This window comes from Panthera pardus, unplaced genomic scaffold, assembly GCF_024362965.1.
Source record: "Panthera pardus isolate Hobbes unplaced genomic scaffold, ASM2436296v1 HiC_scaffold_1, whole genome shotgun sequence".
NCBI lineage: Eukaryota > Metazoa > Chordata > Mammalia > Carnivora > Felidae > Panthera > Panthera pardus.
In genome coordinates this window covers 11,975,921-12,047,529 of record NW_026526654.1, presented here as the reverse complement: position 1 = coordinate 12,047,529, position 71,609 = coordinate 11,975,921, and the positions used below count along the sequence as shown (strand labels likewise).

General features: G+C 50.9%; 1 protein-coding gene across 1 annotated transcript; it reads right to left on the bottom strand.

Moving 5' to 3' along the window:
* Nucleotides 1-21,013: 21,013 nt before the first annotated feature.
* Nucleotides 21,014-52,798, bottom strand: IRS2 (insulin receptor substrate 2). Its single transcript, XM_019443911.2, is given in 3 exon segments — nucleotides 21,014-23,555; nucleotides 48,227-48,959; nucleotides 48,961-52,798. Coding segments are annotated over 3 exon segments (4,002 nt in total). The 5' UTR covers nucleotides 52,225-52,798; the 3' UTR covers nucleotides 21,014-23,550.
* Between the last annotated feature and the right edge of the window lie 18,811 nt (nucleotides 52,799-71,609).

Genomic DNA, 71,609 nt, shown 5'->3' with positions numbered 1-71,609 from the left:
CTTGGTTTCATGGACATTTTAGTTCAAAGCTTCCTTTTCAGTTTTCAATTATAATTTGGACTGTATCCATGAACTTCTTGGATTATGTTAAATAAACATATTTCTTTATGATTTTAGGAAATCCATTTGTTTCCTGTAAATTCAAGTGTATAGGGGCTTAACCTATGAAATGCAAAATATAGTGACGATTGGTAATCTCTGATGAAGGCAATTATGTTTCTCCACCAAAGGGTAGATTACCCCACCACTTACACATGGAAGTAGATAGCAGTTCAAATAAGTAAATTCATAAATTCGTAAAGGAATCGGCTGACTCGTTGCGAATAAAATCCAGCTACTTTCTTCTCCTACTTAGCATTTATAAAATTCGGGAGAGATCAGGGAAGGCCAGGATTCAGCGCAAGGAGGGTTTCGGATGCCGTGAAAGGTGTGGCCTCCACACCGTCGGTCACTGTGTCATCAGAAACATCATCAGGGCTGCCTTGTTCCTTGGAGACACGTCTACGGGACGTCCCTCCTGAACATCGTGTGCGCGCGCCTGCAGGAGGAGGGCAGGAGTCCGGGACCCAAGTAGTTTCATGACAAGGAAACGTGTCTGCTACGACGGTGCATCCTGAGGTATAGAGTTAACTTCAGCGCTCGGGGACTCAGGGGACACTGATAGCTTCAGTCTGGGGTTCCGTGCCAGAATCAGCGTTCTCCTACAGATGTTTCTCTAACCTCTGCCAGAGAGCCTGGCTCCTACAGTCACAAGACAGTAAGGCAAGACTAGCTCAAGGAGAGGGAAGTGACGGCCTGTAGGATCGTCCTCGGGGAGCTCGGCTCTGAGAAGGGGATGGGGGGCAGCCCCATGGGGGGGCCGCTTCCCCCAGCAAGATTCTGTAACGCGAGTCCTGTTTACGAGAGAAAAGGACTGTCCCATTTTGTCACGACAGAGGATGCCCTCCTCCCCCTGTGACAGTCCACACAGCAGGGACTGGGGTTCACAGCCTTTATGTGGGATGCAGCTTCAAAGCCCAGGGGAAGCAGGAGGCAGTCCAGGCAGAGAAACACAAGGGCAGGCGTGAGGGTGAGTGAGGGAGCATGGGGGGGTCGGGCTGCTGCACGTGACTGAGGACCCGGGGGAGGGCCAGTCGTGGGGAGCACAGCCCAGGGCTCCCCAGGATGCGGGGAGGCAGTGTGGCCACGCACGGGGAGCCACGCTTGGTGGCGATGTGGTGGCGACGTGGGTAGGCGACACCGGGCTGTGGGCCACAGGGGGACCGGGGAAACACTGTCCACAGTGGACCCAGGCGTGGCCAGGAGGCGTTTCCAGAGAGGCAGCGGGAAACAAACCAGGTCGGTTTTCAGGACACAGACTTCTGCTCCGAGTGAAGTTGGGACACATCTGACCTATTTTCTTCAAGGATCACAGCGCTTCTGAATAGAGAATCATCAGAAGGGAAGGAAGGCAGGGGAGGGAGACCCGTGAGGAAGGAAGCCAGCGGGACCTGGCCACCAATGCGGTGGCCAAGGAGCCCCACCACAGCGTCCCGCCTGGGGGAGGGCCAGCGGGAGGCCCCCCACCTCTGCTGTCCCAAGCACCAAGAAGAACCCGACTGCCATCGAGTGGGCAGGGGTGATGGCAGGACAGTGAGCTGGAGGGCAGGGGACTCGGTTCTGGGCACACTGAACTTCAATGCTCGCCTGCCACCCCAGCGCGTGTTCAAGGAGTCCGCGGGGAACCGCACTGGCAGGTGCACCCAGATCACAAATTCAGCCAAGGTCAGGGGCCTGCAGAGGTGTGGTCAGTGAAGGGACCAGCCCAACAGACTAAACAGTGGGCAGGGGCGAGGCAGAGACAGCCGCGAGGGTATTCTGGAAACCAAGCACAGACTTGAGTAAGGAGGAAAGACCAAGTGGTGTCAGAGAAGGCCACCAGGTCTAATCTACCTGACTAGGACATTGCCTGGAGGGAACCCCACGGGTGGGAGAGAGATGGAGGGAGACAGGAGAGACAGAGGAGAAGGGGGAGAGATGGTGAGACAGGACAGAGATGGGTAGAGATGGGGGGGAAAGGGAGGGGGACGAGGGGAGGGGCAGAAGAGGAAAAGGAAGCACAAACAAATCCCCTTGTGTTTGCCTTTATGACACCAAATCAGACCTTCAAGGCAGCAGGGGAGACACGCCCCTCACTGGAGGGAGGGCACCTTTGTAGCTGCCGCTGTTGGGGTAAGGAGGGTGGGCTTGGGGGCTAATTTTCCTTTTCCTGACGATATTTGGCCCTGAGGAGGGAAAGCCGGGCTTGCCTCCCCAGACTTAAACTGTTTACTTTATTTCTTGTCAATAAACTTTTCACGTATCATGGGCGCGCCATAATTTTCAGTGAGCCAGGGAATGCAGGTGCGGGTTTCTCAAAGTGCCTGCAGCATCAGTTGGTTGGATCTTCGAGGGACACCTCTAACGCTCTTCTGACGAACAGGTTTATTAAATCCGAGAGGCGAGAAAAAAGTGACCCACGCTTTGCTAGCTTTGCGTGTGTCACCACAATCGTATCTTTGAAGAACAGAGCAGCCAAAACACACAGAACAGGGGACAGCTGGGTTCCCCAAACTGGCCACAAAAGTCATTTATCAAAATCCGAAGTTAGTTCCCCACGGTGCTGCCTCTTCATACCAACCCACCGTTCCACAAACAGCGGTTTCGAACACCCAAACATTCACGTTCTTTGCGAAACCCTGCAGCGTTGGTGCAAACACTTTAAACGGTGAGACGATGCCATCCCGCCAGACTTAAGCTCCCTAAAAGCTGTTTGCTCCTTAGCAACCACACGGCACACCTCTCCGGTCTTCTCTTTTAGGGTATTTGCACATTTCTAAAAGGATTAGCCCCGAGTTATAAAAACATAGTTACCACCCTACTCATAATCGTAACTTATTATTTTGAGTCAATTTTCTAGATGTGTACCATCCATGAGAGTCAAGCTTCATGGCAGGTGGGGCTGTCGCTCACCCTGCTCTCAAAGTAGAGGGGTAACATGGGTACCCGGATTCGGAGGCAAATTGGGGCCAAAAGAAGGGCAGCGTGTCAGCGACGGGTTTGAGAGGGGATTGGGGAAGTCTTCATGGTGGAGGCAACGGTGGAGAAGGGCCCCTGAGGATGGGCCAGCTTCAACCAGGCAGAGCTAGGGGACTGGAGACACAGGAGCCTGGCGACACGGGGTCGTAAGTGTGCGTGAAGGCTGGCTGCTGCAGCTCAGGGGCCGTGCCGTAGCATCACTCAAACGTAGCGTTTGGACTTCATCTCAGTAATAAGGGGGTCTGTTAAGGTTTTGTGTTTGGAGCGGTGACCTAATCCAAGCCGAGCACCAGAAGGATTCATCTGGCCACGCGGCAGAAGTGGACCAGCCGTGAGGGAGAGTAGGACAGAAAGCCCCACGTAACGAGCAGCGTGTTGCCAGCAGGAATGGCGAGGAAGGGTCCCCGTGACGCCTCGAAGACAGAACGGACTGCGTGTGGGAAGGCCCAGGGGGCTGCAGAAAGAGGCCGCCCTCTCCAAGCTGTGGCCTCACTGACTCTGAGAGGACAGTCGTCCGTCGCGCTGGATCCAAGATGCGGAAGGGAAACCAAATCGATGCGTCCTGCAGGCTGGAGCAAGTGCGACGTGGAAGCTTGAGGACCTGAGAGGCAGCTGAAGAGAGACAAGCACAAGCCAGAGAAGGAGGTCGCAGGGAAGGAAATGAAGGGCCCAGCAGGTCCTTGCTGGAGCCCGGGGTGTGTGAGGTTTCAGGAGCAGAGGCAGCAAGGGGTGAAGGATGACAGTGGCTCGGCCCCCAGAGGCCACAGAAGGAGGCCAGGGCACCGAGCGGGCAGACTCAGCCCTGAGCCCGTCCTCTCCACTGTGCTCCATGTCCTGGGCCATCGGGGCAGCTCTGGGCGCGTTCCCCTTCCTCTCCCCGCCCACCGTGCAGTCACTGGGAGGGGTCTCCGGGAGAAATGGCATGCCGGGTGTTAGGGGCAAGGCCTGGCCCTTGCTGGCGCTCCGAAAAGCTTCTGGCACCTCCTGAGCAGGGAGGGGTCTCTTCCTTCCCCCTGCTCCGGGCGGGGGGGGGGGGGGGGACATGAGTTACTGTGTGGGTGACTCAGAGGCTGTCACTACAGCCATCTCAGGGCCGAGGCCAGATAGCAGAGGGGGAGAGAGCGAGAGCGACGGGGAGGAAACAGGGCGATGCCCCTCTCGACCTGGAAAACATCTTTCAGCTGCCTTCCAGGCTGTAGCTGGCGGCGCGTCTCCCCAAAGCTTTCCTTGACTCTTTCAAACAGAATGAGGGGCCCCAGCCCCCAGTGTCTTCGTGGTCTTTGCTCTTTCTGTCGGGCCCCGGGGACACAGTCCAGCCATCGACTTGCTCGAAGGCTCCTTTTCCACCCGCCGGCCCGCAGCACCAGGCGGAGGGTCCCTCAGGCAGGAAGACGTCCTGGTGCCGTGACAGGTGCAGGCCGGTGCCAGACCCACAGCTGACCCGCTGTGGGCATGGTGGGAGGGAAGCTGGGGCCAGTCACGGGAGCGGGGAGGGGCGAAGGCATGTAGAGGCGGGGACCCGCTGCACGGAGCCAGGGTCCCGCTTAGGGCTGGGCGGGAGTGCGGGCCGAGAAGGCACAAGTCACACACATGCTAGGGTGTCAACAAGAGAGAGGGGACCAACAAAGCATCAGTGAGGCCTCGACTGAGATTCGAAACTACAGAGTTGACTTGGGGGTTAGCTTGGGGGCAGTCAGCAAGACGCCTAACCACAGGGTGACCCGGGGCCCGGGCTTTGAAATCTGCTGGGCCTTTCTTGGCTGGTCTCCTGACCCTGCTCAGGTTCACACCGTCTGCTTTAGGATAACCAACCGTGGCTGGGAGGCAGGTGAGACCACAGAATGGGGAGGAGGGCCTGGGAGACCAGAGAGAGGGTCCCGCTGGCTGGAGGACAGGTTCAGGGGCTCACCCGTGGCCACAGAAGGCTGCAAGGTGACAGCCGCAGCATCGCAATGGCAGACGACAGGGACAGCAGCACAATGACAGACGCCAGTAAAGCTTCACCTTTGCTCCGAGCGGATTGCTCGGAGCTCGTGAGTCACTCGGCCGACTCCTCATCGGGACTGGGCTCTGTCGTATCTTGGGACTGGCCGGTGTCTGTCCCGCGCGTCCCTCGCCGGCCCGCTGGAGGCCGGAGGACGGGAAGGGAACAAGGAAGGATGGTGGCAGGGCCATGGCAGGGCCAGGCAGGGGACTTCAACACTGGAGATCCCGACCCGGGACCAGTTCCGTCTCTTGATAAGGTCTCACGAGTGGCTCCTGAAGGGCTAGTCAACACTGTCCTCTGTCATACGGAATGTCGTGTCGTGAACCGGGGACGGGATCTTCAGTGCCTCTGTCACTTCTGATAAAATCAATGAGTGTAATGAAGGGCCTGTGCCTGAGTCGAGGTGATTAGTAGAGGGCATTTGCTGAATGAGTCTAATTCAATGAGATAATCCCCATATAAGGAAGGCGCGGCCCAGAGAGGTAAGACAATTCACCCCACATCACACAGGAGAAGGATCTCCTTGAACCCTAGTCTGTCCTTTCTCCTTTTCATTCTTTGTTATAGTTTTTTTTCTTTACAAGTGATGGAGAAAAGAAACTGATTGAAGACACAGTAACATTAAGTCACGTATTAATTATTTATTATTCTTTATTTAACTTGCCTTCCCCCCAAAGTACTGTTGCTCCCTGACCTATAATATGGTATGAAATGGATTCGCCTGTGATATAAGGAGGTGGATACTATGCAGGGACTTAGCACCATGGTTTGGGAAATCCAACCCCACAATGCTGTTCGTTTCTTTTTTCACACATGATTTATTTCAGCCTCAGAATGCCATGTTTACTTCGGGTCTTATCGTCAGGTTCCAGCATTCAAGAAGGACTTCACTAAAAGAGGATTCTTGTGATTTTACTCTTCACCTGTTTGTCAGTATTTTCCTTTGTCGGGAACCAAGTGGGGAGGGGCGTCCGACTTGGGCTCAGGTCGTGATCTCGCGGTTCGTGGGTTGGAGCCCCGCGTCGGGCGCTGTGCTGACAGCTCGGAGCCTGGAGCCTGCTTTGGATTTTGTCTCCCTCACTCTGTCTGCCCTCTCTTGCTTGTGCTCTGTCTCTCTCTCTCAAAAATAAATAAAGATTGAAAAAAAGAAACAAGTGAGGATGCCATTCCCAAACTGTGCCCTCAGCTAAGAACAATTTCAGAGCACAGTAGGGCTGCAGCAGGTGGCCGGGACACAGGCTGGGACACCAAAACAAAGAAGTGCCTGGTCCCCGAGTGATCTGACTCGGGGACACCTGTGGCATCTAGCAGGAGTGATCAGCATGTGACAGCTGGAACAGGACCCACAGGCATCACATTATAAGGGAACACACGGATCCTATTTACCCAATAAAGGATCCCGTTCTTCTGTGTCGATTATATAAATTCATCTACTGATTGTATTTAAAACTTTCGTGTCCGTGTGGACATTCAGATGCACGTCTACGTATGTGTTTTTAATTCAAATTAATGGGTAAATACTAATTAATAGTGGTTAGATCCTTACTTTTTCCTTTCTCTTTTTCAGTTGCTTCCGTAACTCCAAAACCTTTCAAGGGGAGTGAACGTATCGGGATGCTGACCTGTGCTCGTACGGATGGGCGTGTGGGAGGCCCCGCCATTCGTCAGCCACTGAAAGGCACGTGGATGCTGCTATGAGGGGACCGTGAGAAGGCGTTGGCTTAGAGGCAGGTGAAAACACCAGGATTTGCTGAAGGATGGAATGCAGGGTAGGGCTCCCAGCTTCTTGGCCCCGGTGTTCGGGGGGCAGGGCTGCTCTTGGGTAACGCGGGTGGGCAGGGCGGGCTGCGGTAAACCAAGAGGTCTTTCTTTGATCGTGTTGATTTCAAGGCAGGTGCTAGACATCCGGGTGGAGAGCTTCAGTGGGTATGAGTCACGGGAATGTAGACTGGATGTGGGGCCCTGTGATCTTGTGAGATTGCCATCCCAGATTTCCTGCTTTGGAGGGAGGTGGCAGCGAGGAGGACAGAGAGAGTGTTTGACAGGAACGGCCGCATGGGGGACGCAAGGGGATCCGCAGGCTTCGGCAGGAAGATTCTCTTCCGAGGCACTGAGCACGGGTGCCCGAGGCACGTCCCGGTGAGGTGTCCAGCCGGAAGAAGTTGAGGTAGGGGAGGTCAATGCCCAGCACACAGGTGTGCACCTGCAGTGATGAGGGCACGTGCAGGTGTCCAGGCAAAGGGGTCGAGGTGACGAGCATCGGGACGGAGAGGAACACGGAGTTCGAGGACGGGGAGAGGAGACGCACTCGTGAAAGGAGCCGCATCACAGAAGTCTAACTCGGAGGGACAGCTTCCTCACATCTGGGTGAGTGTCGCTGTCCTTCCTTACCAAACACGGGAATGCTGGTCCCCACGCATTCCAAAATAACAGGACCTCGTCCTATTTCAGGGCTGGACAGAGGTCATTCCCGCTGTGCGGTGGCACTGGTGGGACAACCGAATGATTCCTGCCAGGAGGATCCAGGCTATCCCACCTTGGAAGCTGTCCGGAGGGACCACGGCCCTCCTCACCTCAGTCTCTGGGCAAGGACACTCGGAGAGCCAACGACCACGTCATGACTGACGCTCTTACTCTGTTCGCTAGCCCTGTTCCTAAGGACAGCGGGGCTTGAGGGAGAATGGAAACGTGGGGGACCATGACTTTTAAGAGTTAGCCGCTTGGGACGCCTGGCTGGCTCAGCTGGTGGAGCATCGGACCCTTGATCTTGGGGCTGTGAATTTGCGCCCCATGTTGGGGGTAGAGATTACTCAAGAGTCCGTTCCTCTTGCCGTCATGCACGTCCCACTCCCGCTCACACATTATCTGCCCTCGCACCCAAAGTATGGTCCCTGCACCCACAGCATCAGCCTTACCTGGGAGCCTGTGAGACCCGCAGAGCCACAGGCTGACGGCAGAACCAGAATCTGCGTTTAAAAAAATTTTTTTTAACGTTTATTTATTATTAAGAGACAGAGCGTGAACAGGGGAGGGGCAGAGAGAGAAGGAGACACAGAATTGGAAGCAGGTTCCAGGCTCTGAGCCATCAGCACAGATCCCAACGCAGGGCTTGAACTCACGAACCGTGAGATCATGACCTGAGCCGAAGTCGGACACTCAACCGACTGAGCCACCCAGCCGCCCCCAGAATCTGCATTTTAACACGGTCCCCGGAGACTCTGTGTGAACGTTAACATTTGGGAAGCATTATCATACATTGTTAAATGACGTTCGCTAGAGGTTTTCCAAAGAAAAGCTTTTGGAGGAACTATTGAGACTCCTCCCTTTTCATAAAAGGCTCGCTCGACTTATTTTGAGGGTGCCCTGAAGACCCAAAGAGAAGCCGTGCAGATGCTGACCATCACCTTAGTGGCCGACGTGGCTTCGTTCACCCTTTAAAGAGTGGCTTCGGGCACCGTCACTGTGTGTGGGCACAGCAGGGACCTCGGAGCTTCCCCTCTGCTTACTGCTCGGGAAGGTGGTGGCACCTGTCAAAGCCAGCTGTGCAGGGCGCGGACGGAGGCTTCGGGTTCATGCCTTGCGCTCCTGGGTCGTTCCCTATCATCTCTGTGTCCCAGTTGTGAGCCACTGTGTGCCTCCTCTCAGCACCTGTGCACACTGGTCCCAGGTGGACACTTACAAATGTCACGGTCTGTTCATGTGGCTAGAGCAAAGTCGCCGGGAACCAAGTGGCCTCACCACGGCAGACATCTACTCCCCACGCTTCTGGAGGCTGGCGCTCCAAGACTGGGCCGCCGGCATAGCCAGGCTCGGCCGAGGGTCTCTCGTGGGGTGCAGACTAGGCAGGTCTCCGTGCAGGGAGCACGGCCAGGACGCCCCTTCTGCCTGTTTCCTAAGGGCACTAGTCCCACTCAGGACGTCTTCACCTCCCATCCCATCACCTCGAGGCTGAGGTTTCAACAAATTAATCTGCGGGGGGGGGGGGGGGGTGCCGCAGGGGTGGGATACACACGTTCAGTCTACAGCAACAAAGTTGAGAAGCGATTTTATAGGAAACGAAACAAAAACGACTTCAGTAGCTACTTTGAACTTACTGTGCTTTGGTGCAGTTCAAAAATTAATTACAAGCCACACCTTGCTACCAGACCTTGGATGCAAGAGAAACATAATTAAACGTTTTGTTTTCTCCCTCAAGAGAGCAGCCTAGAGAGCAGTGTTGCGGACTCTGGGACTGCAGGAAGGGTGAGGACACGAGGTCCCCTTTCTGGTGAACCTGCTCTCCAGCAATCAAACTCAAGTGCAGCGTGCTGTCCGGCCCCCCGTCCAGCCCCTGCATCCTGCCTGAGTCACCAGGTAATAGCGGCAGGTGCTGCGGGCATCAGCCTGAGGCACAAGCCTCCTTGCTCTGCCCATGGCTGCCCTCGGGTGTAGATATTTACTCCCTGGCCTGAGCATGTTTTCAGCCACACCTGGATGCCTGCAGGTAACCGGGAGAAAACTCTCAGTGGCAGGGAAACCGCATACCTGTGAATAATCGGAATGTGTGCACAGAGGGAGGCGATTACTTACTGTCTTTGGAATGGAGCAGCTTGGCTTCTGGTTGGACAGGTGCACACTGGAAAGGAGGAGGGAACACCGAAGGCCCCCGTGCCTGCTGCCTGCTGTATTCAGTTAGCTCTCGAGGAGGCTGGAAAGAAGGCTCCTTCACCAGAGCCAGCATTCAGGAGATCTTGGGGGACAAATCCCAGGGACCGGGCTACCTTGCAGGCATGCTGGGACCCAGGATTGGATAACACGATTAAACTGGAGACAGACATGTTATTATCTGTCACCAGGGTCTGAGTTAGACACACTGCCTTCATCCTGAGTCTTCAAAAGTGCACTCGCTTTGGGGCGCCTGGGGGGCTCAGTCGTTTGAGCGTCCGACTTCCTCTCGGGTCATGATGTCGCGGTTCTTGAGTTCGAGCCCCGCATCGGGCTCTGTGCTGGCCGCTCGGAGCCTGGAGCCCGCTTCGGATCTTGTGTCTCCCTCTCTGCTCCTTCCCCACTCATGCTGTCTCTCTGTCTCTTTCTCAAAAATAAATAAACATTAAAAAAGACTTTGAGGAAGTCCTGGTGGATTGTAATGGGCAAAAGGAGCACACAGCTCCCTGAAGGCCAAGCCTGGCCTTGCTGAGCCGCAGCCTCTGGGCACCGGCGGCCGGGACAGTGGCACTGCCCGCAGGGGGCTGGCTCTGGTGCCAGCCGGACGTTGTGGGTTCAGATGAGAACAGGAAGCAAGACCTTGGAGCCAAGAGCTTCGTGTTTCCAGAGAATAGACCGGATGGCAGGAAGGAGCGCGAGTTTGCTCTGAGAGCCATAAACAACGTCTGGGCTGCCTGCCTGGGAGGAGATGTCTCCGGCAGGTCCTCGAAAGCTACGGCGGCTGGAGGGAGCCGGCGGTGGGCATCCCTCCCCTTCCCGGGCCCCATGGGGAGGTAGCGGCCAGGGCAGGTCCAGTTTGGGGTAAACCAGACGTGGCGCGCAGCCCTAGCAGAGACAGGGAAGCAGAGCAGAGCCAGGTGGCGTCGTCCCCAGCTCTGGCCAGCGGGTGCCGACCCCTCCTCGCCTGGGTCCCCTCACCACCCGGGCTCTCAGCCCAGCGCCCCCCTCCTCCTTTGCAAGGAGCGTGAGAGGGGCACCAACACCTCTTCCAAGGAGGAGAGAGCTTTGCGGAGATGGACGCCCATGTGCGCAAGTTAACCAGCCTCTGTCGCTTTTCCGGGGAAGCCTGCTCGCCCCCACCCAGCACCACGCTGCTGAACACCAAACCTCTAACCTTACAAAGTTGCCGTGGGAGTGACTCTTTCTGGGCGGCCTCAGGCGGCACCGGATGGTGGAGTGAGACTCCCCGTAGGGAAACACAGCTGGGGAGAGGGCATCTTCCCAAAACCTCATCCTCGCTCAGTTGAGCGGGACCCCCGTGGCTCGGCGTGTCAGCAAATGCCCGCCACCCCTTGAGAACGGAATCGTGACGGTGTTCTGGGCTTTGCTTTCTCTGGGCAGCACGGACGTTTGCAACAGATGTCACTGATGATGGTAATGCGATGACAGTAATTACATCAGTGGATAAAGACACTACACGCCTGGCGATTTCTGACTGCGCCGACTCGTGAAATTAACCTCCTTCAACGTGGGGTGATGGACACAGCACCAACGCCCGGCAGGCGTGGGGCCCGCCTCAGGTCCACTTTGGGCCTCCCTGGAGGCCTCCGGGTGACCGGCCGGGGAGGAGATGTCACATGTGCCCGTGGCAGAGCCCAGACCGGCCACGTGGGCTGAGACAACAGAACATCAGCACGCACCCACCCGCGGCGACCTGCTGTTTCCGGAAATGTCCCTCCCTTTCACTTGGAGCAGCCCGTCACCCCCAACGAACAGCCCTTGGAAGCCGATGGAAGTTTCTGCCGTTTGCTTAATGCTGTTCATCCTCCTGTTCCACCCGTTCTGTGTATCAGGCAGTAAAGCAAAGCTTTCAAGAAACACAATAAACTTTGCTGGGAAATTTGCATAATTGATTCTCATTGAAACATGGGAGTTAAGGGGCGCCTGGGGGCTCAGTCAGTTGAGCATCAGACACTTTTCCTTTTTTAAAGTTTATTTATTTATTTTGAGAGAGGCAGAGACAGCATGAGCAGGGGAGGGGCGGAGAGAGAGGGAGGGAGAATCCCAGTTCAAGGCACTGGGCTTGAACCCACAAAACTGCGAGATCATGATCTGGGCTGAAACCAAGAGTCAGACGCTTAACCGACTGAGTCACCCAGGCGCCCCAAGCATCCAGCTCTTGATTTTGTCTCCGGTCATGATCCCAGGGTGGTGGGATCGAGCCCCAAGTCAGGCTCCAGGCTAGGCGTGGAGCCTGCTTAAGATTCCTGTCCCTTCTCCCTCTGCCCCTCCCCTGCTTGTGCACATAATCTCTCTGTCTCCCTCTCTCTGTCTCTCTCTAAAATAATAAAATAAAATAAAATAAAGTAAAATAAAATAAAATAAAAATAAACATTAGACTTCAATAGTCAGTTGAGAAAGTGAAATAGTAGAGCAGGAACTGACACGATGGCCTCCTTGTTTCTTCAATTTGTCAAGTATGTTTCTGCCGCAGGGCCTTTGCACATGCTGGTCCCTAGGCCTTCAATGCTCTTTCTCTGAATCTCCTCCACACAGAGGCCTTTTCTGACCACCACAGAATGTCATGGTCCCGCCATTTCCCCCAACCTAGCCCTCTCTCTAGGACTCCCTGTCCTGTTTGTCTCATGTCACGTTTTGTGTGTGTTGACTTCTTTGCAACGGAAGAAGTTCTGTGAGTGCCGGGATGCGTGTTCCCTCACCACACTGTCTCTCCGCGCCTGCAAGATTGCCCAACGTGGAGGAGACAGATACACGATAAACGCTGTCGAAAAAACAAAGCGGAAAAAGAGGAAAGATGCTCAGTGACTTGTCTCAGATACGCAGCCACATACGGGGTCCCCAGGCGGCTCAGTCGGTTGAGCTTCCAACTCTAGGTATCCGCTCAGGTCATGATCCTGCGGTCTGTGAGTTCGAGCCCCGCATTGGGCTCTGTGCTGACAGTGCAGAGCCTGCTTGGGATTCTCTCTCTCTCGCTCGTTCTTGCTCTCTCTCTCTCAAAATAAATAAACTTTAAACATTTTTTAAAAACTCAGGCACAAATAGCCTCTTGCTTTCTCATTTGCTCCAAGGCCTATACCATCACTGTCACCATCGGACAGGGATGGTTGGGCTCGCCTACATCTTCTGAGTGGGAAAAACGGAGAGAATTCTGGAAGGTCCAGGGACTCTCGCCATGAATTGGTGTTGAGCAAACTCCCCACTGCCTCCAGGGAGCTGAGGGAGGGACCGGAACTAAGGGCGTCGGCCAGAATGGGAGCTCACATGGGATCTTAGTCTTTTTAAATGTGCGTGCTTTTCCCGGAGAAAGCTGGGGTGTGGTCACCATGCGATTTTTAACAGACGTATCCACGCAGGTACCTCCTTTCCAGCGTCGCATGTGCCACAGTAAATATGCGCTCCTTAAGCCTTCGCTCTGCTGTGCGTGATGCTTCTGGCACTTGTCCACGGGCACCGTGAGCCTCTGCACTCAGTCCTCCGTTTAGTTCAGAGTCATGCTGTTTTAAAAACCCTTGAGATAAAAGGAAGTCCAGTAAAAGGTATAGATTTTAAAAGTCAAAACATAATGATCACATGAATGCAAAAGAAGCAGCTGTGTTTGAAATCAGATCTCCATATGTAATGTGTCTGCCCCTCTTTCTTAGACCGAGAGCCTGCTTCAGTTCTGGAGGGGGGGTGGGGGGCAAGCTTCCACTTCAAAGTCTGTTTCCCAGCTTCTCCTGGAACTTTTACAAGTGTCCAAAGTCCAGCCCATGCGACCTACACAGAAGGTTCACTTATAAAGCAGCTGATTTGTTTCGTATGTCCCCTTCACTTCCTGGTTGGGAAAGCACGTGTGATGGCTGGAGCTGCAGAAGCCACGTTGCACCACGAAGAAAACTTGAGGACAGAAGATGTGCATAGAGGATGGCAAAGCCTAATGACAGAGCGAGCCTCGGTCCTGAGAAACTTCGTGAAGACACCGTACCGGCCTCGAGGTATCCACATTTGGTCTCATTTTACCTGAGAGAATAAACCCTTCCATATTTGAACCATTGTTGTTTTGGCTTTTCTGTTATAGGGAGCTACATGTACGCTTGGTATTGATGAAGCACTGGGATTGAATGTCAGTCACTTATTATAATTCAGATGTACTTTAATCCCCTCAGTAATGTTATGCATTCATAAAGCCAATAAACAAGGTAAATATTGAGAGGTATGCAAGTCTATGGTACAATCTTCAAAACAACGAACTCACGTAGACTGGTGGTTAGAGTAATATGCAAGACAAGTGCGTCCATTCAAAACACTCAGCAAACATTTGTTGAGTACCTACTATGTGCCGTGTGTTGTCTTAGCCCTCCCAAAGCACAGGGGGAACGCGCCAACATTTGGAACAAGCGCTCTGAATTCTGACGCTTTGTTTATTAGCCGTGTGACCCCGAGCAAGATGTGTGATCTCTGAGCTTCAGCACTCTGGATAACACCTCACCCTTGGGGTTTGTGAATGTGACAGGTGAATGTGAAAATGGAGGCAAATGTCCTAGGACAGTGGCTTGGCAGTCACAGAAACGGAGTTTTGACAGCCCCTATGTCCTCAGTGTGGTCCTGTCCTTCGGGGAGCTCCCTCGTGGGAGAAAAATGCACATAAGCAGGTGCCATGGTGGAGCGTGGAAGGTGGCAGAGTAGAGCGGTGAGCCTTGGAATCCAGAGAAGTGAATGCATGGTGAGGCGAATGGAAAATGGGTCGTGTTGTCCTTAAGACTGCTCACCGCGTGTTTCTGGATTTCCTCCCCCCGCCCTTCCCCCGCTCACATTGGAGATGTTACTGCGAGAAATAGGTCTCTTAGATGTGGGGCTTGCTCATCATGGCAACGTCACCTAACTTATCCTGACTGATCCAGCTGATGCTACCTGTCTTGAAGACCGAGTGCAGGTGTCCAGGTAAAGAAGGAGCCCTCAACGCTCTCGGGCCAAGGGAATTTCTTGCGCAAGGGCCACAGAGGCGTAAAAGGCTTCACGTCAGTAACGAGTTCAGTGTTGACTGTTCCCCGGCACGGGGAGCGTGGACAAAGACGCGTGTGGGGGCGGAGTGTTTAAGCCACCTCGTACAAGGCCAATTCCCCAGAAGTGATTCAAACTCAGAAACATTCTGGATTCAATAAGTTAAGAGCTCAGAAATGATTCTGTAAACAGAAATCAGAATCCGATCAAAAGGGGAATGAAGTCCTAAAGCGGCACTAACACAGCTCGAACGTGTTAGGAACATACACGGCAGGTTGGACGTGGGTGGACTTGGAGTTGCCGACACGGAGGAAAGTCCGACTGACCACAGCGAACACACACAGATAAAAAGGAGAAACGAAGACATGTACAGCGAAGCTAATGATCTGAATACGGACATGTGTCAGAAATAAGGCCCGTCCCATAATCGCTGCCCTTAAAGTAGAACTCAATATGCTCGGAATGAAGAGTCTTCAACGGCATAATACAAGAATGTTTTCTTGACATAAAGGAAGATCAGTGTCTGGAAATGCAGAGTTCACTGAACTGCCCAGAGCATTTGAAAAACAATGCTCAATACTGGTGAGGCTTCTGAATTTCAAGGATAAAGACAGCTTTTCAGGCATCAAAACAGAAAGAAAAACACTGGAAGAGTAAGAAATTAGGTTAGGCAAGAGTTCTATGCACCAGCATTTAATGCCAGGAGGCAGTGGAGAAATGCATATAAAGTCCTTGAGAAAAGACTTGAAAACATTCTACCTGACCCAATTTGTTGTTCATCTGTAAAGAGGCAAATATTCTCCTATACGAGAAAACTCAGGCCACATAGCAAATGAAAAGGTTTCTTGAAGAAATTTTTGAGTTTTCTGTTTAAGTCCCAAATCCAGATAATTAACAAATGGATTAAAACATAAGCATGCCCAAAGGTCCAGTGGCAGAAAATTAATCAGTTTAAAGAAAGGTTGAATATTTTAAAAGTCATGTGAATTATATTACGGAGGAAATGTAATCTCTTCATGTTGAGAGTGTAAAACCAATAAAGTATCATAAAAACCAAAAAGACCGGAAGGAAAGGGAAGAGGAGGGGAGGGGGGAGGGGAAGAAGAAGGGGCCAGTGGGAGGAAATGAGGTTCAGAATGGTCTCAGATTTCAAAGGAAGGACTGAAGTGTGATGCCTCATGTATGTATGTCTTTAAAAATTCTTCTGAATTCTAATATTTTAGGAACTAACATCTTTTGGCAACTAAACATTTATTTCCAGCCCAGCAGTTCTGATCTTTGGTGTCTTTATGTGTCTGTCTGTGTGTGAGCTGGGTGCAGCTCCCAGACTTTGGCTAAGGCTTGGGCGTGATCCGGGGGCCAAGATGAGCCTCAGGAAGGTCAAAGAAGCCACAGCATGAAGCACATGTGTCCGCCAGGCTGAGGAGGTTTGACTTTTCCTATGAGATAGTGGGATGGGGGAGGGGCCGGGGATTTTTTTTTTTTTCCCGCCAAGGTGGAGATAAGGTCCCGTGTGAATTTTGTAAGGATCCCTCCGTCACTTTGGCTACACCGAGTTTTATAACCCGTCGACTGGAAGGGCTCCCTCAGCATGGCCTGCCACTCACTGGAGGTGCTCCCTCAGCATGGCCTGACAAAGGTGGGTGATGGTCGGGACCCCCCTAAGATCCTGATCCTCCCCTCGGGTCTCTAGATCTTTATGTCAGATACTTAAACGCCACTTGGCCTCGTACTTTCGCCACAAACTACACTGGGCACAATCGTTCTCTATGTCCTGCTTAAATCCGGTGCTAACTCGTGTCCTAATCTTCAGAGACGCCAGACAAGAAAAGGAAGGAGGCTCCAGGGGCTTGCAAGCTGTGCCCACGGGTCCAGGGCGCTGCTGACGAGGGCGCCGGGGTGGGGGGCGCCCCCGCCCTCCCCGAGCTGAGGACGGCCAGGCCCCGGCAGGAAGGGCCGGTTGAGTTTGTACGGCCCACCTGCCCTTCTCCCCGAAAAGTCTTATTTTTTCAGGCCTCCGTACAGTGTAATCGAAAATTCTTCTGACGTCAATATTGGCATTCAATAATCCTCACCATTATCAAATTATTCCTTGTGGAAAATGAACGTAGTTCTTCCATAGCCTTCCGTCCCTTTTTCCGGTTCTGTCTTCTTTCAGGAAGGTCGGTGACAAATCTCTTTTCTTATCATAGCCTCTAACGTAACCAATGGGGATAAATCACTGCAGCTTTCTCTTTTGCAACCTAAACAGTGTTTGCTTTTAATGCCCCTTGAAAGGTCCAATTTTCCATCCTCTGTATCTTGATCTTGCATGAAATAGCTTCCAGTGTGACAGAAATCAGTACCAAAAACAAACATACTCAAAGAACATGGTGGTGGAATTATGTCCAGGCTCTTGGCCACAACAATTCTGTAAATATAGGCCGGCTTCGCTGTTATGTTTTTGATCATGCGAAATTTATCACTTTATTCCACTTGTGCTTTATTAGGAACCCCTTTTCGAAGTCCCTGGAGGTGGGGGGGGGGGGTGTAACGGGAGTGGAGATAGCTCATTTGAAGTACACAGGAAAACCCGGGATCGCGAGTAACTTGTTCTGCGGGTGTTCTGCAAGATGAGCAAACATTTCTTGTAAATTTTAACTTGGAAAAAGAAGGATGTCTTGCAATACGAGTCGTACGTGATGCTGAAAGTCACACGATCACAACTGAGCCAATGGTTCTCCTCTCTCTCTCTCTCTCTCTCTCTGCAGGATTGTGGGTGATCGTCTCCCATTGTCGGATGCTCGGTCTCAGGGCTCAGTGTTTGGCAGAAATCAGTGATTTTTTCGGACGTTGGAAGGTGCCCCCAACTGGCACTGGTGTATTTTTTGTCACTTCAGAGCACCCAGGGACAGTCCTTTGCTTTTCCAGACAAGAATAAGCTTAGGAATGTTTCCTTCCTTCCAGGGCAGGCTGCCTGTAGATACAGACCCTTTCTTCTGCTGCCTTATTGCCACTTACATTCAATACAGCATATGACAAGAGTTTAATAATACTGTACCGTAGTCAACATCCACTGGTGACAGTGAAAGTCGTCCTACGCAATAACCCTCCTCTCTCTTGTCTCCCTCGCACCAGCCACAAAGGTTTTCAAAGGTAAGTGCGGGTTACTTTATTTTTCTTTATATTTTGTATTCTCTCTTTCATTTTGTATTAGATTACAATTGTAATCATTTTTATATGAATATTTGGGGGTTGTGGAATGAACCATCTGAGTTTCCATGATTTCTCATGGGGAAATTCGCTTTGATATTCAAGTGCTTTGGATTACAAGCGTGTTTCTGGAACGAATTATGCTCGCAAGCCAAGATTTTCCTGTACTTGCGTTTGCAAGGGTTCCAATCACGAGTCCCTTGCCTGCTGCTGGTACAGCCACTGTCGGCCCCTCCCTGTGAGACACGACCCCACCTCAGTGTTTGTCACCAGCACCCAGCTCCGCTCACCATCTTGCAGTTTCACACTTCACAGGATGCTGAGGGCTCCCAGGCCCAGAGGGCGAGTCTCGTTCAGTGCAAACCAACCAGAGACTCTCCAGTGACCAGGATCCCCATGGGCAGGGACCCAGACTCGGTCAGTGGGAGTGAGGCCCAGCTGGCTGGGCGTGGGTGGCTCTGGGACTGTTTGTGTCTCTTCAGAAAGTCCCCAAAGAGGACAGATTGTCTTATGGGATATTATTATGGGATGATATGCCTTTGGGGACCGCGACGGCCATCTTATAAACATGAGGAGACAGGTCTGAGAGAGAAAAGCCAAGCTGCTGAGGGCAGCTGATAGGTGACAAGGTCCTGGGGCCCTGATGATGCCATTTAGCTGCCTACATAACCCCGCCCTGAACTCTTGTTTGTGAAGTCATAAATGCCTTTACTGTCCAGAGGCTCTCACAGTTTGGTCCCAGACCGGTAGCCTTAGCATCCCCTGGGACACTGCTAGAAACACAAATTCTTGAGCCCCACCACAGATCACCGAAAAGAAGTCTGGGGACTGTCCAGCGATCTGGCCTAAGAAGCATTCCAGAAGATTCTGATCAGCCCGCACTCTGGAGGACTGGTTTAAACCACTGAATTGGGCTACTGTCTGCAGCCAACACCATCCTGATGAATACGCGCATTTTCTGGGAAATGCTATGGGTCCATTTGATGTTTTTGTTTTATGTCTCATGTGGGAGTCATCCGGGAACTTGCAGTGTCTCAGAAGGGAGGGCTGAGCTCAGGCAGGCTGCCTGGGTCAAGGTAGGTTCCTTAAGGTGTAAGGAATTTTGTGACAATTTAGAGGTTTTAGAGTTCCTGTCCCGGATGAAAGGAGGGGATTCTGGAAAGGAGAAAAAGAAAACCCAGCAGGTACAGCTCAGGTCAGGGGAGCCAGTGCCCAAAAGAGCCCAGAACTTTCTCTACGTGTAGTGGCCAAGGCCATGGGTCACTTGAGAATTGAGCTGGACTCAAGGAAATCATTTTAGCCCCAAATCAAGGAGGTACTAACGACAAGCAGGTGCGGAACCACCCAAGAGTTAAACAGCACCCTACGGAGCAGTGCAAGCCAGCCGAGTAGCAGAAGAGACACCGGCCGGAGGAGAGAAAACCCAGCCAGATCCTGGAGGGACGTTTGGCGTTGCCCAAGGGCACGAGGCCACACAGGTCTGTGTCAAGGACCATCTCCACCCCGCAGTGAGTCGTAGAAATCAAAGAAATGTGGGAGACCCGCACAGGGAACGTGGTGGAAAAGACACACCGCCCATTGCAAAGGAGCAGTTATGACCCCCTCCGCCCTTCAACGGGGGGCCAAGCGTGGCTATGATAAACACGGCACGCCAGCTCCACTCAAATGTTAGCACGCCCTGTCCAATGTCCACGAATAAGCAAGTGGCCCGTCTGCCGGGGCCCGCTGGGAAACCCGTTCAGGGATGTGGGACCGGGGACCCCAGGTCCTGCGGGACAGCTCACACACTGGGCACGGCAAGAGGCCGGAAGCCAGTCTGCGTCCTCCAAGTTGGCTACTGAGACCCTCCATAGGTGAGAACTGCACTCTTCCAAGATCAACAGAGGGGGATCCCCACCCTCCCCATCGTTGGGTCGTATGGGACTCAGCCTTCTCTTCAAAGTTTCCAAATGGTGCTCGGGCGAACATTCGTGGCATTCGTGGACCTTTGCGACAACTCCACGCTTCTTCGTTTCCAACTGGCTTTTGGGTAAAGACATTTGCTGATTTCTGCCTTGTACGACTCCCCTAGAATGGCAGCTTTTAGCTGCCCTTCCATTAAAATAGTTAGATTTCAGGGGTGTTCAGCCTGGAGGCCTTTCTCCTCCTCTGTGTCCAACGGGAGCCCTGAGGGGAATCTGTCCAGGCACGACCAGGCTGCGTGGCCCCCCCGACACCACACAGCTTTTGCCAGTCTCATGCCTTAAAAACCAACACTGAGGGGCACCTGGGTGGCTCAGTCGGTTAAGCGTCCGACTTCAGCTCAGGTCATGACCTCACAGTTTGTGGGTTCGAGCCCCACGTCAGGTCTGTGCTGACAGCTTGGAGCCTGGAACCTGCTTTGGATTCTGTCTCCTCTCTGCCCCTCCCCCACTCGCACTCTGTCTCTCTTTCTGTAAAATAAAAGGTAAAAAAAACAAACAAACAAAAAGCCGACATTGAAAACCATCTTCCAAACTGCTCTGGCTTCATTTGTTCAAAAGAGGGGACACCCATGTTATGGCACTACTTTAATTTTAGGGTAAAGTGCGGGCGCAGAGGAATTATCTCTAACAAGGAGGGGAAGCAATCCTTGATGAAAGTCTACAGTCATCATTTCCGTTATCTGCTGCCCCCGGAAGCGCACCCCCCGCCCGTGATGACTCTGTGTGGATGGTTCGTGCGTACCCCCGGGGGGGGGCTGCGGGTCGGCTTGGACGCTGGCTCCTGCCGCTCAGACCATGTGCCCTCTGGCAAAGTCATTTCGTCTCTTGCGCCCCGGCCGCCCCGTCTCTACAGAGGGGAGGGCGATTCCCACCGCCCGCGGTTGTTGCCCACCATAAAGGAGCTCACGTCAGCACAGCGCTGGGGACAGCGCCCAACCAGCAACCGCGAGCATCCTACATCCTGTACAATGTTTCCTTCGTACGCTTACTTTTCATTAATTCTGTGACTTGGGGAATATTCTCGGCTTGCCAGAACGAAAATATTTAAATGAGAGGAGGCGTCCAAGTATCTCAAGAGCTTCACGTTTTTACTCTGAAACACCAGGAGGAGAGTGGCTTTGTGTTGAACTCAGAATCCTCACGCGGGAAAAAAAACCTCCTCAAGGCCTTATCCGTTTCATAAATAACGTATTTTATTTTATTGCATATGGCTGTTAAGGAGAGCATCCATGATCAAGACAGACTAAATACAGTGCACTATTCTAATTCCATTTATTGCTGTCTCCAGCAACGTCACATCGACCCTTATATACAGCGTGTACAATGGAAGACAGACCAAGGTTAAGTCTTTTGTCATATCACAATAGCAAGAAATATATTTAACATCTTGATATCCAGAAACAATACGTACCCAAAAAGAAAACACTGTTTAATAACTGTTAAAGTTTATATAGCAAAAAATATTTTAAATTTAAGGTAAGTCAGGCAAAATGTACAAAGACCCAATATACATTGCGAAGTTTTAGCAAACATAACATTTATACATTTTGGTTCCATTCTGTAAACTAAATTAAAAGTGTAAATATTGCATATGCCTTTTTTTTCTTTTTGAAATGTACAGGATGGAGGAAAATTTAGTATATTATCAACTTTTTATTTTGCTTGTTGTAAGCGGCAGTCTGAACGTGAACCATTTGTATAGAGGCGTGACTACTCTAAGTATAGAGGACTACTTAAATACACATCATACACTGTATCCAGCAGGGTCCAGAGTCAGTCCCACTGTACCCGGGGGAGGGGGTGGGGTGGAGGGGGGCGGGTTACATAGCAAATACCACCCATCGATCCCGAGTCCCAAAACGAAATCCAAACTTTGGGACGTTTTTATACACTTTAATAAAGTATCTGTATTATACACTGAAATCGACCTTCAAACTAACATCGTATGGTCTATACACTGTTGTGATGTGTAATTTTAGAAAAGTAAAACTTTAAAAATGTTCGGGGGGGGTCACTTTACATTCAACTTTGTCTTGCAATACAATCCTCTGTTCTAAAAGTTCAGCACGGAAGCAGGAAGACTTTTGCATTGCCATTAAATATATTTTTAAGACATTGAATTTTTTGGTCTTCCTCTAAAAAAGCCTCATTTTATTAATGCATTATTCTATAGTGATATATATCTATATATTTATATATATTTTTCTCCAAAAAGAAAAAAAAAAAAAAGCTCACATCTCCAATGAATTAGTGTAGCCTCTCTGGGACCATCCGAGCAGACGGGGAGCACAGACACGGACGTGCCCGCGGGAGGAAGGTCTATAGCCCTCTGTCACGTGGGGCAGCAAGACGAAGGGACATTCTGCCGGTCAAGGTTAGCAGTTTTGGATGACCCCTGCAATGATTACCGCAACACCGATCTTTTCAGAACACTGAAAATATAAAATGAGGGTAGTCTCGTCAGGAAGTTTTCTCGACAAGTCACATGTAACGTGACGTTCTCTGTCGTCTTTTCTTTCTTCTTCCCTTAACGACACAGGGGCCGGAATACCTCTTTTATCAATTTCTTTCCTTCCCTTTCCTTTTTTAATTTTTTTTTCTTTTTTTTTTTTTTTTGTATTGTTGCTCAGGGCAGCCTCGTTGGCCGACACGGTAGCGTGGAGTAAAGATAACACATTTTTGTAAAATCTGCCAAAGCCGCGACCACCCATGAATCGCTAGCATGCCTACGTGAATTTTTGGTTAAGGAAACGCAGGCTCGAGAGTCAGGGTAGCAGAGACATTTGAGCTTATAAATAGGATCAAAGGCTTTTGCAATCTGATGTACCTACATAAACGTCTACGCAGAGAAGATTAAACAAGTCTGTTAAAGGTAAAAAGATATATTCACCCCCTCCCCAAACCCCTCCCCACCCCCCGCTACCCAATACAGTTGATGATTTTCAAAAGTAGGTTGCTTCAGTTACATATAATTATTATTATTATTATTTATGAATCCATCTTCAAAGTCCAATCCCAAATTGCATTTCCGTTGAGAAGTGTCAGTCCCACGCTGGGCTCTGGCTGAGTAAACACGCAGGTACCTGGACTGGATCCACGGAGCCGCTGTTTCCTGGGACCAGTTAAATAAGGCTGAAGGCCGCACTCGAGACACTCAGCAGACATCTATGTACAGGAGGTCCTGCCGGCCCCCGGCCACACAAATCCGGCTTCACCTGGAACTGAGGTAGGACTGTGGTAGTTTTGAGTGCATGCCAGTAAATACCAGATTGGCCCACTTCCATGGGTGTTGGTAGCATCTCCCAGCATGCTGAGGGATAAATCTGCTTTGCCAAAACGAAAGTGAGAAGAAATTAAGACACCGGCCACAATTTAAAGGGCCAATGGAAACATCCGATTTTCTTGAGAATACCTTCTTCGGCGAATTTTGTTAAAAAAACAAACGAAACACAGCACGAGCAGCAGAATGACGAATGCCCCCTGTGGGAACCAGGGGGAGAGGCAGGTGTCCTCGCCTGGGGGGTTCAGAGTCTAATACAGTCGTAGATGTTCCAAAATGTAGTCATTGCTCAGATCCAAAAGAAAATTTGTAAGCAGCTTCAGATTTAAAAAAACAAAAACAAAAACAAAAACAAAACAGTGAGCATCTTCTTTGAAAGTCATTCTCTGATGCGTGACGTCACGGTGATAAAGCCAGACAGATCCTCACTCTGGGAAAGAAAGGAAAAGAGTCAGCGGTGACTGTCGAGGGCACAGTGCAATCTCCAGTTAGAGGAAAGGTCCCTCTCAAGCCGCCTTCACCGCCCGTGTCTCTGGCAAACACAGCTCCGTTTTCCAGAAACAACTTGGAGGGGGAACCCGCCCCCCCCCCCAAGTGTCCGAGGAAGGGGAACAGCCAGGTTAGGGTGACTGTGAGTGTGCTTTCGTGAGGCCCTGGGCCGAGTGGGAGGCGGAGGCAGGGGGGCCCCCTCGCCCTTGCCCTTGGGGAGACAAAGGGAGCTGAACTCCGCCTCGGGGGACCCTGGCACAGGATCGCCTGTCCCGGAAACGACCACACCGCACGATCTCCTGCAGAGACAGCCTGACCGCAAACCCTCCTGGCCAGGCGGCCGGGTCCAGGTTACGCCATGTGCTCCCAGGAGCCCCGTAGGCAACACGGTGTTAGGACCCGCCAACAGCTCTAACTGCGCACTCTCTTCCAGGCCCGAGGATCAAGCTTCTGTAACCTGCTCCCCATTTCTATCGTTTCCAGCATATTCTTACTTAACATGTTCCTCTTTAAGGAAATGACCAACTTGGGAGACTTTGACATTTTATAGCAAATTGTCTTTTTAAGCTTCTTAGTTGCTTTTTTTTTTTTTTAAGATTATTTATTTTGAGAGAGAGAGAGAGAGAGAGAGAGAGAGAATCCCAAGCAGGCTCTAGGCTCTGAGCTGTCAGCACAGAGTCAGACACAGGGCTCAAACCCATGAACCGTGAGATCATGACCTGAGCCGAAAGCAGGAGTCAAACACTTAACCCACTGAGTCACCCAGATGCCCCAAGGCTTCTTGGGTTTTTGATTAAAATGCCAAGTGGCCCTGTGCACCACCCCCAGGGTCACCCACGGGCCCTGCTGGCCACATTCTGCCCTGCGGTTGTACTAACCCACTTGCACTTGGCACGCTGCTCTAAAATCATCACAGCCCCTCCCAGACTCTCAGTTTACTTTTGGGGGGCTCTAATTCTTCTCTGTTCACCTTGAGTGCAGAGGGCTGATTCCAGCAAGAGGAAACTCCCAGCGCACCCTGCGGCCAGGAGCGGGCCCTGGAGGCCTGGAACCAGCTCCCAGAGTCATGTCCTGGGTGCAGCCAAAAAACAAAGGCCTGGACACACAGGCCACTGTCAACTGCCAACATTCAACGCCCAACGTCCACGTATCTTTTTCATGACCGTGTTTTTAAACATGCCCCACAACGTGATCTTTTGGGGCAATGCTACCATATTTTACTATTTTCACAAAGCCCTATGGCCTTTAAAAAACAGGTAAACTCTTCCGTAGAGTGGAAACAGGGGCCCAACTCTGTCCTGGGGAAAGATGCGCCCTGTAGCTGGCTATTTCGTCCTTGTCCCCGCGACAGACTGCATGAGAGCCCGCACGCAGCTGCTTGAGTCCCTTAAAGAGCGGCTGTTTGCTACAATCCACCCCGGACTTACATCTCCCCAAATGAGTATGCGTTTTGTCACCGAGGCCGAGTGCCAGGCGGACCCCCAGCCACCCCAGAGCACGTGGCCAAGATGCAGTCGATCTGCTGACCGAACACGGTTTATGTATTTTTTTACAGGGCTGAATCCCCTCCTGTTAGCCCGACATCCATTATCTTGAAAACAGCTAAGCCAGTAAATTCCTCACTTTCCCAGACTTCAGCGCAGTCCTAGAAACACGGGTGACAGGTACCCCGTGTGGAAGGACGCTTCGCCGTCACACCACGAGATCACTGTGCACCCGAATCGGGGTGAACAGGTAACTGTCTCTTTGTGACGTGCAAGTATCAAAACCTCACTTCTATGCTTGAGCGTCGCGGGCAAGTTTGAATACAGGCAGGGCGATCCTGGCTCGCACATTTGTGCACACGGCGATTTCTCCGGGGCCAGGGCCTCCCTGAGGCCCCCGGGGGGTGCTGAAGGGTGGAGGGGAGCCCCCATGGGCCTCTGACCCCCGGGGCAAGGAGAGGAAGCAGCTTTCGTGCCTGGCGCTGAAGGGTGGCCAGGCCGCGGTCACCGGCAGGGAGAGAGCTGGGGGCATGCCAGGCGGGGTGGGGGTGGCAAGGAACACGATTCCCTCGGACACTGAGGCCCTGGGCTGCCCCCTGTGATCCCACAGGTGGGCTGGGAGAGCCCGTGACGACTGCAGAGGTGACCCCGAGCGCGCACACACACCGTCACAGCGACAGGTACCTGCTGTTGGCCATGGGAAGGATGCAGGAACTGCAGGAAGAGGAGAGACACCAGCCACCAGCGCAGAGACCGAGGTCGGCACGAAGTACGCAGGGCTCCGAGCACGTTTACGCACACAGATGTGCACGAGAGCAAACACATGCACACACACCCCGGTGTGGCAGCGGGAGGGCTGAGACTGAGGGCCCCACGGCCGAGGACCCCGGGTCCACGTGGCCACCCAGCATCGTTCCAAACACCCACCCCTCGGTATACCACCTTCGTGCCTGGGTCCCCCACCACCCACTGCGGTCCCAAGAGCCGGCGGAGGCCTCGCGCCCAACAAAACAGCTTGGTTTCATCTAGCATCCTTGTTCGGATGCAGGAGAAGGAAGGGAAGCGGAGAGCACCCTGCTCCCCCAGGCCCAGAGGAAGGGCTGGAACCCCCTCTCTCCACCCTGCTCCTCTAGCCCCAGAGAAAGGACTGGAACCCGCCCCCCCCACCCTGCTCCCCCAGCCCCAGCCGGAACCCGCCCACCCCCTCCACCTGCTCCCCCAGCCCCAGCCCTGGAGGAAGGGGAAGCAGGAGCTAGAGCCCGAGAGCCGAGCACACTTGCCTTTCCATTTGTTTACTGACTTTTACTCTATGTTAAATATTTGTTTATTTTGAGAGAGAGTTCAAATGGGAGAAGGGCAGAGAGAGAGAATTCCAAGCAGGCTCCGTGCTGTCAGCGCAGAGCCGGAAATGGGACTCGATCCCAGGAACTGTGAGATCACAATCTGAGCAGAAATCAAAGAGTCAGATGCTTAACCGACTGAGCCCCGCAGGTGCCCCCTGACATCCTCGCTTTTAAATATTTATGCTTCCTAATGGTGATTCCAGCAAAATTTCACATACCATATGATCTGTGTTAATTCCAGTAGAAGCAAAGTATAAATTATTAATTGTACAATCAATCCACCCTGAACATTTGTGAAAATGGGAGATATTCCTTGAACGCGTCAAGTGTAGTGGCAAAACAAAACAAAACACATGAGGACCCACGTGTTGCTTGTGCAGGCGTTACCAACATACCCGGATGCTGGATTCCGGAGGTAACGCATCTAAAGAGAACCTAAACTTATCGGCCTTCGCTGAATTTGTCATAGGATCACACGCTGTGCTATTCTGTAGCTTAGACACTACTTTGTAAAGAAACCCACTCACAGCAGCATTGATCTAAAGTTGATTTAGGGGCACCTGGGTGGCTCGGTCGGTTAAGTGTCCGACTTCGGCTCAGGTCATGATCTCACGGTTCGTGAGTTCAAGCCCCGCGTCGGGCTCGGTGCTGCCAGCTCAGAGCCTGGAGCCTGCTTCGGATTCTGTGTCTCCCTCTCTCCCTGCCCTTCCCCCACTCATGCTCGCTCTCTCTCTCTCTCTCTCTCAAAAATAACTAAACATTAAAGAAATACTAGTGAGGGATGTTTGGGTGAATCGGTCGGTTAAGTGTCCGACTCTGGCTCAGGTCACGATCTCACAGTTTGTGAGTTCGAGCCCCATGTCAGGCTCTGTGCTGACAGCTCGGAGCTTGGAGCCTGCTGGGGATTCTGTGTCTCCCTCTCTCTGCCCCTCTCCCGCCTAAAAAAATAAATAAACATTAAAAAAATTTTTTTTAAGTCGTTGATTTAAGGGAAAAATACTCTCACACTCGTTCCATATGACATGCCACACTGGCCACGTCTTCTCCATCTTGTTTTTGCTCTATCACACATGACAAATGATGTTCACAGGAAGGACAGAGTTCCATGTACTGGTTACCACCACTCCTGAGGATGGGGGGGGGGGGGGGGGGCCGGCGGCTCCCTGCCTGTTCTCTTCCATTTAAAAGAGCATCGGAATGCAAATGAGCAAAGCACCCTCATTAAAGGCCCCACCTTCAATTCAATCTGGGCTACTTTATGAAAAAAAAAAAAAACGGAAAGACATAGAAAACAAATCACTAAATAGTACATCACTAAACAAGTCGCAGAGCATCTTTGCCATGGACAGCACAGATGTTGGAACACGGACCCCGTCATGCCACTGGTGAGCTGGGTTCCGTGATTACAAACACATTCGTGGAAAGGACAGTGAGCATCAGGTCTAGAATGTTTTAGAGACAAATCGGGGAAATCGGCAGCAGGGCAAATAAATTCAAGCAACGTTTTAGATACACGTTCTGACCCATTGCTTCCTCGTTCTGATTTCTCATGAATATGTGGGTTTGGATGTGCTTGGCTTCACGGTCAATATTTGAGTGGCCAGAATTCAGGGCACAACGCTGTCCACAGAGACCCCTGGTTCTCTCTCTGCAGAGAGCCTCGTGGGGTGCCCCCCAGATTCCATGTGGAGCCCCAGGGAGGGCCGTATGTGGAGATCTGCGTAAGGCCTCACAAGGCCTCACTCAGGGCTCCATGCAAGCCCCGGGACTTTGCAGACTCTGCGGTGGGTGGAGGGGGGGGGGGAAGGGTGCTCCCAGCACAGCTGCACAGAACAGCCTCCTCCCTCCACTGGTGACCAGTCCCCCGACCGAAGAAAGCACATCTGTACTTAGCAGGTAAAAACGACGTAACATTTTCAGGCACATGGGAGTTAGGGGTGCTGGGGGTACCGAGCCGCATGACAAATAAAACAACATACTTCTCAAATTGAAATTTCTATTTCTAGTGGAAACTACGCTTAGGAAGAAAGAGACCCGCGGCGAGCCCAGACACGTCACCCTGTGGCCCACTTAAACCTTTGATGTTAAACATAGGATTACTAGAGAAAATAAACTTTTCAGTTGCGTGAGAAATTCCTAGAAAAATAAACCTGATAATTCAGTATCTCCTTACTTGACTAAAAGCAAAACACTCGTGAATACACCCAAAAAAAAAAAAAAAGTAATAAAGTAAGGTTAAGTGTGATAACCAACAAGCCAGAGATTCTAAGAAAAACGGTTACTCGAACTTTTCATTTAAATAGGAAAAAAATAAATAAATAACTTAAGAGACAGGGAAGAAGTTCCCGGCAGTAAATTACTTTACCGACTCTCCTTGTGAAAGACGTGAAAATGTCTTTTATAGGAGATCCCACTTTCTAATTTTTTTTTTTTTTTTGAGAGAGTGAGCGAGTGGGGAAGGGGTTGAGAGAGACAGAGGAGAGAGAGGGAAAGGGAGAGAGAGAGAGAATCCCATGCAGGCTCCACACTCAGTGCAGGGCCTGACTCAGAGCCCGATCCCACGACCCTGGGATCACGACCTGAGCCAAAATCAAGTTGGACACTCAACTGACTGAGTCACCCAGGCGCCCTGACAAGGCCTTTCCTCTGACAAGTGAAGTCATTTCATCCTGAGTGCTCGCTGTTGAAGAAATTTCCCAGCACCAAGTTGCAATTTGATGGCAATGACACAGCAGGAGACGGGAGGGGGTGGGGGAAGGGGCAGGGGGTCAGAGGGAAAAGGTTGAGTCCTGGTATGGGGCTGGGGTTCATAATAGGTAGCTCTCCTCCTTCAGCTCCTGTTTAATCCTTCACAAAGGACCTTGTCTTAATCACCGAACATCAGAGCTGTCGGGTGTCCTGGCCTGTGAGCTACTGCACTGAACCTTCCCTCCACTGAGCCAAGCCTCCCACGGGGGCCTGCGTGAATTCTCCGATGCCTGGCCTCAGCAGACCTCCACCCGACCCTCCAGCCTTCCTTTCTTTTCTGTGCTTGTTATTAAAAAGCCGGACATGCCCATCCCACAAGCTATGCTTCTATGGTGAGAGTTTTCCATCATCCCTGTAGCAGCAACGTCCAACAGCATAGGAGAAATATTACTGATTATTCTTCAGCCCAGACCCCCGAAGGACAAAAGTGCCCCCTGCATTGCTGGGGGACCCTGCTCTTAAGTTATGAAATGTCGGACCCTCCCAGGTAGAAACCAGGTGAGGGAGCATCAGTGACAGGTCAGCAGCAAAGGACAGCCCGTCCCCCAGGGCTCTGCACGCACGCCTCCACTGAGGCCATCGCTGTCCATTTCTACAAGTAACGAGAGAGGGGTGGGGCTGGGAAGGGGGACAGGAGGTCTCTGACTTTCACTTGGGCCCTGGGAGTTTACACTTTACCGCCATTAACTCGTTACAAAACTCCCCAGTGACACAAAATACCACACAGGCAATGGCTCACTGCCACATGCACCTGTCTCCCCAGTGAGCTGAGGACTCGAACCCTGCCCGTCCCCATCATCTGGCACGATGCTTGTTAGAGCCTTTCTAAAGCTTTGATGAATTAAGTTGAAATAAAAACCCATGTGGTTTATGCCATGTCTCAAAGGCAGAAACGCTTAAAAAAAAAATCTTCTAAAGGAGGAGGCAACTTTAGAACTGTCTGAGGCCCAAGTGAAAAGAAAACCCTTCTCACCTCACAACAGAGTGGGTTCTAAGCCAGAGGTCAACAAGGTAGGGCCAAATCCGACCTGTTGCCTGTTTCTGTAAATAAAGTTTTATTGGCACCCAGGCTCATTCACTCGCATATGACGCTTCTGCATTTCAATAGCAGAGGCCTGTGGTTGGGCAGGCACTGTAGCAGCAACCTTCCCCCCCACCCACCCCCAGCATGGGAAGGCACCCAGGAGAAGGAAGAAGGTTGAAGTGGTCAAGACAGGCCCACATATCAATATCTGTGTGTTACACCCGGAGACTCATCGAGTCCCCGGGAAGATTATCTGTGAACTTGCATCCTTTAGAAATGCAACGTTGTCTGCTGAAAACCATGCTCTCCTGTTACAGGCCCTACTGAAAACGAGGAAGGAAGCCATCAAATCATTTAGGAAGCCAGCACCCTTTGGGGAGTAATTTCCCTCACCTACAGCTCTTTTACTTGGTGTTTCATACGGAACGCAAAAGTACTAAGCACGTATGATTATTACTACATCCTGTGGCACGACTCTTTCAACATTAACAGAGGTGAAGTTATAATACACTGGACCTGAAATTCAAGAGGGGTCCAAATAACCCTTTTCTCTTTCTCGGGTCGCTTACGAACGTGAATGTAACTGTTATGTTTCTGCACCGAGAAACAGTACGGATACTTGAGCCAGGCGATAGGACGTGCAGTAAAATTGCAAATATCCCACAAGCAGTGCGATTCATTCCTCAGATTTCATGCATTATTACGCTTAGGAGTTTACACTGATGTAAAAAATACATATTTTACGTATCCTATAACAATGTTATATTGTTTATATCTGATGTTCTCAAACCTAAATATTGTGTTTTTCCTGCAGAATTAAGGAATGTATAAGAATTTATTCAAAATATATCCAACCCCCAAAACCCTACTGTTACAGACCACTTCGAATGCACCTTTCTTTCTTTTAAATATCTAACTATTTAAGACTTGCTACTGGGGTTATTTTAGTTTTAGGACTTTGTTTCTTTGTTTTTATTATTGAAATCGAAATAGGCATTTTCTGGAAGTCTGAAATTAAGCCAAATACAGCTCAAATCCCACTATAATATCACTGAATAAGAAACAGACCTGTGAGTATAGTTAAAACGGTATGCCTTCAGGATTCTAAGATATACTCTGTTTTTCACATTTAACATACAATAATTTGGGAATGTGTTAAAAATAGAGCGTAGTAATCAATAAAGTGCTTGTCTTTCATCACAAGAAAAAAATGTTTAAAGAGAACAGGGGGAAATTCTGGAACCCACCATGGCCGCCCCTCCCCCGCCCCACCCCTGCCCAGCCACCTCCTTTTCAGGTAGAGTGTCCACTGTGCATAAGCGCTTGGTGGCCTGACCGGTCCCTGCTCCTGAACTACAGGCCACACCCTCCCCGTCTAGAACGTCCACATCGCACAGGATGTCCACGTTGTCCACTGGGGGGGGGGGGGGTGTCAGAATCGATCTCACTGAACAGCCCTTGTGAGAAGGGGCAGCCAGCAAAGCCAAGGCTGGGGGTCGCACCCTGCCCACCCCCAGCAACTTCCCGCCACGGTCACTCATCTCGAAGGCATCCCAGGAGCTCAGGAATGACTCAGGTGAAGCCGCCCCTGTGCCTTAAGCCAAATGCCATTCCAAGGGCTCACTGCGATGTGGGTGCGGACAGTCACTGGCCCGCCCCGCAGGAGTAGGGGTCCTGGGGCCCAGGAGCCAGCATTTACCTATCTGTTCCTTCCAGAAATGGGCACGTCATTCTCCTCGCCTGGCGTTGCTCCCTGGGCCACCGTGAAACCACCCAAGGAGGCTCTATGTACCGGAGTTATAAACCAGGAAGTGGAACACCTTCTAGAGACACACGGGACTTTTCTCATACACAGGGACACCTGCTTCCTGCACCGCTCGCCCCCAGGCAGCTGTGTCCCCCCCCCCCCCACTTTCTTCCAGCTCCTTTAAATGATGTATACACGTAGCCACATGTTTCGTTTTGAACTACAAAGACTTCGTTTTAATGAGCCCGGGCGGCCCTTCGCTGCCAGAGGAAGCCTGACTCCTCCCGCCCCCTCCCCGGGCTAACGTGCGTGGCCATGGCTGTGGCATCGCCCAGCGTGCCTGCCATCGCGGCCCTTTCTTCATTCAAAACTATACCCGCGAATGACATCACGAGCAAGTGCGACTTGAAGCAGCAAATAAACAACCGATGAAGGCACAAACACAACGGCAAACAGCTCCCGGAATGAAATGAATCAGCTCGTTTTAATTGGACAGAAGCGGAACAGAAGCAGAATTGTTTTTCCGGGGGTAACTCCGGGCCATTTAAAGCTAATAGCTCCCAAACGCGGCACAGCACGCCTGGCCTGGCTGCTTTCTTCACGTCCTGCCGGCGGGACGGGACACCCGGGCAGGGGCCGCGTGCGCCCGGTGCAGACAGCTGCCCCGTCACGAGGGCACAAATGCCCCTCCGCACCGAATGTGCCCGCAAGCACGACGCCACCAGCCAGCTGGGCTGGGTTCCCCTCTCGAGGCCTCACGCACGCCAAGTGCACCTGCCTACGGAGCAACGTGCAAACTCCCTTGCCCCCGAGTTAAGACCCACATCCAAGTGAAACGCTATTGGTTAACCTTCCAGTAATGACAAACGCAAAGTGCTGAGCTACAAACGGTCTTTATAAATTTCAGCTGCTGGAAAAGAAAACCGAGTAAGACAGCAGGGCACTGCTCCCGCCTCAACCGCCCCCCCCCCCCCCAGCCCCCACTTCACAACCAGACAGCACCAGGGGCAGGACAAACACCTACAGGCGTTTTTCCAGCCAGAACGACAAGGGGCCTCCCCGTCACTCACGACTGGAGTCTCAACAGAGTAAGGCTGCCGACTCCCCTCTGCGGCCTTGGCAGAACTTAGCGGCAGCACCTGGCAGACATTTCAAAGGCTCAAGTGCTGGGGGGGACCTCACGCACCAGCGGCTCGGGACCCCAGGATGCCTGAGTCAGGCTCCCAGCCTGGGATTTCCCAAGGCCTCCTGGGAGATTGGACAGAGCAGGCGGGTTGGACACCTTGGCCCCCCCACCCCTCCTGGAGGCCCAGGGAGACACTGCTGAGACACACGTGATCACACATGTGCGTCACCCTTCCCTCTTCTCCCGAGAGAAGAAAGCACGAAGGGGCAAAATATCCAACCACAGAAAGACAAGCTTCCCCAGCTGCTGACGCCCGGCAGGGGGAAACAGTCAAATCGGTATGAAGACATCACTCGTGGCACTCAAAGAAGGCTGTACTGTCAGCCTGACCGGCCTGTCACATTTCCCGGGCAGAATCTTCTAGGGCTTTTAAGAATGGCTTTAAAAGAGGGGCGCCCGGGGGGCTCAGTCTGTGAAGCGTCCGGCTTCAGCTCAGGTCACGATCTTACAGGTTTGTGGGTTCGAGCCCTGTGTCAGGCTCTGTGCTGACAGCTCGGAGCCTGGAGCCTGCTTCCGACTCTGTGTGTGTCTCTCTCTGCCCCTCCCCTGCTCATGCTCTGTCTCTCAAAAATAAATAGACTTTAAAAACAAACTTTTAAAAAAGAATGGATTTAGAAGTGACGGGCCTCCCTGACCACCTCTCTGAGAACCACCGGGACAGAAGGCGACAGCAGACGTAAGCTGCACACACAGCATCACCCGCTCCCCCCACCCCTGCACAGCACAGGCTCCATGCTCTTCCTTCCAGAGTGCGGCCGCCAGCAGGGTGTCCCATCCAGGGAATCCTTTCCACCAGGTAACAGCTACCGGTTGTGTGACTTTGTGACACTCAGCACACAGGAATTCATAGAGAATAATTCTTAGTTTCTCCATTTTCCTCAAACAACAACAGGCCGTTTTGTAATTTCTACTTGATGTACTGGGGCGAACACGAGGGGGGCTTCCAAGCGACCTACGCAAAGGGGAACAGGAAGAAGGTGAGTCCATTCGCTCCGCTGTGCACGGGGAGCGCAGGACCGCTGGTGAGTCGGGGTGTGGGAACCTTCGGGGCCACACGGACAAGGGCGGACCCCACGAAGGCCCAGATGCGAGCCCGGACCCTCCCCACCCCAGACCCGCTGCCCCCACTCCTGCTGGCTGCCACCAGGCCTCACCCATCAAGCTTCTAGAGTTACCTTAGGAAACAGAGACATCAAGGAGGCCAACGGGCACACGCGTATTTTCTAGAACACGCACTTGGAGAATCTAAATGTTCCATCTCTGGTCTGGAAGAGGCAGGAGGGACCCCTGAGCAGCAGGAGCGACGACGGCCAGGACAGGTAAGCAGGTAGTTAGGTGAGGTCACCGGTCCTGGTAAAATGGACCAGTTTATGTATGCTGACTTTTTTTTTTTCCCCATTATTTCGGAAAAAAGTAAAACTAACCCTGAATCCTGAGGACAGACCCAAACACCGTGCCAAGTTCTTAAGACCACATCAGCTACAAAGAACTGCCCGCAAGGCCATCTGCCAGACGGCCATGCTTCTCACACACACAGTGAAGGAGGCAGGGTCCCTGGACGTGGGCGGCACGCCAGCTTTTCTCACGTTCTGGAAGCCTTGGCTGCTGGCTCACTCCATTAGCGCCTTCCTGTCAAGGGACCGGGACTCGGGGGTAAGTGGCCGCGTGCACACTGACCCAGGTCCAGACGCACCCACGGCTCATCCAGGCTGAGGGCCTTTATCCCCCCAAAGAAGGTGCGGCCTCACCAGGAAGACACAGAACCAGGCAGGAGCAAACCTACCAGGCCAACAGCTCCCTCCAGGTTTGCTTCTTAAGTTTGTTTATTTATTTTTGAGAGAAAGAGGGAGAGGGGGAGAGGGAGAGAGGCAGCATGAGCAGGAGAGGGGCAGACGGAGAGAGAGAGGGCGAGAGAGAGAGGCGGGGGGCAGCACGAGCAGGAGAGGGGCAGACAGAGAGAGAGAGAGAGAGAGAGAGAGAGAGAGAATCCCGAGGAGTCTCCATGCCGTCAGCGGGGCTCAAATCCAAGAAACCGTGAGAGCGTGACCTGAGACAAAACCAAGACTTGGACGCTTAGGGGTGCCTGGGTGGCTCAGTCGGTTGAGCGTCTGACTTCGGCTCAGGTCATGATCTCACGGTTCATGAGTTCGAGCCTCGCGTCGGGCTCTGTGCTGACAGCTCGGAGCCTACAGCCTGCTTCGGATTCTGTGTCTCCCTCTCTCTGCCCCTCCCCCCCCGCTCATGTTCTGTCTCTCAAAAATGAATAAACATTAAAAAAAATTAAAAAAAAAAAAAAAAGACTTGGACGCTTAACCGACTGAGCCACCCAGGAGCCCCCTCAGGTGTTTTTTTCCTTTAAAACATAAGGGGTTTCCTTTAACCCCCCCACCCCCAAAAGGAGATTCTGAGGACTCGATAACATTTAGAAACGTTTTAGAGAGTACAAAGTGCCTTACAAATGTCTGTGTAATCAAGTATGCAATTCCGCCAATAGGCAGGTGCTTTTATCTTGTTCATCATCTGCCGGTGCCCCTCCCCCCATCACATCTCAGTGCCTCAACCCACCTCCAGGGCTGCTCAGTCTACATGCTACTTTTGAGAAGGAAACTCAGGAGTGGCAGGCAGAAAAAGACACAATGGCAGAATTAGATGACTCCAGTCGAAAAGCTTTTAAATGCTCTATATATCGTTTCAAAGACTGTTCCACTTCATGCCTGTTAAATATGACATGAAGTCTTTATAATGGCTGACTGGACTCTACAGGTCACTGTCCCTGGTCATGTCCCCCTCTTCACCTACGACTCTCCCTATGTCCCTTGTAATCAGTCACACTGATCCACTTCTTATTCTGGACGATACTAGCAAATCTTCTGCCCCAGGGCCTTTGCACGGCTATTCATTCCCTTTGCCAAATGGATTCTCCCCCTAAATATCTACAAGACCTGCTTCCTCATCACCTTCAAGTCAGCACCTTTTCCCTCTCTCCCTTCCCAGCTATATTTTCTGGAGCATTTATCACCACCTACAACACCTGCTGATCTGAACACATTTAAAAATTAAATGTATTTCCTAGGTTTCAAATATAAATCTGAAGTTACATTTGTATTTGAACTGAGTACCTTTTGTGTTTCTTTTTAGCTTGGAAATCAAACCTCTCTCTTTCTGGCCTACACTCTAATATTTTTCAAAGGAGCAAAACATTTGATAAGTATTTAACAACTGACAACTGGCATCTTTGTGATGAAAACATATTTAACAGTCTGATTAAATCTGAAAGTTGAAGGGAGACCTAACCTTTCTGCCTCGGTCTCTCCTGCTCACAGCCCATCTTTGCACTCTCCCAAGCAGCCATTAAGCGAAGCTCCTATTGGTGTGTGTTTGTTTTTTCCGGAAAGAACAGTTAAAAGGCGGGAAGATGTAAGAAGGACAGAAAACTTCCCAGGAAGCTGCTGGTAACCAGGGGAGGGGGCATCCCTGGCTAGGTCATGAGTATTTATAAAAGGACGGGATCTATGCTTTCAAAAGGGCTTCAGATCCTCCTGCACACCATTAAAGGTGTGTCGTAAGAAAATACAGCCCTAGTTGGAAATTGTTAGGACAGGGACTAAAATCTACATGTTCACTTTTTACGGAGGGGCCCGCCGGCAGACAAGCAGCAGCAGTCAACATCTCAAATGTGAGCTTCCTACAGGCAGCTAAGAAAGCTCTGGGGTTGCTGAAGAAAGAATGATTCATGGCAAGAACTCGCTTCAGACAATTAAAGAGAGAGCATCTTGGGGCACCTGGGAGGCTCAGTCGCTTAAGTGTCCAACTTGATTTCAGCTCAGGGCATGATCTCATGGTTCAGGAGTTCGAGCCCCGCATCGGGCTCTGTGCTGGCAGCATGGAGCCTGCTTGGGATTCTCACTCTCCCTCTCTCTCTGCCCCTCCCCCACTCTCACTCTCTCCTTCTCAAAATAAATAAATAAACATTTTTAAAATAAGAGACAACATCTTTGTTAAGCAGGAGTGGATGGTGAGCCAAGAAGAATCAGATGGCACAGGAAAGGGAGGTCATAACCTCGTGTTGGGAAGTTTCTGGAAGACTACCCCAGAACACAAAGACTGGGCACAAAGAGAAATCCCAGGACAGTTACAGGGCAGGCTAGAGAGCCGCATCCAGGAGCTGGGTGGGTTTTGCATCCAACAAAACCAAACCTATAGTTTCTGAGAAGTAAACCGATCCAGAAATGGTGCCTGATGGGACGTACCCCAAGAGTGTGGGGGGGGAAGGGACTCAACGCCTGAGCGGCTCCTTCAGAATCTTCCAGCAAGGCCACCCCACTGTGAAGGGTGGGCACAACACCCCCCCGCCCCCGCCCAGAGACAGCCTTTGTGAGGAGTTCAGATGGCCACTGTGGCTGCTGGGGGGTTGGTACACACTGAACCTCTATCAGACTGGCCGAACCGTCTTCAACTTTAGGAAATGGCTTAAGACCCGAAAAATTCTGAACATTCCAGCAACACAAGACAGACTCCAGAGTCGTGGAGATTGGGTGCATATCACCCAGAGTTATTCTAGGAACTTAATTAAATCCTTCAAGCTGGAGAAGCTCGGGTATTTTACTGCTGTGGTTATTTCATTTGGAACAAAGACTGCTAATAAACCGGCCGTACTGATAAGCGAAGCTACAAATAATGATAAGAAGTAAAATGGAATTAAGGTGAGTCAGTTCTACTGTATCTTTAAAATTCTGATACGACCCTCCATACCAAAACGTCATTACATTTGGAACCTGCATAAACTTTCAACGACAATGCTCATTTGGAAAAAAATGTCAAAGTAGGTAAAACTCTGAAGAATGTTTTCAGATTCATTAATGTTTATAACGTTGTCAGGCTTTCATATCTAGTATTTCCACAACACGCGTTATTCAAGTTTTAACTTTTTTACTGACCCAGCTGAAGTTAGTTTTCTGATGCTGAGTGTAAATTAATACTCCCCTATAATCCTATAGGGGGAAGAAATATTGAATTCTCACTTTTGCAAGTAATAGCAAAATCATACCTAAAGGTTTGCAACTGAACTGTATGTGCATTAGAAGTTGACTTAGCAAACTAATCAAACGGGCTTCGGAAAAGTGTTGATCAAACTGACTTCATAAATCTAACTGGAAGAGAGTATGAGTAGCTAACGGATTTGTTTTCTGTTTCATTTGCATCGCAAACTGCTATTTTAGGTCACTTTTATTCCAGAAAACAACTTATGAAAGCCTTACTGTCGTATAAAAACAAAACAGAAGCATGCATTGCCACAAATCACCTGAGTAATTTATCTTTTAAAAAATGCATCCACGGGCGCCTGGGAGGCTCTGTTGGTTAAGCGTCCAACTTTGGCTCAGGTCATGATCTCAGGGTTCATGAGTTCGAGCCCCGCGTTGGCCTCTGTGCTGACAGCTCAGAGCCTGGAGCCTGCTTCAGATTCTGTGTCTCCCTCTCTCTCTGCCCTTCCCCCACTCGTGCTCGCACACTCTCTCTCTATCTCTCTCTGTCTCTCTCTCAAAAATAATTAAACATTAAAAAAATACTAGTGAGAGGTGTCTGGGAGGCTCAGTCGGTTGAGCATCTGACTTCGGCTCAGGTCATGATCTCATGGTTCGTGAGTTCGAGCCCCGCATCGGGCTCTGTGCTGGCAGCTCAGAGCCGGGAGCCTGTGTCTCCCTCTCTCTCTTTCTCTCTGCCCCTCCCCTGCTCACACTCTGTCTCTCTCTCTCTCTCTCTCTCTCTCTCTCTCTCCCCCTCTCTCCCTCTCAAGTATAAATAAACATTTAAAAAATTTTTTTAATTAAAAAAAAAAGCATCCAGGCTGTAGTGTAAGAAACTGACCACCGGAATCTCCCTTTCTAGCAATTTCTGTCCTCTCAGGAGCACAGGAGCTCCAGAATGCTGTCGGTTTCCCCAAGCCCCGGTTCCTCCACGTATTTTCTTCGCACAAAATCAAAGTGCCGTGCGCCCGCTAATCCCTGCCTTGTTTAATCCCGTTTATTGCTCAGAGTTTCTAAAGCATGATTTGCAAAGTTTTCAGACTGAGTAAGAACATCCTGGCCTATTTCCAAAACCTCTCCCCCACGTCACAATCTCCCCCCACTCGTGCGCCTACCCTTCACCCTTCACCCGGGGCGCGTGGGCGTGGCCTCCACGGCAGGCCTGGGCCACTGACAACCGTCCCTGCTTTGGGTGGCTTCCCTCCACCGTACCGGGCAGGCTGCGCTGAGCAAGGGATCCAAACCCGGCCCCCGGAGAAAGACCGCTGGCTTCCTTCACCAGGACTCCCTACAAGCAACATTGGAACATCAGCATCTTGCTTCCCAGCTCTTCATTCGACCCGAAAGCGCTCCGCAGGGCCAGAAGCCGGACACCGGGCGCTCTGACCCCTGCTCCCCCTGAACCGCGCATAGAAGGAAGCAGCGTCTCCCGGTCTGGCCGACCCTGGGGCAGCAGGTGGCCCCGGATCCCGCGAGGCCGGGTGGAGTACGGATGCACACGCCGCTCACAGTGGCAGGCGCGTGGCCCCGGGGCTGCCATCTGCTAGGAAGGAAGTCGTCTCTCCGAGGATGCCGGAGAGACTGACGGCTCACGTCAACAAAACCCTGAGTCACCCGCTAGAGCACAAGCCCGCGGATCCCGATGACATTTTTTTAAAAAACACGCACAGCTTACAAATTTTTGTCTGTCTACGTCTTCCCTTTACGCCTTTGAAAGCGGGGTTACGGTCGCCTCGTGAGGAAGGCAGAAGAACCCTTTCTCCTCGTATAAAAATCCAGTTACATGGTTTTTTTTTTGTTTGTTTTTTCTGAGAAAAACAAGATGGGCACTGGTGAAAGTATCCAGTCCCCGGAAGATTACCGACCACCTCGCAACACCCGATGGGCTAACATGTCCGTCCTTAGGCAAATTCTACACCGGTTAGTTTTCAACCACACTCATCAAGTAGGTTCATCGCCCGTTTCTCAGAAAACCGCTAATGGACTCGTTCACGATGAGGAGTACATGATATTTCACTTCTAGAATAAATACATCACAAAGACATCTCAAGCAGTGACGGGATCCGCAGGGCCAGGCTGGACCAAACACAAAGAGCAACTTACATTTTCCCAGATAACAGAGGCTTTTCCATTTGAATCACCCCAAGAATTTTCTTCTTCTCTTTTCTTTCTTTTTTTTAACAAGCAAGCACATGATCTTGAATGTTTGCCAAACCTTCGCTCCTTCTACCTCACCAGTAAACACTGCCCACATGGCCGTGAGCCGCGGTGTTTCCCTAATTTCCACCACACTTCCTTATTTAGGTGCCTCAGCCTGTCTCTCTGTCTGCCTGTGGACCCGTTAGTCTGTGTATGAAGCAGTTTACTAAGACGTCCTGAAGTAAAAAAGACAGAATACCACTTCCATAGAGGCTGGGTTGTTCTGGAGGGAATGGGATGTATCTTGGGAGAAAGTTATTCATCAGCACACAAAGGACCACAGACACAGAGCATACTCTGTTCTTTCTTGATAATATTTACACACATTTCTACCAACCAATTAAATGGTGACCTTGGAGAAGACGTCTGACCTCCCTCAGCCTCTGTGCTCACAACCTTAAAGGAGTTACAGGATACTCATGGTTCCCAGCCCTTCTCCCTCACTCAAAGCGTCCTTGTATTTTCTTCTGATTGTGTCCACACTGCGTGGAAAGACTTTTAACATATTTGGTTGGAGGGCAGGGCGGGGCGGGATCTTATCAAGCATAATCCACAGTTGGCTTTGCTGAAATGAAATCAGCTAGAGGAACAGGAGTCTTGTGGGTGCAGACGAGGAAGGGAGACTGGAAACCCCCAGAACAGAAGAGCGGCCAACAACCAGCAACAACTCGAGAATCCACAGACACAATGACAGCCATCAAAGTCCTATCCAATTCTAAGTGCTTCTCACCGCCAGGTGTTAAAACTGGTTTAAAACAATTAGGGGGCTTTCCTTCCATGCCCTTCCTGCCTGACTGCCAGCATTGTACTCCAGATGGATAAATGCCCCGAGGAAAGAAGAGAGAAATTAAGTAACTATCACCCAAGTGAAATCAAAAACAAAATGTTACCTTGAAAGTTGCGCTGAGGCTGGTCTACATAAAACCCGAATGTAACGATTGCTGGGAGCTTCCAAAGCACAGCCGGGGGTTGTAGGACTTGGAGACAACCTGACCTCATGTAAACAGCACTGGCTGGGGATCAGGTGCTCCCAGGCAGAACGCAAGACAATGCTGGTCCATCAGAACCCTTCCACGGTTCACCTTGTGGCTCAGGGAACCTTTGGGTGAGTCCCCCGGCCTCTCGAAGCTGCACATTCCGCATTCCCAAGAAGTGGCCCAGCCCACGTCACCGGGTTATGAAATACCATGTGGTAATATAGGTAAGAAAATGTCTCCATGCTATGAAGCGAAGAAAAACACTTTCTGGATTTTACACAATTCTTTTGACCTAAAAGGGGATGGGGCACGCATTAATCTTTCGGTATTGATCACGACAACGGATACATTTTCAATTTAGCATCTCCAACCCCAGCTGCCTTCTTTCAAATTCATTCATTGTCCATCAGTTTTGGTATTGTTACAGGTAATTTGGAGCCAAAAGATGATCTGATTTAAGTAACTCCTTTTAAATCTGCATAGAGGGAGCTCAGTATCACGTTCGTAAGTATTAAAGATTATGCGTTAATACCATGTAAAAGCATAAATCATTCTCAGCTGAACATGGAACCTAAGGTAACAATTAAAATCACATAATATAACGGAATCTGCCATAATCCCCATTTTTAGCCATTGAAAACACTGAAATTTAATACTAGACTCTAACAATCCACTCAAGCGTTTATACCACTACCATATGGATGGATCAAAGCAGCAGTAAGATTATAATTATACTTCAGGTTATAAAGTTTTAACACGATTAGAGTACACGTCACTCTTCAGTAGTTGAATCTCAATTAAAAAAAATTCACGCCAAGCCTCTTGGAACATGACTACATGAGAAATGGACCCCCCCCCCCAATATTTACTTCTGGAAAATTTGATACTCCTTACAATCAATACTAAGAAACCCGCGAGTATTTACAAAGTGCTACACATGTGGTCATTTATCTTGAAAGTATATGATGTACCACAGTATCTGACCAGATATTGCAAATTTCAGTAAAAACACAATAAGGAAGGAATGTTTTTTAAATCTTGTCTGTGGGCACGAATATCACGTGTGGCACAAGAAAACAGGGCCACATCTGAAGGCACACTTACCCCGTCAAGTTTCACAATGTCCCTGCGCACGTAAAAGCAACCTCGTGCCAATTTTATAATTTTCTAGTCCAAGAAATCGGAACTGCTGACCAGACTGTATTTTATCTCTGGTAAACACGCAGCCTTGAAATTTTAGCCCAATTCCATCTCAGCGTCCGCATGCGATGAATTCAATCAAGTAGCAAAAGCACCACGCACAGAAGGGTCCTGTGTCATCCACACTCACGAAGCAAGATGCCAGCATACAACATGCAGTTCAGCTGCCTCTCCTCAAACTTCCCTCTGAGCCTCTCGTTTCAGTGCAGTCAACACACACGTCTCTGGGGCTCTCTAGAAAGAACTCGAATCGTCACTAGCAATTACCGACTGAAGCATTTCCCTTCAACGGTTGTCAGAAGAGAACCCACCACTGAACCCGGTCTCCACCGATCTACCGTGAACAATTACTAACAAAACAAAACAAAACAAAACCAAGAACACTGCAATCTTGAAGGACGCATTCGGGTGAATAAAACAAACACGCCGTCTCCCCCTTTAGATTTGGCTGGTGCTGTTTTCACGAAACCCACCACCTGATCAATAAACATGCTTGTTTGTAACCGATCACTTTGGAGGTTCAGAACACTTTGTTTTCATTTGCTCATTAAAATGCCAACGTGACAACGCCTTGCTCAGTTTGTCCAGAAATATGCATTCTATTCATGTCTGCAGGAGAGAAAATCTACAGAGAATTCCCCTATTATTCGTGGACTTGCTCAAGACCTGGCTTCGGGGCCCGTGTTATTTCCCTCTGAGTTTTTCCCCTACTCTACTTGGCAGGGCAGATAAAAGAGTAAAGTTACATTTTCCCTTAAGTTTCTGAGGTGAGACAGGACTACTGGATTCTGCGCTAGCCCCAAAACCAAAACAACAACAACAACAAAACCCTCTCCACTTGCCAAATCTGATACCCTAGTTATAACTAGCTCCTGGAACTACCCTTCTACAGAAAACACATTAGTGGGAATTCTAACAGAAAGCCCACTTTGCCCATGCTGTGACTAAAACTGCTGAAGTTCTCCTCTTCAGAAAAAGAGACACCGATTCACTTGATACAGAGAACTCTAAAGAAAACAGCACGTTAGTTCTCTATTAAAATTCCTCTTCAGGAGGCACGGGCCCGGAGAAGAGGAAACGAATCAAACACTGGCGGTGTTCCTACGGTGTCTGACGACCAAACGAATCCAAAGCACACAGCAGTGGCCACCCTAACTGAATCAACCGGAAAACTGAAGCCCCAGGCCCAGCACTGGATTCAGCAGCTGCAAGTTGACGGGTTCTGTGTTTCTTTTGATACATCCCGCGCGAAGAGCCCACACTATCAATTAAAACACTGTAGGTTCATTCTAGTTCTCGATTTTCATGGTGACAATATGTCTTGGTATGTGAACAAGTCAGAGAAAGAAGGTAATCAAAAGTACGGTCTTCATGGAGTTTCAGCAGGAGGATGCTATTTTCCTCAGTTGTTATTCTGCGATGTAATTTAAAACGCCACTCCATTGCAATTGATAATTATCTGCGAACAAAATCTCAAGTTAAATAAAGAGGGCGAAAACGTGGTTCTTGGAGACTGGAGTGGAACCGGCAGGCAAGCAGAAAAGGCATGCAATTCTTAAAAAGGTATTTGCTCCATTTCCAGAGGACTAGGAGTTGTTGTTTGTTGTTGTTTTTTTAAGAACACTCATTGACAAAAGTGAGTTTCCTATAAATACTCATGGTTTCAAGGTAGTACCAACAACATCATTGGATTTACCAGCACGATCCTTTGGAAGAGCATTTTAACTGCTCCTGATTTTTATGATCTCCTGGACCTCCTAGGGGCCAAGGACACAGGAGGGAGAGGGCTATAATTGCCCCATTTTACAGACAGAGAAAGTGAGAACCAGGGATTAAATGGTTTCCCTCTGTCACACAATGACTCATTAAGATCAGCAACCAGAAACCTGGTTTCCTGATTCCTGGTTTAATGTTCCACATACTATGCTTCCTTCTACGAAGTACTATTTTCGTAAAGGTTTCTCTTTCAATAAAGGAAATAGAACAAGTCATGTGACTTTCATTCACGAAAGCCTGTGTGTTTTCATAAGCACCTTGGCTGTCTGTTCCTGGGAACAGGGCAGGAGCGGTGCTCCTTATTATCTTATTTCGACAAGAGCTGGCCGACCGAAGCAGGGAAAGCACGCCCGACAGAAAAATAAAGGGCATGTGGTCAAGCAATCTCACTGGAGTGCTAAAAATATTCAAGTTCTTTGTTTTAAGACTTCAACAGGCAATCTTTTTAAACATAAATTGGGACTGTACTATACCTTTGGAAACCTTCCTCTTACCCCCAACTTCTCTGACCCTAGAACATGAATATATGGTCCTTATATCAAACAAAATTTAAACGGCAGATGCTTTCAGTGGTCATTCTTGTCTAATCTGCCTTACTCGTACATAAAAACCAATTTTAGAATAAAAATCCCACTAAAGAGGAACACTAAGACAGCACCTTTCGTAATACACACCAATCTATCATCATAGCACAAAAATGTATAAAATGAATTTTTACATGCTGTTTTAAAGCATAGATTCAGTATTACATTTCCAGGTCCCAAACAACAACACTCTGACAGATTGGTTAGACTTTCCTGCACATACACACACAAAACACGCAGTAAGTACCCTCCCTTGCTCCCTAGTGAGACGCAGAATTTAGAGTTCAGTTTTTACTTGCTCTGGATCAATACACAACGATTGTATTATACATGCTATTATTATGTGTTAATGCAGAACATGCACACATGCACACACACACACACCCCGAGGGTGCATTAACTGTGTCTTTGGTTCTAGCACTATAATCCCCCCATCCCGGATTCTATGGTAAACAACTACCAAAGGCTGGCTGCAGGAACCTTACGTCTTTGTTACCACTCATGCAAATGCCAACCCCTATGCAAATGACCCCAGACTATTCTGCTCTGGCATAATTAACGACGTGTCTCCGTGTGGAGCTCCAGGAACTCGGCAGGGACACACACACCACTTCCCAGAGCCCGGCCAGCTCATGCGATGACCCGGGAGCTCTTTTCCCACTTCATCTTCAAAGAAATGCTTTCCAAGTCCTCCTGCTATAAATCATTCTCCCAAAGGACGCTTATCTCCCATGAACTTCGTATTTATGAGCACCACGCACAAAATTTCTACAGCCACACGTGAGTTAAATAACAGTGGACGTTCACCTGGAGTTTCTAAACGTTTCCCTCCTGGCTCTGCAGACCACAGTTCAGGTTCCACGTGAATTAAGCCCACATCCTTGTCTTTCCTAGCCTCCTGTTCTCTGTGTCAAAGGAGCTTACTAGAAATCCATTTATCATGGGGTGCTCCTCACAGACCGGTTTTGGCACAATGGGTCAACTGCAGCTCTCGATTTTGCTTAAAAATAGTCCTTTTCCTTCTTAAAAGGGTGTTGACCACAGTGCTCACAGAGACTCTGGAAAACCAGCAACCAAATAGGATCTCATCTTTGCTCAGCCACTCCGGGGCATCTGAACTGCGGTTCTGGCTTCAGTCCTGAATCCTATAGGTTGAAAGGAATTTTATACTGGTGGGAACACAGAAGAAGCTAAAATCAGGTCTCTGGCTCGACTTATCTCCCGCAGTTTAAAATGTTCCCGAGTCTGGAAAGGGCATTATATCATACGTGAATCACGTTTCTGAATGTATCTCCTTTATCAGAAAGGCCTTGAACCCTTTTCAGCTTGCAGACACAAACCCCCTGCTCACTCCTGCTTCTGCAGAAGCCCGCTCCGGGGCCCTCCAACTCCAGGCCGGGTTTTGGCCGCCTACTTCACCCAAAGCAGTAAAAGGTGTTAGGTTCTCAGGCTGCTTCTCTGATGAGAATCAGATTTCAGCAAAGTGTGCTTTCGTGTTCACTAAGGCATAGACCCATTTGGGCACACGACAATAACTTTTGTGTGTTTGTCTCTTTTTTCCACTCAATTCACGCTGGTGTGTTTCTATGGTCTGGGTCCTAGACTTCACTCGTCCTCCAACTTCAGGGCACAGTAGCAATTTTTCAGAAGTACCTGGACCGCCTAACTGAACTGCGAACAAAGTGACCTTTAGTTGAGAGTCGTCGTCGTCGACGGGGCACAGTCTGACCAGTTCCAACTGATTTAATTCCACGCTCAAGCACCATATTCCTGACAATTCTCTAGGACTCTTTCCACCTTTCATTCTATGGTTTTAACAAAAAAGTAAAGAGCTCTTCCTTTTATATTAGAACAGGCTATTTACTCCGTAGTCATGCTGTTAAATCCCACGACTACAGGTCCCAGGCATGTTACAAGCCTTATGGTGGACTTAGCGTTCAGCCGGTCTGTGTACTTTACCTACAAAAGGTGTACGGGTTCCCAAGCCACCTCGACCATCACCCTGGACCCGCTGCAGACTGCTGACCTTAGGCCAGCATCTACCAAACACCACTCTCACGGCTTTCGGTTCCCGGGTTCCCACACAGCTTCCACCTTCCTAGCAGCAACCTCCCCGCCCCGCAGAAAGATCCATAACTAGAAACTTGTGAATTGAACATTCACCCCCTCTGCCCCCAGCCCAGCCTACACCACCAGCGGCAGAGCAAACACACTGCTCTCTCCTCATGGATATTTAATGGACTGTGAACAACACCACGGGACACCAGGCTATCGGACTTGAAAACACCAGTGCTGTTGTCTCCCGCCTGTTTTCTCTAAAGCACTGATGCTGAAGCCCGACTGCACGGTAACATCCCCTGGGCAAACTCTGAGAACTGGTGCCTGGGCTCTGCCCACTGGGTGCTTTGCTTGAGTGTGCCCTGGGTGAGGCCCATTCCTTGAACCTCCTCAGGTGAGTCGAACACGGGACAGAGTTCTCAGAGGACTCCCCCCCCCACACACACACACAGCATCCCCCCAACAGCATCCGCATAGCCTGGGAATTTCTTAAAAATGCACATTCTAAGCCACACCCTAGACCTGCTGCATCAGAATCTCTGGGGCTTGACACGGCCCAGCCCTCCAGGTTTCTGGCAAACACTGACCAGGTGACTCCCGGGCAGGCTCAAGTTTGAGAACCACTGCTTTGGTGTGGTATTTAAACACTGTCACCGCTGCAGACCCTCAGGAGAAAGAGTCTCCCTTAAGGAAAAGCCCTGCAGTTTACTTGTAAAACTGAAACAGTTAACTAACTGTTCCCTGTTGCAGCCACCAAAATGGATGCTCATTTTCCAAATGACTTTCAGACTTGTTTTTGTAAACTCTGAGGCTCAGCAGAAATCAGGGGGGACCTGGTTTCAGGAAAACAAAGAGAAAGGTGAGGGAGCAGTCAGGACTCCAGGTCAAGAACCGCCAGCGGGCACTCTGGGGGGGGGGCCTAAATCGGGGGGGGGGGGGGGGGGGGCGGGACTGGCCCTGCCCTGTGAAGGAGGAGAAGAGAGGCGATGGGAAAAGAACAAGGGGGCGGGGCCCAAACAACGAATCCCAGCCTCCTGGGTGCGAAGCTGCACATTCAACTCAAAGACCACTGGGCCGCTACGGCTGTTTGGCAAAGAAGGAACCCGGGGGAGCCAAGAGGAAAGCAAAACAAGGCGGCTTGTCCAGTATTTTGGTGCTTGTGTCCAGGTACCAAAGGAGTGGATGGTGGTGAAGCCAGAGCGGCCCTCTCCCCGGCCATCCCACCCTGCCTCCCGCCGACCGCAAGATTCCAAGGGCCTCACCTTTCACAATGGTGGCCTCCTTCAGGTGATGCGACAAAAAGTCAATGCTGGCATAGGTGTTGGCGGAGGGCAGGGCGCCAGGGCCGGGCCCCCCGCACACCCCACCGGTGCTGCTGCCCCCCACCGCGCTGAGGAGACCCCCCAGGCTCCGGGTCCGGCCCCAGGCGCTCTTGTCTCCCGGCTGCGGGTGCGGAAGCTGCTGCGGGCTGGGTGACAGCCCAGGTTCGTCCCTCACGTCGATGGCGATGTAGTTGAGGCCATTCTGGAAGCCGGCAGAGGTCTCCCTGCGCATCGGAGAGCCGCTGCCCCCGGGGCACCCGACCAAGCCCCCTGGCTGACTCGGTAGCCACGGCCGCGCCTGCTGGGGGGGCGGTGGCTGCAGCTGGCGGGGGGACGTGGGGCGCTCGTCGCCCCCAGCCAGGCCGCCGCCGCTGGCCCCTTCGCTGCTTTTCCTGAGAGAGACGTTTTCCACGGAAGCCGAGTTGTGGCGCTTCGGGTTGTGGGCGAAGGACGGGGACACGGGGGTCACAGTGGTGGTCGAGGAGAAGGTCTCGGAGCTGTGGCGGCGGCGGCCCCCCTGCGGGTCTGCGCGGATGACCTTGGCCCCCCGGTGCGGGTCCGGGGGCTGGCTGGCCTGCAGGAAGGCCTCCACTCCCGACACTTGATCCCTGAGACTCAGCCTCTTGACGCCGGACGTGGGGCTGGTCACGCGGGCACCTTCCGGCTTCGGGGGGGGCGGCGATGGGTTGCGGCGGGGTGGCAGCCACGCCGAAGGCCATCTCGGTGTAGTCACCATTGTCCCCAGTCTCCGAGGACGACGAGGAGGCAACGCTGGGGCCCTGGGCGGCGGGGGCGGGGGGCAGGCGGTACAGCTCGCCTGGAGGGGGCGGAGGCAGCGGCTGCTGCTGCAGGGCGGAGGCGGGCGCCGCAGGGCGCGGGGGCAGCGGCGGATAGGGGGAGGAGGCCTCAGGGGACAGGAGGGCGTCCAGCGAGCCCACGGGGTCCCCGCCCTGGGGGCCCGGCTTGGGTGACTTGGGCGAGCTGAAGTCGAGGTTCATGTAGTCGGAAAGCGGGGAGCGCTGTCGGCTGTCGCCGCTCGTGCCCGGGGTGCCCGAGCCCAGGGAGGAGGCCGGGCTGCTGGCGGACAGCAGCGAGGACGACGAGGCGGCCGAGGCCAGCAGCGGGGGTGCAGGAGGCGACAGGCGAGCTCCCGCGTCGCCGAAGTCAATGTTGATGTACTCACCGGGGCTCTTGGGCTCGGGTGGCAGCGGGTACTCGTGCATGCTGGGCAGGGTCTGAAGCCCCTCCAGGGACAGGCGCGTGGGCCGCACTGCCCGGCAGCGCTGGTTCAGGAAGCCCTCTGGGCGGCCGCCAACGCTGCCACTTGGCCTGCCAGGCGAAGGCACTGCTGGGTGAGGAGGCTGGGCGTGGCCGCCACCGCCGCAGCCGCTGGACGGCACGGTCCCTGGGCTGGCCGGCGGCTCCAGCCTCTCCTCTTCCAGGATGCGCCCCACCGGAGAGCTCATGAGCACATACTGGTCGTTGTTGTCCCCGTTGCAGGTGTAGGGAGCCTTGTAGGAGCGGGGCAGGGAGCTGTGGCAATAGCCGGGCACTCCCCTGAGCGTCTCCCCGCTGCCATGCAAGGCGGCGGAGAAGAAGTCGGGAGGGGTCCCGGAGGCGCCTGCGTCGCTGGGGGACATGTTGAGGTAGTCCCCGTTGGGCAGCAGCTTGCTGTCTGCGTTCTCCATGGACAGCTTGGAGCCACACCACATACGCATGTACCCGCTGTCCTCGGGGGAGCTCTCCGCCGGGGAGCTCGCCTTGTAGCTGCCCCCGCTGGCCGGGAAGGCCCTGCCGGCAGCGGGCATGGACACCGGCGCTCCCGCGGGGGGCAAGGCCGCAGCGGCAGCTCGAGGCTGCAGGATCTGCTTTGGGGCGGACACGCTGGTGGGGCTCATGGGCATGTAGTCGTCACTCCTACAGCTGCCACTGCCACCCCCCGTGAGGGCCGCGCCGGGGGTCATGGGCATGTAGCCGTCGTCCGTGCCCAGGTTACTGCTGGAGCTCCTGTGGGAGCCGATCTCGACGTCCCCGTAGTCCTCGGGGTAGGGGTGGTAGGCCGCTTTGGGAGACGAGGCGGGGCAGGACGGGCAGAGGCGGCCGGAGCTGCCAGAGAAGGAGACCCGCATCAGGGTGTATTCGTCCAGGGACGCAGAGGAGGGCTGGGGCACGGGACGCTGCCGGGCAGGTGTGGTCAGGGAGTACGTCCGCTTCCTCAGGCCTCTGTCCACGTCCTGGGCTCCGTCCCCGGAGACTCTGCGGTAGGGGCGGCCACAGTGGCTCAGGGGCCGGTCCATGGTCATGTACCCGTACAGCTCGCCCCCGCTGCCGTCCCGGGCCGGGGGCGTCTCGGCAATGGACTCGGGCGTGTTGCTCCGGTGGCTGCAGAAGGCTCTCAGGTCCCCAGGGCTGGAGCCGTACTCGTCCAGAGACATGAAGCCGGGGTCGCTGGGGGACCCCGAGGCCGAGGCGCTGCCGCTGGAGGGCCGCTGGCTCGCGGGCTGGTGCAGGGGGTGCTGCAGGTGCGGGTGCGGGCCCGGAGGCGGCGGGTAGGAGCCGGAGCCGTGCCCGCTGCTGGACGACAAGCTGCTAGGGCTGGTGGCTGCTGGGGGCGAGTGCGCCACGGGCATGGACATGGAGCGGCTGTGTTGCAGGGCGCCCCCTGCCGGCGCCAGCGCCACCTTGCCTGCGCGGCCGCCGCAGCCGCCGCCGCCGCCGCCGCCGCTCAGGGTGTGTGAGCGGCTCAGGGGCGTTCGCACCGGTCCGGGGCTCAGGGGACTCCCGGCCACCGACACGGGCCTGCCGCCCGCCGCCCCGGCCCCCGCCGCCGCCGCGCCGCCGTCGCCCTCGCTGGCCGTGCGCACCCGGCACGAGCTGCACTTGGCTGCCGGCGGGGTGGCGGCCAGGCTGTCGGTGCGCGAGCGGCGCACCAGGCCCGTCTGGCTGGGGGGCAGGTTGACCAGGTGGTGGTGGCGGCGCGCGCCGGGGACGCTGATGGGGTGTGTGGAGGACGAGCCCGACGACTGGCTCTTGCTGCGCGGCCGGAACTCGAAGAGCTCCTTGAGCGCCTTCATGGCCTCCAGGATGGTCTCGTGGATGTTCTGAGCCACCACCGAGTCGTCGGCCTGCATCCACAGCTCACCTGGGCCCGTGACGGCCGACCGGCCCACCTCGATGAAGAAGAAGCTGTCCGAGTGGCCGCAGCGGCGAATGTTCATGAGCTGCAGCGTCACCGACGGCTGCTCACAGTTAAGTTTCACAAAGCCGATGGTGCGCGCCGACAGGCACAAGCGGTACACGCCCGTCAGGTTCCTGCTCTGGCCCAGGCCCTTGGGCTTCAGGTTCACCTGCCACACCTCGCGGTAGGCGGCCGAGGCGGGCGCCACCAGCCCGTAGCTGTCATCGGCCGCGGCGGCGCCGGCCGAGCCGCCCAGGGCGCCGGGCAGGGAGGCGCTGCAGGACGCGGCGGTGGCGGCGGCGGGGGGCGCGTCGCCGGCGCCCGCGCGGCCCTCGCTGACCAGGTCGGTGAGCGCGCGGTACCAGCCCTCCTGCTCCTGCTCGTTCTCGGCCGCCACGGCGAAGTACTCGTCCTTGGTGTAGAGCGCGATCAGGTACTTGTGCTTGGCGTCGGCGCGCTTGTTGATATTCAGGCAGCAGTCGAGCGCGATGACCCGCTTCGGGGCGCCCGCCTTGCTCCGCCACTTCTTCTCGCTCTCGTAGTACTCGAGCCGCGGCGGCTGCGGCGCCGGCCCCCCGCCCGCCGCCGCCGCCTCGTCGCCGGGCCCGCGCAGCACGAAGAAGCGCTTGTGGCCGTGCTTCTGCTTGCGCAGGTAGCCGCACTTGCGCACGCTGTGGTTGTTGTTGTTGTTGTTGTTGTTGAGGTTGGGGCCGTCGCCACCCGCCGGCCCGGGGGGCCCGTGCAGCGGCGGGCTCGCCATCGCCGGCGTCTCAGGCCGCGCCGCCCGGCCCGCCGTGAAGGAGCCGCGGGACAGCGGAGGGGGCGCGGGCGGGGGCGGCTCCCTCCCCGCCCCCCCACCCTACCCCCTGCTCGCCCGCCCGAGCCCGCGTCCCTCGGGCCCAGGAGGTGGGGAAGGTCGGGGGAGGCCCGCGGGGGCCGGCACCGCGCGGTGGCGCAGCGCCCTCCGCGCTCCCGGGCCCCAGAGGATGCCCGGCGCGGGCGGTGGCCGCCCCCTGGCCCGGCTCCCCGCGGCCGCTTGCCTCCCGGGCTCTCGGGCGGCGCCTGGGGACTCGCTGGCTGGGCCAGGAGTCGGGGTCCCCGAGCCGCGGGGCCGAGCTTAAGGCGCGCGCGGCCGCACCGGTCCCGCCGCCGCGCCGCGCTCCGGGGTGCCGGGGTGCGCCGGGGCACTCGGGGTCCGCGCCGCCACCCGGGCTGCTGCTGCTGCTGCTGCTGCCGCCGCCGCCGCTGCCAACGGCGACCCGGGATCGTCGCGGTCCCCGCCGCACAGCGAGTAACACATCGCGCACCGAGTGACTGAACTAAGAGCAAAACAACATGTGACTCGGCGTGACGCAGGCACACACGGCGCGGCCGCCCCGCCCCGCCGCCCGCATTGGCGCCGCGCCCCCCGACGGACGGCCGGCGCGGCCAATGGGCGCGGGCCGCGGGGGGGCGGGCCGCGCGCCCCCGCCCCGCCCCCCTTTCTCCCCGGGCTGCGTTTCCCGCCGTCCCCTCCCCCTCCCGCGGAGGCCAGGGCCCGGGCGGGGTGGGGGCTGGCCCCGGCCTCATTAATCAGAGGCTCGTTGTGGATGCCGGCGGAGGAGATGCCACCCAGGGCGGGAAAAGGGGCGCGCACGAGGGGCGGGGGCCGGCCGCCGCGCGGAGGGCCTTCCCTCCCGCCTTTGACTCAATTAATTGGGCTCGCAGCTTCCGCCGGGGAGGAGACCGGGGGAGGGGACACTGCAGGGGGCGGGGGGCCGGTGGAGATCAAGGGCCGAGACCGCCGAGCCGGGGGCCGGGCGCCGGCGAGGGGGGCGGCAGCACCCTTCCCTCGGGCCCCGCGTCGCCCTGCTGCCGTTCCACTCGCGGGGGCAAGAAGGGGCAATGAGCTTGGCCGCCCTCTCGTAACCCCCTCCCACCCACACGCACGCTTGGGCGAGCGGATCTGGCGCCCAAACTCCGGGTGGGCGCGCGCCCGCCCCGCCGCGGCGGGTTTGCGCCTGGGTGGTTCCCGGGTGCCCGGCCCGCGCCTTGTTTACGAGCATCACATTAGTCACCGGTGAGCGCCGGATCGATAGCAGCTCGGTGCCCTTTCCTGGAAGGAGGGGAGGGGCGCGGCGCCCCCTCCCTCCCCGCCGCCCCAGATCCGGGGCCGCGCTCGCCTCGGGCGGCTCCCAGGGTCCCACCCGCTCGGGGGCGCCCTTCCCCCGCACCCAGGTCGTGGGCTCTTCCGGGGCGTCATCAGCGCCATTCACTTGTCAGGTTCTCGGGAAGTTGAAATCGTCTGTTTGGGATGGAACCAGAGAAAGAGAAGGAGGACGAGCGGGCGTACAAAAATGCAGTTTCCATAGTGCCGGAAAGAGGGCGGGCTCCAGCGAGAAAACAGCCCGCAGCCCGGGTGCCCGCGGCGGGTGCCCGCCTCCCACCAGACCCTCCGGGCCCCGCGCGCGTTGGCGCGGACGGCGGTGGGCGGCTCCAGACCTGCGCGCCCTTCGCCGGCAGTCGCTGCCGTTGAAGATGCCCTTGAAGAAGTGCTTCCGATATCCCCGTCTCCATGGCTTTTGTGACGGCTTTTGTGACTTTCAAAGTCGATTGCAAATAAGAACCCACGTGGTCGCGTCTCCCAAATGTCACAGTGGGGGCAGCTGGTGAGGATGTGTGTCCCAGAGTTCAGACCGCAGCCGGCTCCGGGTCTCGCAGGGACTGAGAAGGCTAACAAAACAGGCCCTTGTCTGTTTTCTTTCTTTAATTCGTGTGTCTTCATGAGATAATTGGAAACAATAACGTTGGTTATTTTTTATTAAGTCCTGGAAGTTTGCCTTTGAATGCCCTCTATAGTTTATAAGAGTCTTTATTTCAAATGCAATGAAGTCTTAAGTCTAAGGAAAATATAGGTTTTGAAACGGTGATAAATATGTTAACATACTTGTAGGCATGTGACTTAAAGATCCTGCTAGTTAATGTTATGTGCCCCAAAAAACAGCGTTTTTACTCTTTAGCACGTACACCGTTATGATTCTCGATGAGTCGCATAAATTTGGGAAGAATAATCGGTGAGGCATATATCATAGGAGGGTTTGATATATAAAAAGTATATTTAAAGTCCATCTTCCATTTTCAGTCATGCTTTAAAAAATAATACCTGTGGGAATGTCGTTTCACGTGTGTGCCTGCATGCATGTGTGTGTCGTGTGTGTGCACCTGTTGGGCGCACCTTCGTGAACACGGTAGTCCGGCTTCCTGTTCCTTTCAGATCTTGTTGTCCTTCCTCCGTTAGCAAATGTTGCCTAGCAATAGGTCTACTGGGAAAGGAGGGATGAAGGAATTCTTATCTGGGAGTGGAAGGGGAATGTGGCCCAGTTTTACTGGCTTTGTGATGATTTCCGCCTCCCCACAGGAAGGGTCTGAATGGGTCTGCCTGTGTGTTCAGGAACCCTAACTAGCAGACGGGGACGTGGCACAACCTCTAACTCAGCCTAACGGGATACTGAGCTCCACTGAGCTCCACGAAAAAAGTACTTCTTGCAATTGTTCCATTCTTTCCTTTTTGGTTGTGGCTTTTCGTACAAAATTGCAAACTAATTGTCATTCTGAAGTCCTAGAACCTCGAAATACAAGTGTGGGAGGTACAATTTCCATTCTCATTAAGAAGTCAGCCCATGAAACCGACAGTAAGGAACTCTGTCATTAGAGGTATCCCTGCCTTCCTCCCTTCCCATTGCCAAATAAGCGCTTTATTTATTTAAAGCTTGTTCGACACCTTGTGATTTTCCAACTGTTCCCCCATACTTTTTCAGCAAAAGTCAGCTAATAACATCTGCCAAGCTGCTCTCCACGCATGGTCTGTTGCCAACAAGCAGCCTGGATGAAAGTTTTTCTCAGGGTCCAAGACCTTCCCTTGGAAGTTCTCTTTGGTTTTACGGATAACTAACTGGCCGTATCTTTTAGCAAGGAGTGTTTTTCTGTTTGCCTGTTTTGCTTTCTTTACATAAAATCGTACACGAGGACTCTTTTATTAAAACAAAAAGTCCTTACTGGAATAATTTAATTACCTATTATAAAGCAGTCAATTTCATAAAAATGTAGACGTTAAAAACGCACCACAAATCCACAATGCAAATAATAGTAAGCATCATTAATTCTCTTCTCTGTTTCCTGTAACAAAGGCACACTTAAGGAGGAGAAAAGTAGGTAACGTTTTAGTGCTTGTGAGTTTTTTTTTTCTTTTTAATTCTTAACCCTGTGTAGCTGTTTGACAGTATTTTCTATCTAGATGAACTGTATCTAAAAACTAACTGAGCAGATAGTTAAGTGGCATACTATACGACCAGTTAGAATAGCTTCAGTTTAAAATGTCCTTTTAAATTTAAAAGGACAATTTAATTTAAAATGTGCTTTATGAGGAAAAAAATAAAATAAAGTAAAATAAAATAAAATGTGCTTTAGAAGGTGTAGATTTTAAGTTCAGAGGCTTATGTCAGAGGACATGTTCAGTCTTTTTAAAAAGTAGAGCATTTCATCACATTTTGCCGTATTAAATAATGTGGTTCAGTAGCTCATTTAATAAATTTCTCTTTCTCTGATGAATGAACCAGGAAGAGACAGACTTTTCCCCATCTAGAATTCATAAGGGGACTTCCTGCACTTTCAAAGCTGGTTGTTTTTTTTTTTTTTTTTCACAAATATATTTGCTAATATGTTTCAACTGAAATTTCACAAGAATTTTGTAACATGCTAATTGTGTGCAACAGAATGATTTACAAGAGAGAATGTAACTGCTGTTTGGATAACTTACTACCTGTGCATGGCTTTTCAAATATCTAAAGCACCAAGATTTAATAGATTGTATTGGTTCCTTGGACATTGTGAAGGTTTCCACTTTAGTATTTATTTTGCTCATCGTAAGTACTTGTGTATCTCAATTTGTGTCTTTCTGAAATATTCACTGGGGAGAAGGGGTTTTCTCAAATAAATGACTATTTCATGTACACGTAAGGTGAAGCAAACTACTATAACTTTAAACATGAGAATTCTTCTGGAAAATGTATGCAGTGAATCAAAACTCCTTGGAGAAAATCCTCATGTAGTAGCACAGCTAACCCAATACTCACAACATTTTCATTTTAAATATGTTGAAGAAATGTATAAACCAGCAATTACAAAGTGACTATGGTTAGTAACTTAACATTTTTATTAATTCACCTCTGGATTTTGTGGTGTTTGAATTTTGAGACTATATTTCTAAATTCAAAACAAAACAGACCTTCCCCCCACAGACTTTCCATGATAGAAATTAAAATTTTACATGAATGACTGCCTAACATTACTGAAGCGTAAAACAAACAAACAAAAACAAACCAAAAGCGTTTCTTCTTAGAATAACCCTCTTGGGATGCTTGGCCCTATAACAAAACTCACGTTTTGCACGACCAGATTGGTGCCCTGGGTAGGTATTGGCTGTCAGCGTTCTAGCTGCTGGGTTAAAACGTTGTTTGGTTGGTGTTACTGTGGTTTTCTGTCAGAGCAAAGCAAAATTGTCTGCCTCTCAATGTGTTGATCACAAGCAGATGACATTAAAAAAAAGAGTCTCTAAAATGACACAGCTATATTTTCCAGAAGGGAGGGGGCATGAGCGGTGAGGAGAGCCATGTGTCCTTGAACAGAGCAAATGTTAGGGAGGAAAGATCAGCCCGTGTTCATTGATCCCACTGTTTGCTCTAGGAGCGAGCTTTCGCCCTGTTTGTAAACTGCTGCGGGGGTGGGGGGCTGGTGAGCAGGACACAAGCCACCCTGCTCTTTGCCAGCTGCTCCGGCGTTTTGTGGAACTGGACTGTAGTCACAAACCTTCCCCTTTGCTGCAGCTCACGTGCTGTCCCAGGCTTGCCTTTGAGTCTGTTTTCTAGAGTTGTTTTGAAATCCAACCTAAAGATAACAGCGAAATGTGACCCGTTCTTGTGAAGAGTGCCACCACCCGGCCGTGCTTCTTCCTAAGGCAGAACAGGCTATTTTGCAAGACGCTGCAGCCAGGGAGGTGGCCGAAAATTGGTTACAACCTAACCTACCTTACACTTGCTGTGCACAAATCTCTAAATAGGTGGGTAGAAGCAGTTTGGGATAAAACTGACAATGAGCGACTCGGGGCACAATCAGAGGACAAATGAAAGGACACATTCAGTTTAAAAGCTTATTTTTTATGATTGGGTAAGTATCAAGCTAATATGTTCACATTTTCTAATGTATTTTAGCTCAATCTGCATATTTACTTACCAAGAGCAGTTACTGTATGAAAACTGAGTATCAATGATCGTTTAAGACTTTGGAAAACTTCGTAGGCAACACAATGAAAACAAACAAGGATATGAAGTCAGGATTATTGTGGAGTAAACGTGAGTTACAGTCAAGATTGGTTTGTCTTGCAAGCAAGCTTTTTATCGCATTTCTTCACTAAGTCGACTTGCCAGTCTCAAATTTTTGTTTTTAGAATAAGCCAGGCATCCTGAGGGATATTGAAAAGCAACGTTTGAAAAAGTACGGATGGGAAAGAAAATGTATCTTAAAAGCCAAGGATAACAAAATCGTTTTTAAACTGCAAGTAATAAGTGGCAGTTAATAAATGTCACATGTGGCTATTTTTTATGAAGGTAACGTGAACTTGCACACTCACGACTTACCAACTTTAAATGTAAAAATTACATTCTTTTTACTTGTTTTCATCTGTCTTTAGGGAATGTAACTACTAGAGGTAGTCAAGGTAGGAAATGGCGTTTAGAGGTGAGTTATCTAAGTAGAGTGAAGAGATCAGAAGATTTGCTTTCTTTACTGCCAAGCATGCCTTTCTGGTGCCTTTCTCTGTGGTTGGACAGAAGATGGTGATATGTAAAATAGCAATAATAATAACTAGTAAGGATAGCTCATCACTATACTCATGTATGCTATACAATGCGATCCGTACCAGTCTCTGGGACGAGTAAAACATATACAATTCTCTCATGATGCTGATACTGTAAATACATGATTCCATCGCAAGTGGAAATAGAATCTTGTTCTTTTCATTCCCTGCCTTCCCTGTCCTGTGCACCCACATACAATGTTTCAGAAGCACGACTAACTTCTTACATATTATTATTATTGTACTGTTTACCTTGTTTAGATCATGTATAACAGAGGATATCGACTGCACTAGCTTGAGGAAATACGAACTAGTGAGGTTCACAAGAAAATAATGCAGGTGCATTTAGTGCCGTTTTCTGCTCCCGGATGGGTGTTAACTGGAGATAGTCAGTTCAGATAAGCTGGTTCTCAGAATGACCACTGCAAACACCAGCCAGTATCCCGCAGCTGCCAGCTCTTTTTTACATGTCAGCCCAGCCTCTTGCTAAAAGAGGACAAAAATAAGAATTCCATATAAAAATTTTCTTTTTAAAAATGTTTTATGTTTATTTTTGAGAGACACCGAACATGAGCAGGGGAAGGGCAGAGAGAGAGAGAGGGAGACACAGAATCCGAAGCAGGCTCCAGGCTCCGAACTGTCAGCACAGAGCCCGACAACAGGGCTCGAACTCACAAACTATGAGATCATGACCTGAACTGAAGCCGGCCGCTTAACCAACTGAGCCACCCAGGTGCCCCTAAAAATGTTCTTAAAATTACTTGTTATACTGCAAGACTGCCTTTTTTTTTTTAATTTTTTTTTAACGTTTATTTATTTTTGAGACAGAGAGAGACAGAGCATGAACGGGGGAGGGTCAGAGAGAGAGGGAGACACAGAATCTGAAACAGGGTCCAGGCTCTGAGCGGTCAGCACAGAGCCTGACGCGGGGCTCGAACTCACAGACCGCGAGATCATGACCTGAGCCGAAGTCGGACGCTCAACCGACTGAGCCACCCAGGCGCCCCATGACTGCCTTTTTTATGTAGCAAATAGTAAGAATTAAAAAGCCATATTTACGGCTGCTGTTGAAAAGCAAACGGACAATGGAATATATTGCTATTTTGAGAGTTGACATTTTTCTGTTTTTATTTCGGGAAACTGGTACGTGACTTTAAAATTTCTACACCGTAGAGGTGTATTACAATTTCAAGATGGCACCAACATCCCTTATAGTATGAATTAGAAAGGAAACCAATATGCATGCAGTAACTTAACCTCGTTGGATAAAGTCACTCTGTGTTTTCATTATAGAGTAATAGAAAAATAGGAATATCCTTCACTGCTCAGGTGAATTGATATCTTCCTCAATCCAAAATACAAAAATCACCAAGTTACTAAGCATGTGTCCAGTATTCGTTAAGCATCAAATGTGTTTTAGGAATTACCTAGAATGTAAGTCGTTGCCCTTCGTTTTCTATCTAAATAATACGGCACTGTTTCCTTAAGTGATTAACGTTTAAGTTTCTTTTTTCTCTTGTAGCTTTTATTCAATATTGTCTCATAACTTGGACACAAAAATTATTAGATGTTATTATGACCATCATCCGGCATTTTCTTAGTGGTTTATATTAATTCTTAAGGCTGCTATCTTAGCCTCTTCTTGCCAAGAATATGTGCCAGAGAAAGTGATTTTCGTCTCCGAGCACAAAACTTTTACCAACGGTCTCACATCACATCAAATTACATGTTCAGGAAAATTGCGGGACAAGGGGATATGGAAATAAGAAAACAAGAATGGAACTTCACCTTGGTAAATAAAACGATCTTCCAATTGTAATTTTGTTTGCACTCAGAGGAAGGAGGGATGCATGAGAAAAGTACGAGGTGAATCGAGGCAACTTTAAAATGAATCTTTTTTTAAGGTGTCTTTTGATTTGATTTGATTTGATTTGATTTGATTTGATTTGATTCCACTGATGTTAGGTGTTGCACAGTTAACATGGGAATAGCTTTGCACGTGACCCTGAGAGATTTGGTCAGGACCACAGCTCCCAGGGCCTCTGGTTCCTGCACCTGTACCATCAGGTGTTCCCCTCGCTCCCACAGAAGCATGTCTGCCCTGCCCCCGTTCTGATTCAGTGCTCAGGTAGAGAGCCATAGCCCCATGGTCCCTGCGTGCAAGTCCCCGTCTCAAACTGCTCCTTAAATACAATGAGCTGGTGTGCCGTGGCATCTCGCTGCCAGTCCCCTTGGTCCTTCTCTTCCCTTTGAATTCTTAACCCAGTTCCCTTTTCCGCCTTCTGAATGGTGTTTGCAGTCTCGAACTCATTCCATAGGAGGCCAAACCCCTTTTTGTTTCCCCAGCTTTGTTTACCGGATGGTGTTCCCCGTTATGATTGGATTACAATTTCAAACGTGAAAATGCGTCATTAAAACCTTTTGGCGATAAGCACCAAGAGCCCATCTTATAAATAAGGCTCATCCATTTAAAATAAATTAAGGGCACTGAAACCGGAGCATGCTTTTCGAAGCTACCCTCCTACCCTCCTGTTCCAAACTGAACACATCCTAGGGAATTAAACTGGTAAACACAGTCTCCAAATTTCTTTCCATGGAAATCAGTTGTAATTAGTCAAACATTACTAATTCTGTTAAGTCCAGTGTTAGGTTGACTTTTAAAAAAGCCAATGTTCTGATCCCACCTTGGTCTGTGGGCTAAGGAACTGTTTACATGGTATGAAATAACACGGGTACGTGCTTTCTGGTTATGCTATCTGGTGACCAGTTCATACTAACCCAGTGAAATATTTGATTCTAGCAAAGTTATCAATATATTTCAAGCATTTCCTTTGTGCCAGATACTGTGTGTGGTCCCGTGGGCACAAAAGTGCAAGCCGACACCAGCCACCCAGTGGTGCCTGCTCGTTCCCTGGGTCTCTTGGGCTCCCACACCACTGGCTGGGTAAAAGAAATAAGCATGGCGACCTCCCTTCCCTCAAGCCATTTCTAGGAGTGTGTTTGCAGACAGCCGCCCTGAGATACAAAGCGATGGCGCCTTCCAGGACAAACGGCAGGCTTGCTTCTTTCCTGCTACAAAAGAGGTGGGTTCCCCCAGCCCGTTGAGTGCTCTGTGACAACCTTCTGCACAGGTAGCATGCACCGGGCTTCTCCATGGCACCCCCGTGGTACTTGGGGAGGGAACAAGAAGCCAGTCACACTGTTGTCTGTGTCACGAGTCTCTGACCCTAGCAGCTCCCATCCTCTGCCGGCATGCATGGCACAGGGGAGGCTACCCAATGAGCTCGTCAGGAAGAGGAAATGCACTTTCAGACCCGACAGCGCCCTCTGGAAGCTCACCGAAGAAGAGAAACTACATGCAAATTGCTAAATCAAAGGGTCAACTAAGTGCAGAAAGATCCAATGACACAGGGGAAATGAGTGTGTTACAAGGCTGGCATTTTACCTCGCTGGGGGAGAAGACAGATTATCCAATAAATGGGGTTTGCATACCTGGAAAATATGTCTGAAGACACGTTAAGGTTTATTTATTTTTCAGACAGAGAGAGAGCATGAATGGGGGAGGGGTAGAGAGAGAGGGAGACACAGAATCCGAAGCAGCCTCCGGGCTCTGAGCCATCAGCCCAGAGCCCAACGCGGGGTTCCAACTCCTGAACCGTGAGATCATGACCTGAGCTGAAATCAAGAGTCGGACACTCAACCAACTGAGCCACCCAGGCACCCCTGCAGACACATTAAATTTGAATGCCTGTCTCCTTTCACTAAAACGTCAGTTGAATTGAGGATTTAAGCATTAAAACACAAAACCATAAAATGTAGGAGAAAATGAAAGAAATATTGATGACTTTGACTTTCTGAAACAATCCTGCAGGGAGAAAATACAGTAAAAGCAAAGTCAAAGTGCAGAAAGTGAACTGGGAAGAAAGCATAGCCAGCATCACAGATAAAGTGTTAATTCTTATGTCTTTGTATAATACCTTAAGGGCTCCTGTAAGACAATTTAATAAAGAATCCAAAATCGTAGTGTAAAAATGGGTGAAGGAACAGCACAGATGTCATGATAACATAAGCACATGCAAGAAAGTCTTAAATATATGAAAGTTTGCTTAACCTTTCACATAATAAGATAAATGCAAATTAAAACCACAAAGTGGTACAATCATTCACCTATCAGATTGGCTCAGATTGAGAATTTGATAACACAGTGTGTTTGCCAGAATGTTGGGCAAGGTTCCCACACAGGGCTGTGGTGGTACCAACAGAAACACGTGTGCTGAGCAGCTTGACTGTATCTATCAGAGTGGCAAATGCCCACATGCCTGGACCCATGATTTAGCTTCTAGGAATTACTTGTGCATGTGCGAAGTGATTTCTTTATGAGGGTATTTATCGCATTGATGATTGCAATAGAGACAAATACACATATGTGAAACAATATGTATTGAAGTATCTTCATTTCAGTCTTGCCTGGAATAAGAAAAATGTGGAAGCAAGTTGAATGCCAACAATTTGGAACTGATCAAATTTTATCTATGTCTCCAGCTACCTGCCTACCTATCTATCTATCTTAGCCTGTAAGGAAATATACAGATGGTGTTCCGAATCATGACTGGATTACAATTTCAAAGCATTTATTTTGTTTTGCTTTTTTAGAGAGAGAGGGAGAGGGAGGGGGTAGGGGCAAAGGGAGAGAGAGAAAAAGACAGAGAGAGAGAGACAGATGCAGGATTCGATCCCATGACCCTGGGATCATGACTGAAATCAAGAGTCAGGCGCTCAACCGACTGAGCCACCCAGGCGCCCCTGGATTACAATTTCAAACATTAAATTAAATAATTAAAACATTATAGTGCTAACAACCAAGTGCCCCTTTTATAAACAAGGCACACCCGTCTAAAACCCAGTAGGTGTAAGGGTGGTGTAAATGAATAGCAGGGTATATGTGACGGGAACAGGAACGTGTCAGCTCTGTTTACAGTGACCCATAATCACACTGAGGATATGCTGTAAGGTGGGCATATAAGTCACAGTGCGGATCTGGGCTGGGGCAGGGTGGAAGACGGGTTTTCTGAATTTTGTAACACAAGAATCTGTTCAATGGTCAAAGGGGTGAAAATAATTAATTTTAGTTTTAACTAAGGGCTCAGTAGACCTTGGTGAGAGTTTGGGCATGCGGGAGGAGGGGCAGAGTCAGAAATGGCTACTGGAAAGTCTTGCGGGGTGACTGGGACCCACAGAGCCCTCTCCTGAGAGAAGGTGGCGGGGGGAGAATGGAGAGGTGACCCAGCCACCCAAGGGAAGATGTTGGCAGACTGTCGGAGGGGTTTGGACAGGAGATGAGTTTGGGGGCCCGGGCAGGCTGCTAGAGCCATGCCAAGAGGGTGAGTGAGAAGAAGGCCCGGCTGCCCAGATCACACTGGCATTGGGAAGGGCAGAAGGAGGAGCCCACGGGGGGCCCAGGGAAGAAGCAGTCTTTGAACGGGAGTTGGGGGGGACCAGCAGGGTGGGGGTCACGGGTGTGAGCAGAGCGGGAGCGGGGGGTGGCAGCGGGCACAGTCGTGACAACCACGAGGAGTCATCCGGTGAGGTAGGCCTGGATCTCCTCCTGGGCATCTGTGGAGAGGGAGGGGTTGGAATCCAGAGACGCACGTAAAACGGGCCAGGGTCCCTGAGGAGGAAATGCAAGGGACAGAACACTTCCCTTCTGCATTGGAAGGTCTGTGCGGCCAAAGCCATGGGCGTCAACAAGGACGGCAGGTGCAGGTGCGGGAGAGCTGAGCTGGAGACCAAGGGCAAGAGCTTGGGTTCCCATAGGACACACACTCAGGTTTACAGTGGGGTGACTCTTAGAAGGATGGACTAGAAGTGTTCGGGAAACAAAGGAGGAAAATGGGGCTGGTCGAAAAGCAAGGACCACTTAGCATGACCCCGTGGGAGCAGGTGGATGGTGGGAGGGGTGGGATGCATGACAGGTTGAGTTTTCGTAGTGTCTGTGAAGATGCTTACTGAACTGTGTGGCCGGGAGTGCGGCTTGGCCTCTGGGAGGGCACCTGAGTCCCCTTCTCTTGGTTTTGCTTGTGCTGGCATCCACGATGGGTGCAGCACGAGCTGTCATGGGTGCACAGAGAGGCACCAGCCAGGAGGTACCTCGTGGGGGACAGGGACGGAGAGAGATCCGTGTGTGCCCCTGATTGTTGTGTGTGGGCCTCTGTCATGTCTGGACATGGGTCTCCGTTGTCCCCTCCATCTCATGGCTGTCTTGTTGTGAATCTTAGAGCCCCCATTACCGACTCTCCCCCAAAGTCAATGTCGTCTTGCTCTTTCTTTCTTTTTTTTTTAATGTTTATTTTTGAGAGAGAGAGAGAGACAGACATACGGACAGAGTGCGAGTGGGGGAGGGGCAGAGAGGAACATGGGTCAGAATCCCTTTCCTCGACTCAAGCTGACAGCTTGTTAGAACTTGTTCACATACTACCTGTGGCGTATGCAACTTGTTTATACCAGCAGCTCCCTTCGAGTGCTCAGGTCAAGAATTTCCAGAGGTCGTGCCATTAGACAACTATCAGGCACCCCCAATCACGCGTGATGAATGTCGATGTTATTCTGGAACAGGCATGGAAACTGGTGCCCGACCTTTCCTCCCGTCCTCGCTGCTGCAGGCTGGCCGGCTTTCTTCACCCCACGGCCTCAGAGCACCTCCGTTCGTGGCCCCTCCGCCCTGCCCTGGGCCGCTGTTGATTCCCGCTTTGCCCTGGATCCGCTTTGTCAAGGAACCACACGGTTGATGCTCGACACATTCTTGTCCCGCCTATTCTACCTGTTTGGGTTATACTTGCGTACTTTTTCCTCTACTAGAACATTTTTGCGATTATAGAAAGGTGCAAGTGAACGGGTACATTAAGCCCTTTGAATCATAAAGGGCCGGCACATTTTTTTTTCAATGCCTATTTATTTTTGAGAGACAGAAAGAGACAGAGTGTGAGTAAGGGAGGGGCGGAGAGAGAGGGAGACACAGAATTCAAAGCAGGCTCCAGGCTCCGAGCTGTCAGCACAGAGCCCGACGCGGGGCTCGAACCCATGAACCGTGAGATCATGACCTGGGAAAGGGCCGGCACATTATACATAGTCAATAAAGGTTTGTTATGACTTTGTATTCTGTGTCATACCATCTGCGGGCCACAGACTCAGAGACCTTGTGGACCTTCTGTCTAGGGAGTGGAGGGCTGACACCTGAGGATATACACAGGCTTGTTTCTCTAGGTCGACGTGTGGAAAATCTAGAAGGTGCATCAAATGACCCAGGAAGGGGAGCAGTGGATTTGGGTGCCAGGAGGGGGTGGAGTGAGGAGGGGAAAGAGGTGATCCGGGAAACCTACATTCTGAGTGCGACCCCAAGTTACAGGGCTATGAGCTGTAGAGGAACTCATTGACCTCAAGGTTTCTAGAAGAATCCATCCCAGCACCTCCTGATGAAGGGATTGGGTGAGGTTGGCAAATCTGAGTCTTCTGGAGGAGGAGTCAAAGTTTATGACTAAACCCTCGCTACTTCTTGTCCTATATTGTGCATTCTGGAAAAACGTGCGTGAAGTGGATATATAGTACAAATTAGTAGGTTTTTAATAAATATCTCCATGTATAGTTCCAGAAAAGTGATGGTTTATTTTCTAACCATTGCTAGAGGGGGAAAAATGAATGGAGCCAATCAGAAAGAAAAAGCTGAGGATCTCTAGGGGACAAAATGTAATTTTGCAAAAAAAGGGGATTAATAGATAAAATCTTAGTCTATTTCTCATGTACTATTACGGTAATGTAGGATTTGTTTATTCTAATTCTTAATTCCAGAAACCTCTCAGGACAAAGCACGTATGTGTTTAAGTTTTTATTTAAATTCCAGGTAGCTAAAGCCTGTATATTTTTTAGAGCTAGGGACAAATCTGCCATCTGGGGCTCAACAGGTAGAGAGAGGTTAACCACCCCCTCCCCCCCCGCCCTATCACTCTCCTGCGGTAGAGTCATCTCCGTGTCTTTGTAGGAGATAACTCTTATTTCGATGCAAACATCCTTCTCGTATTTTGAAATCTACTTTGCAAGATGCATCCTGGGTAAGAAGTGTACCATTCTGGTGAGTGGTGGTAATAATGGTGAGGCTGTGTGCGCAGTGCTGTTATAAGCATAAAAGTGCTCTAAAAAAAATAAAGCCTTAAGGGGCGCCCTGGGTGGCTCAGTCGGTTAAATGCCCAACTTCGGCTGAGGTCGTGCATGATCTTGCGGTTCGTGGGTTTGAGACTTGCGTCAGGCTCTGTGCTGACAGCTCGGAGCCTGGAGCCTGCTTCCGATTCTGTGTCTCCCTCTCTCTCTGCCCCTCCCCTGCTCATGCTCTCTCTCTCTCTCCCTCAAAAGTAAATAATGATAAACAAAACTTTAAAACTTGAGCATGCACATGACAGGAAACTTACTTGCCACATAAATTATATTTTGTGATGTGGGAAGACAGAGGATAGAACAGAAATCTTCCTTCCCTTGCAGATTTAAGTACAGGTGACGCTCTGGAATAAGCTGACAAAGAACGTAGGTTTGAGTGCCACCTTTTGCCATCCACTTCTGGTTGGTGGAAACTACCGCAGAGGCCCACACACAACATCAGGACCACTGTCCCTGGATTCGGGCAGAATGGTGGCTCTGATCTTGTGGCAGATGACATCCCTGAGCATGTAGCAACTCACCGGTGAAATGCGAGCCGTGATGATAGGGTTCATGCCGTGGATAAAGATGGTAACACGCACGAAATGACTCCACACACGTTGTTGCTACCTCTGGGCACATCTTTGGGAGAACGTACAAAGCTGCTGCAAGGGAAATCTGCCAGATTTTTGCCATCGACTCAACTCTGTGAAGAACTTCAAGTTACGGTATCACGTCACGCAAACAGTCGGGTTTGAGCCGAAGGCACCCGCGGACAAGAGCTAGCTGGTTTCCTGCTGTTCCCTTTCGTCTGACCGTGAGCTAGGGAGCATCATTCTTTCCATCCTCTTTCTCCTGGGTACCAAGAGCATTTTCTTAGCTCAGCACAACACCAAGTTCAAGAGAGGAGCGCAGGAACAGTGACCACCCTTCACTTCACTTCGGTCTCCCACCTGCCAAAGAACAATGTCTAGCCCTTTGCTGTGTTTGGTCTGACACTTTTTTTTGGGGGGGGGGGTCCCTTAAGGACTTTCATTTATCTGTTGATATGTGCTGTATCTTTCTCCAGCTCTTCCTGTCCCCCAGCAAGTGTGACCCCCAGACCTCCATCCGGAACTCAGCTTGATGAACCCACAGCAAACTTCACTGCCTGGGGGCCATGAGAAACTTCCCTGGGTCAAGTGCAGGGGGCAGGACCACACCCAGCTGTTTCCTCGCTCCACCCTCAGCACCACCCTGGGACTATCCAGGGTCCTGAAGACTCTACAGTGGCGATTCTCCAGTTCCGTGGTCTACAGGTCCTGCAGCCACCATCCGCGTGGGTCAGACTGCTGCTTCTGCTCTGGAGGGTGATGGACGGATGGTGGGGCCCTGCACTGCACCTGCTGTCCCGAGTCTGTCCTGCCCAGTGAGGCTGCTCACACTGGTCCTCAGGGTGTGACGGAAGTGCCACTGGGCCAGTTGCCCTAACCCTGCATGACAGTGTCACTTAATGGCTGCCTCATCCTCCATGAAGTCACCATAAGGTCATACAGTCCTTTTTCTCTGTTTCCGATTGACAGGTATCACTTCTCCCCTTGTATTTTGCCATGATGAACAATCTTCTGATGAACGTGTTATGCATATATTTTTGTTTCCATTTTGCATTATTCCCAAGGGATAGATTCCTGAATGTGGAAATGCAAGTCTAAAGGGACTAAATGTTTTAAAGTTTGGTACTGAGTTGCTTCCCGGAGAAGCCGTCCTGATAGCTTCCAAGAATGCCTCTCTCTGCTTTCTCTCCAGCTCTCAGTGTTGAGATTGCTAAGTATTTGTACCTTGTGATATGTGAAAAATGATGTCCCCACGGTTTAATTTGCTCTTTTGATTCCTAGTAAGGTTGGAATGTCTTCATGTTCATTAAACACATGTGTTTTGGGGCGCCTGGGTGGCTCAGTTGCTTGAGCAACAGACTCTTGATTTTGGCTCAGGTCATGATCCCAGGGTAGTGAGATCAAGCCTTACATCTTCTCTCTCTGCTCCTCCCCTGGGCTCTCTCTCTCCCCCCCGTCCCCCAAAACAAATAAATAAACTTAAAAAAAAACATGTATTTTATCTTATAAATCCATTCCTCCGGTTTTGCTAACTTTTTTCTTGGGTTGCTAATGTTTTCTCACCAAACTTTATGTGAACTATTTATAGTAAGGTTATCCCATTTGTGAGGTATACCACTTGTTATGCATGTTTTTCTGAATTATTATGTGAGTTTAATTTAGTTCATTATGTCTCTGGATCTTAAGAAGTTTTGTTTGTCTGTTTGTTTTGTTTTTGTTTGGTTTGGCTCACTGACCGGGAATCAAATAGATCTTAAGAAGTTTAAAATTGCCAAGCGCCCAGACATTTTCTTTATTTTCCATTGTGGCTTATTTAAGAAACAATATTCATATTTAAGAATTCTTTTCTTGCCCAGACATAAGTATTTGCTTATGTTTTCTTGTACTCTACTATGGTTTTATTTATTGATTTGATGCTTTCATTTTGTAAATGGTGTGAATAAAAATAAAAATTGACACTTATCCATATATAAGTATTGGTTCCCAAGACTATGTATGCATGTATGTATGTATGTATTTATTTTAATAGTTTATTTTTGAGAGAGAGAGAAAGAACATGAGGCAGGGAGGGACAGAGAGGGAGGGAGACACAGAATCTGAATTATGCTCCAGGCTCCCAGCTGTCAGCACAGAGCCTGACACGAGGCTCCAACCCACGAATCGAACCGTGAGATCATGATCTGAGCCGAAGTCAGATGCTTAACCGACGAGCCACCTAGAAGCCCAAGACTACATATTTAATGATCTGTTTATTCCCTGTTGATTTCTGTTGTTTCTTTTTCTGTGTTGCAAATAATACATTGATGAACTCTGTTATATATAAAGCTGTAATTATATCAATTCTTCTACAAGCATGGGTAAATACCCAATAGAAGTGGGTACTTGTTTCCACCAAAACAGGGGTACAAGAACATTCTTGGAAGCTCTTTTAGTAGGAAAGACTAGATAAATAGTAGCAAAGACTAGAAACCAACGAGATAGCCATCAAGGTGATAATGGATAATAAATTAGGTTGTATTCATGAAATGGAAGACAGCAATGAAAAAGAAGGAAGCACTGCGCAAGACCATGGCGCAAATGAATTTCAGAAACAAAATGTTGAGTGAAAAAGCTCATACGGTGTGAATCCGCGCATGTAAAGCTATAAGCAGGCAAGACTGAACTTTGGTAGTAAAGCGCATTGACTGAAAGGGGCATCAGAGATGCTTCTAGATTTGACAGATCCGGGTGGTGGCTATGCAGCAGTCTGTAAAAGCAAACATTCATCCAGCTGTCTACTTAAAAGGTTTGCACTTTATGCCTCAATAAAAAAGTGAGAAGTGTTCCTATATGGAATCATTTAGAGCTTAGAATTATTTTTCTGCTGTGTGCCACGTACTGAGGTAAACCTTTAAAATCACACAGGATGTAGTGTCAACTTCTTCTTAGCTCGTCATACCTCCCTCAGAGGGGTACATCGCTTCAGACAGAGAACAGGAATCTGGATTCCAGGCTTATCTCTGCTGCTATCTGTCCTTGAGAATTAACCTCTAAGACGCCATTTCCACATTGTGTAGGTGGGGGTGCAAATGAGGTGAGTGCCAGCTGTATGCCGGGCATGACTACCATTCTGGGCATATTATTCCACTTAATGCTCATGCAACACAAATAAACGTGACTGTGTCACCTAGGAGAGCCCAGCAACTTCCAAGCTTTTTGACGATAGCCCCAAGGAAGAAAAACATTTTACATCATGACCCCATATATATACATATACATGCACCTGACAGAAACAAATTTCTTGAAGCAATACTTACCATGGGCTATTGTCTGTTCTTTACCAATCTATCCTGTCTATTGGAAACAGTAGTTATTTATTAATGTAAATACCAATGGGCAGGGATCCACAGCTTGGAAACCACTGGACTAGCCCTCAAAGAAAACAGAATATTAACCACATGACATTCACAGTGAGCGTTAAATTTTCTTGCGCTTCCCAGGGAACATCAGAAGCGGTGTACCACCTGCCCCCACCCCCCCCCCGTGGTGATGTGGAAGCCCCCCCCCACTCTGGTTCCTGGTCCTCTCTGCCACCCCCAACCCTTCATCCATGACCTCTCGCCTCCTCCCTCCTTCCTCTCTTCCATTCCGGTTCCTTCTCTACCAACATGTCTCATTCTCTCAAGATTCGGGTCTGTTTCTTTCCCATATACACCTGCTCGGTCTGTGCTCTGTGGACTTTCTCCATGTTTCACAAGGAAAAAGTGGTTACTGCATTCATCGAAGAGCACAGAGCCTCGAACACCACAGGGAGAAACCAAGCCAAAAAGTGGTCAAATACAGTCAATTCTGTCTCCCTGCCCCTGGGAACAAATGTACCTTTATTAGGGGGTACACTTCCAAGTTCAGATTCAGGATTCCCAGACTTCTCAGTGTGCGCGTCAGCCCTAGGGGAGACTGGGTCCCCGTGCCTGGCCTGCAGCGGGCCCCCCGCTTTCTCCCACCCTGGCTCTGTCTTGCACCCGGAGGGCCTCGCGTGTGCACGTGAGGCAGACGCCCCCGCCCAGCACTAGGCAGCCCTGTGCACCTGCCCCTCGCCCCCTGCCCCTCACCCCACCCTGGCCGCCAAGACCAGAGTCTTTGGAACACATTTGAAAAGGGGGCGTGCAGATCTCAGGGGTATGCCACTCAGCCCGAGCTGACAGGGAGGCCCTCTGAGGTTCTGGGCCGGGTCCAGAAGGACTCCCCTGCAGGAGCTGGTGGCGGGAATGTGAGTTCTCAGGTGGGGGATCAAAGTACTGCTCACTTTAGAGGATTTACACTCACTGCATCAGGGCGCTGAGCCATTTGGGGCAGAGGTAATGAGGAAATGGTGGCAATTAAGGATGAGGCACCTACCCAGGGCCTTTGAGAAGGGCGGACACACTTGCCCTCAGGACGTCAGTGTCCGTTCCCACCTCATGGAGAGGGCTGACTTCGCTTTGAGGGAATGACTCTAGACCT